This window comes from Cannabis sativa, chromosome 6 (assembly GCF_029168945.1).
Source record: "Cannabis sativa cultivar Pink pepper isolate KNU-18-1 chromosome 6, ASM2916894v1, whole genome shotgun sequence".
Taxonomy (NCBI): Eukaryota; Viridiplantae; Streptophyta; class Magnoliopsida; order Rosales; family Cannabaceae; genus Cannabis; species Cannabis sativa.
In genome coordinates, this window is record NC_083606.1 from 17,803,741 (window position 1) to 17,875,829 (window position 72,089).

General features: G+C 30.1%; 2 protein-coding genes and 1 long non-coding RNA gene across 5 annotated transcripts; 1 reads left to right on the forward strand and 2 right to left on the reverse strand.

The window, feature by feature from the left end:
• The first annotated feature begins 14,762 nt into the window (after positions 1-14,762).
• LOC133038807 (late embryogenesis abundant protein 6-like) lies at positions 14,763-33,515 on the forward strand. Its single transcript, XM_061117140.1, has 2 exons — positions 14,763-14,933; positions 33,050-33,515. Exons 1-2 carry the CDS (start codon positions 14,856-14,858, stop codon positions 33,203-33,205), a joined length of 234 nt encoding a protein of 77 aa, XP_060973123.1. The 5' UTR covers positions 14,763-14,855; the 3' UTR covers positions 33,206-33,515.
• LOC115695012 (uncharacterized) lies at positions 31,175-33,317 on the reverse strand. Its single transcript, XM_061117139.1, has 2 exons — positions 33,020-33,317; positions 31,175-32,637 (listed from the first exon to the last, which is right to left on the reverse strand). Exon 2 carries the CDS (start codon positions 32,588-32,590, stop codon positions 31,895-31,897), a length of 696 nt encoding a protein of 231 aa, XP_060973122.1. The 5' UTR covers positions 32,591-32,637; positions 33,020-33,317; the 3' UTR covers positions 31,175-31,894.
• A 17,313-nt stretch (positions 33,516-50,828) lies between the features above and the next one.
• LOC115725614 (uncharacterized) lies at positions 50,829-52,808 on the reverse strand. 3 transcript variants are annotated; one of them, XR_009688312.1, is made up of 4 exons: positions 52,542-52,808; positions 51,694-52,421; positions 51,368-51,409; positions 50,829-51,273 (listed from the first exon to the last, which is right to left on the reverse strand). It is a non-coding gene; the product is annotated as an uncharacterized LOC115725614 (long non-coding RNA). The 3 variants fall into 3 exon arrangements; XR_009688313.1 differs by lacking the exon at positions 50,829-51,273 and having other exon boundaries at positions 51,282-51,409; positions 51,694-51,797; positions 52,295-52,421; positions 52,542-52,806; XR_009688311.1 differs by lacking the exon at positions 50,829-51,273 and having other exon boundaries at positions 51,280-51,409.
• Between the last annotated feature and the right edge of the window lie 19,281 nt (positions 52,809-72,089).

Below are 72,089 nucleotides of genomic sequence, written 5' to 3' on the forward strand. Positions count from 1 at the left end.
AAAATGCCAATTTTCAAATTCAATCATTTAAATGCCAATTCTAACTATTTAATAACTATAAATAATTATTAAATAATATTGTCATTTATCATATTTATTAATTGAACCATACAAAGTATCATAATTCACAAATATGCCCCTAAAACTCTTTCTTTACAATTTTGCCCTTACTTAGTGAAAAATTCACAAATAGGCATAGTCTAGTTTGAGAATTATAATTGATTAATAAAAACCAATTATATGAGTCTTACAAGCAATATTATCTCAACTAGTGGGGGGACCATGGGTCTATATAACCGAGCTTCCAATAAGTAGATCAAGAATTTATTACTAAAATTCACTAACTTATTAATTCTTCGTTGATTCCACGCATTAGAACTTAGAATTGCACTCTCAGTATATAAAATGCTCTATATGTTCCACCATATAGACACATCATTAATTATCCATTGTTATAATCCTAATTTGATCAGTGATCCTCTATATGAATGATCTACACTGTAAAGGGATTAGATTACCGTTACACCCTACAATGTATTTAATCCTTAAAACACTTAACCCCGTATAAATGATATTTCAGCTTATGTGAAATGAGATCTCCACCATTATTTTCGTTTGGTCAAGCTCGAAGGAGATCATCCTTTACTTACTATTCGCCAGATAGAAGCTATAGATTCCATGTTTATGTTAGCGCTCCCACTCAATTACACTACCGTGTTCCCAAAATGTACGTATCACCTTGACCTAAAAGTAGGCTTAACTAACAAATCAAAGAACACGAATAGCCTCCTGAGATTGAGCCTAATCATAACAGGATTAAGATCATTTGATCTAGGATCAACTAGGCGATATTGACTTGAATAGATATTACGGTAAGTTTAATAAATCTAAGTCAAAGTTCAATATCGGTCCCTTCCGATGCATACTCCATGCATCCAACCTGAGCTTTACTTTAACCAATGCTTTGGAAAGAACATAGCACTTCTCCAAATGCAAGTAAACTCTGTTGTAGATTATCATATCAGTAAAACCCTATGTCTGATAAATCTAGGAATCTTTATTCACATAGTCATGTTTACTTTCCAATGTGTTTACAGCACAATAAATAGGATCAAGTATGTGAAAAGGGTTTCAGATGAATTTATACATTATGTACATATAATCATGAAATAAATCATGTGAACCATGCAACATTAAATGTTATTTCTGATCTATATTAATAAGTAAATCTGATTATATTGAAATGAGTTTTATTTAGGGCATAAAACCCAACAAACTCCCACTTGCACTAATATAAAACAAAAAGTGCGTTTCAAATAATCTCAACACCTCGATATACAAATCAAGTGTAGTAGTAGTAAACTCCTCGTAATATGATCTGAAAGGTTGAATTAAACACAACCTTTTCTCCACCATTACTCTTCCTTAATCACAAAATCATTGATAATGTGAAATTCCTCTCTATATGTCTACTCTCTTGGGATACTGGATTCTATATCTTTGGCAACTACTTCTTGGTTATTCAGGAAGTAACACTAGTAGTTTAGGAAATTTGGAATGGTGCCAAAAATGTATAGAACTTTCCTTAGACTGAATAAGTACCTTTCCTGCAACTTTAACATTCAGTCCCTTTCTGGTAGACCTAGAGACTTCAGATAGGTTTTTACACTTCTCCAAAATCACTATTCCACCCCCAGAGTAATCACCATCTTATCAGCAGACTTTACTAGCACAAAGGCAAATTTCGAAATCTGATGTGGTGTAGTCTAAGAGTTTTAAACACACTCTTATAGACTAACATATAGTTCCTCTTCTTAATCTTAAGATTTACTTGATTGTCTTCCAATGTTCTTTTCCTGGATTAATCTGATACCTACTCATTACTCCCACTCAACAGCAGGTGTATGGTCTAAGGCATACAAAAGCATATCTAAGACCTCTCACTGTTGATTTAAGAAATCCTTTCATGGCTTTGTTTTTTCTGGAATAGTTGAGACTTTTCCTTAGATAAATAAAATCTATGCCTAAGAAGTTGTGAAGCTTCTATAGATTGCCATTAGAAAGAAAATGCTTCAGCATCTTACTAAAGTAAGTTGCTTGCATTAGAGCAAGAAATTACCAGGTATACCATAAGCCATAGGTTTAGATAAACTCAAACCTATAATACTAGGAATAGTAAGTTTTGTTAAGTCCATAGAATAGACTTATTAACTAAAATTTCCTTTTATGTCCTTGTAATAGAAAACTTTAGGTTATTCCATGTGAATGGATTAAACCATAGTTCTATTGGCTTTTCTTCTTAGTTTCTTATCTTGACAATCCATTACTTCTTTAAACTTACAATGGATTTTAATCACTAGTGTCTCCCAAGTCATAAGAAGGTGAGTTCCTAGAAACTCTCCCACTACAACAAGGTACCGTGAATTATGTCTAAGAAAACTAAATGGTATTGATCTCTTCGGTTGTGACAAGACAACAGAGGCAGTGGGATCATCATATGTCAAATAAGATGATAGAATACTTTTGGAATCAAGAATTAAATATCTCTTTTATATGCTACTTTATTTTCAGACTTAGTCATTTTCTTAGAAAAGTAGTATTTGTTTAAATAAACACTTACTTATCTATTGACTATGGGATGGTCCACCCCTAGTCACTTAGAATAGCTAACAAACCATGGTTAACAGTTCTAGCTTTTCTTAAGATTTTGATTAGGTCATCCATGAATCTAGTAATGATTTACATTAAGTATACAACCATTACATCATTCTGAAATTATATTACCATAGAAGGAATTAGGCAACGACTAGTAACTAATCATCAACATGCAACTCGAAATTTCTGGGGAGGTAAGTTTGGATATAATTCAAAAATCAATTTAATGATCTTTGAACTGCATATCTACTAACTATTTCTCCACCCCTATCAGTTCGCAAGATCTTTAACCACTTACCCTAATGGATTTAACCGTTGCTAGAAATTTATGAAATTTTTCAAACATTTCAAATTTCTTTGCATAAGGTATAATCTAGAGTGTTCGTTTTAAGAATACAACGAAAAACTCATATCCACCCCTGAATGTGCATCCATCTGCGAATGAGACGAACTACTTTCAGTGGATATAGGCATATTAACTCTTTGCAGAGATTGATCTTGTCAAAAATACTATGAACAAGATACAAATGCCATAGATTAAAAAAATGTGGTAGTGTCTTTTGATGACTTAGGTTTAGTTACATCAAAGAATTCTTAGAATAGTGCAAGTGGATCCTGGTCACAGAATACCTAACTCATATTCCATACAGTTTGAATCCATTAATAGAAGATGGATATTAAACCCTTGTGAAGGTGTAACTGTATTGTATCCTGGAATTAGAAATATAAGAAAATTTCTGTTTGGATCTAAAATTAAAGTCAAAGACTTAAATTTATACCAAATATTATGAGTAATTCTATCTTGGACCACCAGTACTAATTTAACTCTAAGTCTGTTTTGCCCATACAAGTAGGAGATTTCTAAGATTGAGGATTTATATCAATTGGGAATAGAATTTCGGGATTATAATCATATGCGTCATTTAATTTCTTAAGAGAAAATATAGAATGACATGAAATGATTTATAGACCATTCATCCAATGATATGTTATTGAGCTAATTCGAAATGAATAAGCTAAGAGGAATTAGGATAATTTCGTTTATTAAATAAGAATCCAACGATGCTTCGATTAGCGAAAGTCAAAGTAATCTTATTTATACAATCTTCTTGTTTCATAACGTAAAAATACTAGTCTAAGGTGTCATCAATTGATGAATAGCTAGATGTCGCATATACAATATTTATCTTTTGAGATCTAACACTATTATGTATGTCTAATGGTGAAAATCCACTAGGGATTTATCTCATTAGATAAACAAACCAAGTTAGACCAACAATAAAGATTCGAAATTAAACTACAACTTAATAACAGAAAATAACATGGTTCAATATAAATTCATACACAATTCAGAAATTATTAAACATATAACAAGTAGGAATGACCAGTGAAAATACTAAAACATACAATCCTAAATAATTTCCAAGGTTTTCAACAAACTGATATGAGTGTCCCGTTTAGGCGAGAGTCAAAGCTATCATCCATTGAATAGAGTTGTCAGCTCATCTAAAAAGTTAAACATTCTAGCAACCTTTTATTCGATCAAGATTGGAATTCAGCGTTGTCCCGTTTAGGCGAGAGTCAAGGCAATTCTATCTTATGAGCTTCCACCATTGTTTCGCAATTTGCAAGTCAAATATGGTCGCCACCATTAGGGTGATCCATACCATATAAAACACTTACAAACTACTTATCTTCCGAGATTAAACGGTGCGAAATTGCTAATGAACGTTCCTCCATTAGGGAGGATTACTCACTAAAACAAACGCGATGTAAAACCAACAATGGAGATCGAATATCTTAATAATAAAGCTCATTATTTAAGGAGAGTTGTATTTTCTTTGATACTCTTTATTTAATCTATTTATTTTAAATATATATTTATTTAATTAAAATTTCCAATTTAGAATGAAAAATACTAAATATAAATTTTAATTTAATATTTATAAATTTTACTTAGATGGATATGAAAATAATATGAATCATTTCCATCTTAGTAATAATTTCCAATAAATATTTAGAAAAATATTCAATTTAAGTTGTTACAAAATTAATTTAAATTAATTTACAACTCAAATTTAATTTTCTATAAATATATATTGCATTTCGAAAAATTAAAGTATTTAAGGATACAATTTTCGAAAATGCATGTTAAAATAAAAAATTAATCCTAGAAAAATTATTCTAATTTAATGTTGGCCCAAAATTAATTAATAAAATTAATTTACAACAAAAAATATAATTTTCGTATTTAATTAAATATATAAGAAAATTTTCAAATATTTAAGTATGATGATGAAAATCAACTTAAATATTAATTTTCTATTTAATTAAATACACTAGAAAAATACTTCAAGCAAAAATATCACCTATGTAGATTTTCCTTTGACTAATTAATTAAATTTCTAATGAATATATTTTACTTCATTTATTTTAATTAATCATTAAATGAAAAAATCATTGATTTAAGTTGGTCCAAAATTAAAATAAATAATTTACAACTTTAATCTATTTTTCAAATAAAATTCGAAATTCCAGCATTTAAGAAATGCAATTTCGAAATTTGATTAATAAAATAAAGAAAAAATATATTTTGAAAATTATTTAAATTTAGTTGAAAAATTAAATTTCAACTAAAAATAATTTTCTATTTAATTAAGTGTCATGAAAAAGAAATATTTAAGTATGATGAAAATCAACTTAGATATTTAATTTTTAAATTAATTATATGTATTAAATTCAAGAAATAAATAATTAAGTGTAGAGAAGGCTTAATTATTAATCTCTAGTTTAATACTAGGAAAAAATATACTTAAAATAAATTGTACCAAAATTAATTATTTAAATAATTAATTTACAAATGTATAATATTTTCCTATTTAATATTAGAAATAATAAGTAGTCTAGAAATAACTATCTAGAAAATATCTTATTTGACTAAGTATCTTTTCCACAAAATTTGAAAAAATATCTAATTTAAGTTGTATTAAAAAAACTAGAACTTAAATATTTTCAAATTTAAATTTAATTAAATATAAAAAATTAAGTTGTAACCACTTAATTTGAAAATATTCCATTTTAAGTCAATATTCGAAAAGATATCAACTTAAAAAAAAATCTAAAGAATCTTAATAACTAATGCCCAAAATTCCTCAACTTAATTTTGAAATTTTAAATCCAAAAGATATTCAGTTTTAAGTTGATTAGTTAGAGATAACTAAATATCAACTTAAATAGGAATATTTAATGAAAAATTTAAATTAAGCTTCAGAAAGAATCTAGATGGTTATAATTCTATATATAATTAAATACAAGAAAATACATATAGTTTAGCTTAGAATGTAAAATTCTTTAAACTATAATTTTCTTAAATTAATTTCAAAATAAATGAAATTAATTATGTTGCTAATCAATTTTATTAGGTTAAACTAGTTTAATTAACGTAGTACAATTATTCAAATCAGGCAAATGAGCCTTCACAATTGGGGTGGTTCATGTGAGGGGGTGCTGGGTTCAGTATGTCATACCCACTACTATGGCTCCCAACTCTCACACAAGGCCCAAAAGAGAGGTATTTAACCTTAAAATGAACAACTGTTATTAATTGAATAGGCCCAAAAACTAAATGGGCCTAAATAAAATCTATCAAGAACTATGATATTTTATTTAGCAACAACAACCTATATGCATCTATAATAAAATTAAACACATAGGCTCACACAGGCACACTTTGGATGGGTCCTATCATGTTGCTAGGTCATACACAGATGAAAGAAGATTGTAAATATACATGTTACAAATTATCTACTTGACCAAGGGAGCCATGAGTTAAAATCAGATCATTGGATCTGTCAACAAGTTAACCATGGCTATTTGCAATCAAGCAATAATAGGTTTTAAAAACTTACAAACAAGCTAAAACACATACTCCTGCAACAAGGTTAGCTGGATAGTTGAATGTAAGATTTATTTAATTTTAAATAAATAATTTCGAAAAAATAATTAATTAAATAAAAAAAATATTTTCAAAAAATTTAAAAAATTAAAAAAAAAATTCGAAATTTTTTTTTTAAAAAATATTTAAAATTAAACCTACAATTTTGAAAAATTAGGTTTCAACCAACCTAAATATCATTTCAAAATTTGCTAACTACTTTTAAAAATTAAATGTTATTTATAAATAAAAATTAAATAAAAAATTAAAAAAGATAAATGAATATCTTTTTCAGATTTTAAATGTAATTTAAATAAATAAAATAACAAAATTTAAAAGTTAGCAAAATATCTTACATCTATTTAAAATTACATGATTATAGTTATCTTATTTTAAATTTAAATAAGGTCAAATTATTTAAAAAAAAAATTAATTTAAAAAATTTAAAATCTGACCTTAAATTTAAAAATAAGATAAGATATAATCAAATTTAAAAATAAGATAGTTAATTAAGCAAAAAGATAGATATTTACTATTTTTAAATTCAAATTACACTAATATCATGAATTAAATTTAAAAAATATTAAATAAATTAATTATGATAATTAGAATTGAATTAGGAATAGTAAATGTATAAATACAGAACTACACAAAAAATCGGAAGTTAATTCCATGAAAAAGCATGAAAAAACGAAGAAAAACGAAAAAATTGCGAGCTGTACGGACAGTATGCCAAACATACTGTCCATGGGCGCGCAAGGGGCTGCATGGGCGTGTAACCTCGGCGCAGGGCGCTGCTAGCAGCCTCTCCGCGCGCGCACGTGCCCTGTTGCTTAACCCCGATTTTTTCGAAACTTCAAAAAATCATAACTAATTCAAATTAAATCGAAATTGAGTTCTGTAAAAAGGTAACTTGCTTAATTTTTTTCCATACAATCCAATAAAAATAATTCCAGAAACAGATATTCAATTATTTTTCACGAAAAATTCACAAACATCAATTAATCATCAAATAACACTCAATACAACATGATACCATCCAAAACATCAAACAATGGTTTTAAATTCCAAATTTCTTGCAAGCAAATCAATTACCATGGCTCTGAGGCCAGTTGTTGGAAATTATTTTACCAGGATCTTAGATCTACTCACAAGTATGTTGATTAACATCCTAAATATGAACTTTCTAAAACGATGAAATAAACACATATAAAGTTTAGGAAACCTTACATTGGGTTCAGCGGAATAATATGAGTCCTTCCGTTCAGATATCTAGCCCTTGATTCCTTTCTGTAGCAGAGCATTATCAATATCTGAACCTGGATCTCTTTCTCTGATTCTTTAGTGCTGAAACTCCTTCTTGCTGAAAGTCTTTCTTCACGATCTTCCTCACTATGATTGAGGTATCACTTGCTGTGTGTGGGCACTATTCTCACACTAAGAATTTCGAAATTGAAGAGCGAATGAAGAGAGAAAGGTGGCGGCTAAAGATAGGGAGAGAGAGAGAGGCTCAGTTTTTTCTGAATCAGAAGTGTGAAATTTAAGTATAATTTTCCTGAAGCCTTCACTATCTATTTATAGCATTCCACTAGGGTAAGGTTTGAATTATTTGGCATTAAAATAATGAAAATATCAAAGGGAAAACCCTACAAAAGTGGTCGGCCATGCATAGTGGATTTGGGCCTCACTTTTTGCAATTTTGCAGTTTTATCTTTTCTGCATCTGATTTTCTCAAAAACGCCAATTTTCAAATTCAACCATTTAAATGCCAATTCCAACTATTTAATAACTATTAATAATTATTAAATAATATTATCATTTATCATATTTATTAATTGAACCATACAAAGTATCATAATTAACAAATATGCCTCTAAACCCTTTCTTTACAATTTCGCCCTTACTTAGTGAAAAATTCACAAATAGACATAGTCTAATTTGAGAATTATAATTGATTAATCAAAACCAATTATATGAGTCTTACAAGCAATATTATATCAACTAGTGGGGGTACTATGGGTCTATATAACCGAGCTTCCAATAAGTAGATCAAGAATTTATTACTAAAATTCACTAACTTATTAATTCTTCGTTGAATCCACGCATAGAACTTAGAATTGCACTCTCAGTATATAGAATGCTCTATATGTTCCACCATATAGACACATCATTAGTTATCCATTGTTATAATTCTAATTTGATCAATGATCCTCTATATGAATGATCTACACTGTAAAGGGATTAGATTACCGTTACACCCTACAATGTATTTAATCCTTAAAACACTTAACCCCGTATAAATGATATTTTAGCTTATGTGAAATGAGATCTCCACCATTTATTTTCGTTTGGTCAAGCTCGAAGGAGATCATCCTTTACTTACTATTCGCCAGATAGAAGCTATAGATTCCATGTTTATGTTAGCGCTCCCACTCAATTGCACTACCGTGTTCCCAAAATGTACGTATCACCCTGACCTAAAAGTAGGCTTAACTAACAAATCAAAGAAGACGAATAGCCTCTTGAGATTGAGCCTAATCATAACAGGATTAAGATCATTTGATCTAGGATCAACTAGGCGATATTGACTTGAATAGATATTACGGTAAGTTTAATAAATCTAAGTCAAAGTTCAATATCGGTCCCTTTCGATGCATACTCCATGCATCCAACCTGAGCTTTACTTTAACCAATGCTCTGGAAAGAACATAACACTTCTCCAAATGCAAGTAAATTCGGTTGTAGATTATCATATCAGTAAAACCATATGTCTAATAAATCTAGGAATCTTTATTCACATAGTCATGTTTACTTTCCAATGTGTTGACAGCACAATAAACAGGATCAAGTATGTGAAAGGGTTTCAGATGAATTTATACATCATGTACATATAATCATGAAATAAATCATGTGAACCATGCAACATTAAATGTTATTTCTGATCTATATTAATAAGTAAATCTGATTATATTGAAATGAGTTTTATTTAGGGCATAAAACCCAACACCTCCTCCACTAGTGGGTCGGTCAACGCCTCATCACGGGTACCTGATGATGACCCCTCTCGATTGGCAGTAGTCTAGTCAATATCCATGTGACTCTCGAACAATGCCCTCCTACGGGCCAGTGTTCTCTGCACAAAGGTTGGAGTGCCCAAGTATGACAACTTAGCTTTTGGATTGTGCAGGCAGCACTCGTAAGTAAGTTCAAAGGAAAAATCAAGGTAATATTCCTTAATGGCCTACTGGAAATCAAGAGCCTCCTATAATTTCTTCTTGTGTTCCTCAAGATCAGTCTACAACCCGGAGATGAGAGCAGCTATGTTGGTGATCTCGATGGTCCTGGCACCTAGCATAATCTCTAATCCAAAGACCATTCTCTGCTTCTCTATTAGAAGGACCTCCAGCTCAGTATTGGCTTTGTCCTTTGCAGTAATAGATGCCTCCAAGACCTTCACACACTCCTAGAAAGCGTTTGAAGACCCTCTTGAGCCACCGCGAGCAGAACTCAACTTCATCAAGGCCTAAAAACAAAGCAAAAAAATGTCAGTACCATATACAATTCTGGCCTCTCAGTCCCTTCTTTGGACTACCATGGTCAGGCAGAACCCTGTATGGATGCCCAAGGCCGGGCATCTACATGAAAATAACACTATGGCTGGCCAGCTTATACAGTGCCAAAGAGATGAACAAAGCTGGAAGTATAACTAACTAGAGAAAGGTCTTGAAGTCTGGCAGAGTACAACCTGTCAAGCACGCCATCACCCAACTCTTGCAAAGCCTCCTCCAAGAAAGTGATAGCCCTCTCTATCTACTGAGTGGCTGACTCAGCAGTCTTCTTACCATCAGCTGACCCTGCTGCTCTACCGAGCCTCCTAGTATCTTGGCCGGAAGGCTTAACTATAGGTTGCCCGGCAGGTGCATGCCCTAGTGGAGGGAGAGGTAGTGGTGGTCCACTAGCATCTGCACCGCGAGAGGTCCTGGCCACCTTGGCCCTCACTTGACCGCTAGGCTCACCTAAAGGTCCACCTGCGAGACCTCTCAGCCTAGAAGACAAGCTTGCAAAAAGAAAGTAGTAAAGTCAAAATGCATTCAAAAATATTCAACATAAGAATAAAAGCATGGTGTTATAAACTATCGAATACCATCATCAATAGAAGAAGAGCTATCAGAGCTCACAACTACAGCTTTGCCCTTGCCCCTAGATATAGGCATAGGGCATGTAGGTCTATCAGAAACTGGGCCTTTATGCCCGATACAAAGAGAGGCGTCACCAACTTGACCCCCTTGGGCCAGGTGCCTACGGAGATCCCTCTCTCTCCTCTCCAAATTCTGTACAATACAAGACAAAGGTGCTTCTTCATCATCCAAGTCAAGGCCTTGCTCATCTCTAGAGCAAGCCACACCAGCAGCTGGTATTCTCACAACCCCAAGAATAGGGGGATACAAGCCATGCATCCAAAAGTTGTCCACACTGGTCAACCAGATAATATTTCTCTTTTCAACCGACAAAGAAAGGATATGATTTTCTCTATCCCTTATTTCCAAGGTAGGGATGGAGCGTCCGAGGAGCGGAACCAACTGAAACTCATGGTGCACAATTTCGCGAAAGCCTTGTGCCATAAAGTATTTTTTGGCATACTTTCAAACTTTTGACATGGCCTTGCAATTGGTGTCGCCCAGCCATTAATGACTAAGCTGGCTGAAGTAAAATAGCCAGTCCTACTCTGTTTTGGCTCAGACTTCAACTCAAAATAGTATCAATCTCGTAAGGGGTAGGCAGAGGCTAACCGAGCTCCTTGTACAAGATAAACATCACCGATAGATATTTAATACTCTTTGGCATTTGCTGTGTCGGGCACAACCCAAAGTAAGCTTCGATATCTAGAAAGTATTGATGAAGCGGCAACACGCCCCATTTCAATGTGGCACCTTAACCATGCCAATCATCTTAAAGGAGGCCTATGCGCTCTATAATTCCTACGAGGAATCTCGTAATGAACACCCCCTACTAGGTCGTTAGCCATGACCTTATCAAAGGCCTCATTAGAGAGAGCGGAAGCTGGCAAAACCCACCTTGTCTTAGGTGGTTTTAAATCTAATATCTTCGGCACAGGAGACTATTCTAGGACATGATCTTGTCCTAGTACTGTAGGCACGCCAACCTAATTCAGCGGATTGCCTCGGGCGTCATAATTGCCCAAAGGACAGTTAGGGAGGATAAAACATGTCCTATATCTCCTCCCCATCACTGTAGCGACCTCCTTCAACTTGAACTCTGCATCAGAGCTCCTAGTCTCCGAGTCCACCTCTGACTCAGCTTTGATAGGAGGCCGAGCAGGCTCCTCCTCCTCTATAATCTGACCCCTTGTAGCCACCATGGCCACATGAGGATCATATTTGGGGTGCCTTGCGCAAAGTTTTTTTTATCCTTGCCATAAATACGAGGTGAACAGAAGACCTACACAACTATCACCTCTTGAGTTCAACACCAAGCACTACCTGCATGGAAGAAATAAAGGGAGGTGAGCAACATGACAAAGCTACAAATATATTCAAGTCAACAACACTCAACGACATCTTCCAGGTAAAACTAAGGGTACGAGGTTGACCAACGACCAAGTATCGTCTTAGACTCAATGACTAAGACAATTCGTAAGTCTAATGTTGTACAATTAACCATAATGGACTTATTATCTAGCCTTATACAGATTTTCCAAAAGAAACCACGCATAAGGCCACAGTTGTATATGCCTCCAAGGCCACCACAAGACCCTAACTGTGGTCCAAAGAGGGAGAAAACTGGCTGCTCGCTTGGAGCCTTGGCCTTCGTTGGCCAAGGTTCCAAGTCCTAGAGGCCGGCTAGGAACCCTAGTTCCAGGCATAGGCCAGCCAACTTAGGGACACAGTCCCCGTGGCTGGCCAGACCCCATGGAAACCACCCATGGCCGACCAGGCTTCAAACAAAGCCTCCTTGGCCGGCCAACATGTGCATGGATCAAAACACGTGATTTTCAAGAACTCAAACATGTTCTTCGTGACTCAAAGAGCCAAGAATCACAATGAAGATCAGATTCGATTCTTTTTCATATATAAATCACATATTGTTCATCTTATGGCTATCATGCATATGAAAATACCAAATGGATTACAATCTTACGTAAGAATCAAAGCATGTTCAAAATAAGGAATAATGGTCATGCATTCATGGAAAAATCATTTAAATCAAGTGAAGGAGAGGGAATAGAAAGCTTACCGGCAACTAGATTCCAATGTAGACGAAGATGGGAAGCTTGGATCGTTGAAAAAACACAAAAATTTGAAGGGGATTAAAGCCTAGAGGTTCGACCAACTAGAGAGAAGGAGGAGCTTTTTCAAGAGCTAAATTCAAGTGAGAGAATGTAAAAGTGAAAAAAGGGTTTCCCCCTAAACTCACTTATGTACATGTGGGCCCCCATTTTTCTCACTTGACCGACTCATCATATAGGCACATAAATGAGTTATTTCTCTATTGCAATAAGAACAAACAATCAAGACAAAATACTTCAACACCACTTTTATTTTAGCAAAAGTAACTGCAGTCTCGACAACATCATTCTTGCTGGTAAAGTCATTATCCGTTCAGACATCTGCATAGGGACTTAGGGGGCAAATATTATCCCAATTTTGTCCTCATGACGTGGCATACATACGTGGAAGAACCTGCGCCACGTGGTAGTACAACTCATTAAAAAGAAGGCCAAGTCAGCATCTGAGCCAACGATGACCTCGACACTCTAACAGGGATCAAATGACAGTCCAACTTGCTCTCAGGAGCTAGCTAACAACCCCTGACCGACCTTATGGCTAGCCAAGCTAGGAAAAAACATAATGGTCGGCCATCCTGGCCAACACAAGGCCATGGCCGGCCAAGGATTGCACTTTAGGTCCCACAAGACTCTCCTACACGTGCACAGCAAGAATGGGCTGTGAATCGGGCCCCAAAAACCCAACAGAGAGGCTAAAAAGTATCTAGAATCTAAAGGCTTTTTGGTCTTTTGTAAATATTTAGCTAACTATCGTATTTTTAAGGGATTTGAGTTGTAACCCTAGGGTTTAGGCCTCCTATATAAAGGCCTTAACCTCTAGCTGAAAACCTAATAAGTTGCCTAATCCTCCTCTACGCTAGAAATCTCAAACTCTCTAAGTGCCACACACTCTCTCTCTTCCTCACTCTCTTTCACAAGCCCAAGCCTAGGCTGCACACCCTAGGCACTGTCCAACACTTGAGTTCTGCCAAACACCGATTCATACATTGTAATCCTAAAGGGTACTATAACAGATCTCACCTATAGCGATATGGATAGTAATTCCCTCAGTATAATACAACTAAAAGGGGAGTAGGTTATTACCCGTTATCACAAGGGGGGCGAAGCTCTATAACAAATCCTGTTGTTTATTGTTTTTTATTCTTTTTTGTGTACACACGTGGTAAACATTAGATCTGCACGACCCCGCTGTCGGTTGATCAATTTTCAAACTCAACATACACATTAATCATAATCTTCTTAATAAATAAATAATAATAATTTTTATTCTTATAAAAAATATTATCATTAAAGTAATTAGATAATTTAATTTCATATCAGAATAATTTTTTAAATTACTATTCATTATATTGATGAATAATATTTTTTTATTATTATACTAAAAAAAATTGTAACAGAAGAAAAAATTAGCACATAATTAATTATATATTCTTGGTTTCATTTAAAAAAGAAATATAAGATTAGAGAAATGTTAAAAGGTACCAGTGGTGTCTAGCACTTTTCTATGTCATTATCGTTATTGGTTCAATTAAGTATCAGGTCTCATAATAAATTTTAGTTTTAGTGAGTATCGCTAGCCAATCGCAAAAGGATATATCTAAAGGTGGTAGACACCATTAATGTCCAATAATAATGCTTATAAAATTAATAATTTCTCGACAAGTAAGAAACACGTTGTTGGTCAATTCGAATAACTATCATCATGCATCACCACGAGATTAGATTTCTCTCTTGATCGATCGGCATTAAAATTTGCAACGATTGACACTTGTCCAACTTTGTGTAATTAATAGGGGATCGAGAATTAATGGGGCTTCTTTGATCTGGTGTGAGGAATTCTATGTATATATATTTATTAAACATACCATTTGGAATTTGGACCTTAAATTAAACTAAGCAGTAAATGATTGAGATTTTGAAATAGAAGAGGGATAAGTATATAAATACAGTAATAAAAACATGCAGGCTGTGAAGGAAAAGCTAACTGACATGAAGGAAATGCGCAAGGCCAAAGCTGAGGCTAAGGCTGAAGAGAAGGTAATTATAACTACTATACGATATGTAGGAACTAATATATTATTAATCTATATACATGCTTCTAATTCAATATATATATAATAGAAATTAGCATAATACATGTATAGAGATTTTTAAAATCAAAATAGAAATTTAGTTTACTTACTAATATGCAGTGGAAATAATGACTCTACCTTTTAAATTTCCCTAATCTTTTGTTTGATGAAAGCTAGATATTGTCAGGCATCCAACCGTTAGAACACTAACGAAGTCTTACAAATCATTCTCTAAAATAACGGCCTTAGTTATTTGTGTGGACAAATCTCAATACATTGTTAGAATTTAGGATATAAGGTGATGGGTTTCATCTCAAAACTAATTGGCAATGGGAGGAGTAGTCCATTCATCTTATATATCACAATTTATCTCCACACATTAGCTCCACCCATTAGCAATGTGAGACTAACTCTTAATAGACATGAGAATAAAAAGCAAAGAGAAAAAGAGAGGATAAGAGAGTGGCTAGCTTAGGGTAGAATTTCTTTGTGAAATATTACCTTGGTCACAAAAACATTGGCGTTTGGTAAGATGAAATATTTAAAATAATTTGATTAATTGCGAAATAATAACACAAAATATGTTTAGTTTGAAAATTAATGACTACCTTTTGTTATGTAAAAAATATCTAATAAAATTATATTATTTAATTGAAAATAGAAATGTATGCAATAAATTATTGTTAAAAAATTATATAAAAAATATTAATATATTAAATTCATGGTATTATTATATGATGAAAGAATGTTTGGAAACTATCTTTTTTTGAAAAGATTTAAGATTACCCATAAGAAGTTAATTTTACTTCCATAGTAACAAAATTTTTATATGTAAAATAGAGAAATATCTATACCAAACAGAGAATGTAAAAGATTACTTACCAATCCTATTAAAATCTATACGTTCTCTTCATACACCACCACTTAGTACATATAAACAAATACTAGGTCATAAAATATGTTTAGTTATAACCCATTTTGTTTTTAATTATTTTTATAAATAAATAATAGAAAAATAAAAGACAATTAGGTGGCGTTTGGTTGGAGGTAATGAAATGGAATGGAATGGAAATGAAACAATTTTCATTCCATTCCTTTGTTTGGTTGCATTTTAAAGTATTGGAATGGCATTCCAATGGAATGCTCTTTCCACCATTTTGGTGGAATGACTATTCCATTTTAAAAAGGAAGGAATGACCATTCCAATGTAACAAGAAAAAAAATTAATTATTTTTTTATCAATTTTTTTTATGCATTTTAAATTTTATTCCATTCCATTCCTATTCTTATTCCCATTCTCATTCCTATTCCTATATTTTCATTCCTCCCAACCAAACGCCTTTAAAGTCTCATTCCCCTTCATGAATGTGCACTAAGAAACATCCATATTGAATTCCAAAAATTTTATTTCTAAAACTATCTGAAATCAAATATTTATTTATTTATTTAATAATTAATTAAATATCTGTCAAAACTAATAAATTATAGTTTAAATCTTTATTTAATGTATTTTTTTAATTAATATCAATAACAATTTATTAATATTAACAAAATTGACCTAATTTTGATATTACTACTCTTTCTTTTAGACTTCGTAATAATTAAGTCCTCAAATAAAAAAAATTCTTATTCTTTTCTTAATGAAATATCCAAAGAATAATTTATTTCTATAATATTTTCATAACTAATAATTAAATTAATTATTCAAGAGATCACTAGATTCATTTTGATAAAAGATGATACAAGGACTATGAATCCATAAACTCAAGCTCCAATTATCATGATTTAATTTTCAAACAAATAATTTTATTAGCCTATTAATTCCTTGTAACTCTATTATAAAGTTAAAATTAGATTTTTTTAATTTATAAAACGTTTTAATTACACCAAGTATAAATAAGTTATCCAACTAGTACTGACATTCAATCCTCTATATAAATGATTTAGAATGAAACAGGTGCAAATTATCATTTTATTCACTATTAGTATTTTATCCCACTACAAAAAATTGCTACTTTTAGTAACAATTTTTTAGTCACAATATAAATTTTTTGTGACTAAATGTGACTTTTAGGCACAACAAAATATTACTTGTGACTAAAACATAGTATCTAATTTAGTTTTAGTCACAACAAATATTGTGACTAAAAATACATTTAATCACAACAAATTAAAATTTTTGTGACTAATACCTTTAGCCACGAACATTTTAGTCACAACAAAAGAATAATAATTTATAATTAGTCACAATTTTTTTAATTTTAGCCACAAGTTTTGTTGTGACTAAAAGTAAGATTTTTTGTAGTGTCCTAAACTCCCGCATACCTCCTTAGAAGTGTTATTCTCGTAAATTATTACAAAAATGAGCAGTCTATCATTTAACACTTGAATCTAGCTATAAAAAAATTCTCATTTCATTTCTTAAACCGAACTTATAGATTTCACGTCTATGATAATTACTCTCATCAATTATATCACTAAATCTTCAATATGTAAGTATGGGTTAGTTTGTAGTAAGTCGATAACAAACAAATCAAAAGACTTACATGTTAGATAAATTAACAATTAACCCAAGATCTATTTGTATATAACATAGAACACAATAATAAGATATAATAATTAGGTATGTGTACCTGATTGATCCATAGCAATTATCTCTGTTTGATCCACAGCAGTTACTCCAATTTGATAGTGCAATACTATCAACTAAGTCTTCCTCCCTAGATCTCTAAATCAGAAGCAGTTTATTTTATCTGATTATCAAAAGGTATACAATTGTGATGAGACAATATGTATTTATAGAGTTAGGGAGGGGACTTAGCTACAAAACCCTAGTTGGGCTGGGCCTGCTCATCAAAGGCTTCAGTCAACTAGAAAAGCCCACACTTCTGCTTCACCTAGACTTTACACACAGATGCTAAGCCCATTAACAATTGATCACCAACAACATGGGCTAACACAGCAAAGAACTATCCAATCAACCCAAGTTTTAATAAAACCAATAAAATTTAATGTAAGCCCAAATAAAAAGTCTAACATTCTCCCACTTGGGCTACATTGATTTTAATACATATATATTATATATCAAAATAATTTTGTTTGAAAACGACTCATGGGTTGAACAACAGGAAAACATTTGTGGCCACTTTAAAAACTGATAGTTCTCTGATAGCATCTCAACATACCGGTCCAATTTAACCTTTGATAATGAACTATGACAGTCATATTGTTTTTAGCTCAACAAAAGACATTCATAATCACAAATACCAAAGTATTAAATCGACATGGTCAATAAGTCTAGTAGTGTGGTAAGGAATTATGTTCAACATGTGATCAATTTAAAATAACATAATATCCTTATCAGTCCTCAATTTCACTGATACCGTGATGCTTAATAAATAAGCCAGTGAAATTAAACATACACCACTTAAAATAAGTAAGTGTCACTAAACTTGCTTAAAACATTAAGCCAACAACATATCATTGTCTTTTAGTAAATATACTTAAAATACAATGATCACAACAAGATATGAACTACATGCTTTCAATTCAATTATTCTCGAGAATATAACAAAGCCTAACTGAAAGCATAAACATCCAATAATCAAAAAATATTGGCCCACAAAGTAGTTCATAACATCAACAAGTAAATTACATATAAATGTAATCTCAAAAGATAAAGCAAGAAACTCCCACTAACCCAAAGGAGCAAAAGATTATAAAATGCCTATATCAAAAACATGTTTATCAAACAATATGGCACTTAATCCTTTGGTTAGAGGATCTGCAAACAACAACTTGGTCTCTCAATATTCTATCACAATGTCTCCTTTCTTAACCAAGTCTTTAATAGTGAGATACTTTATTTCCTTATATTTAGAAGCACTACTAATCTCATTATTCTTTGAAAAGAAAACAACAATACTATTATCACAATAGATTAGTATAGGAGAGGAAATAGAATCAACTAGCCGTATCTCTAAAATCAAATTCTTTAACCATAAAGCTTGCAAAGATGCACCATAACATACGACAAATTCAACATATATAGTAGATGATACGATTAAAGTCTATTTAACACTTTTTCAAGAAATAGCAGCACCAACAAAAGTGAAAATATAGCCAGAAGTTGACTTTAAATCATCTACATAACCACCAAAATCTGAATCTGAATAACCAACAACTCGAAGATTGTTGACATGCTTATACACAAGCATAAAACTCTTCGTTCTTTGCAAATATCTCAAAACTTTCTTGGCTGCAACCCAATGATCAAGGCCAGGATCAGATAAATATCTCCCAAGAACATTTACTACGAAAGCTATGTCAGGTCGAGTGCAAACCTGAGCATACATCAAACTCCCTACTACACTTGCATAAGGGATGTTCTTCATTGCTCCTCTTTCCAAGTCGTTCTTAGGACATTGCTGCTTAGTGACCTTGTCCCCTTTCAGAATAGGAACAGAACCAGCTTTACACAAATCCATGTTGAACCTTTTGAGCACACGATTAATGTAAGCTTCTTGAGATAAGCCAAGAACTTTTCGATTCCTGTCACGATGGATCTCAATCCCCAAAACATAGGATGCCTCTCCAAGATCTTTCATATCAAAATTGGAAGACAGAAAATTTTTGGTCTCATTTAGTAGTGACAAATCACTGCTGGCAAGTAAAATGTCATCTACATAAAGAACAAGAAAAAATATGATGACTCCCACTGATCTTCATATAAATACACTAGTCAAACTTGTTCTCGATGAAACCCAACAGTGACACAACCTTATCAAACTTCAAGTACCACTGGTGAGATGCCTGTTTGAGACCATAAATGGATCATTTCAATTTGCAAAACAAATTGTCATTTCCATTTTCCTCGAACCCTTCAGATTGAGACATAAAAAATTTGCTCACTCAATTCTCCATTCAGAACAATAGTTTTAACATCCATTTGATGCAACTCTAAATCAAAATGCGCAACTAAGGCCATAATAATTCTGAATGAATCTTTAGTAGAAACAAGTGAGAAAGTTTCAGTGTAATCAATACCTTCTCTTTGAGTAAAGCTTTTAGCCACTAACCGCGCTTTAAACCTTTCAATCTGTCCCTTTTTATCCCTTTTAGTTCTTAAAAAATCCATTTGCAACCTATTGGTTTGAAACCATCAGGTAATAAAACTAGCTCCCATACACCATTTTTCTTCATGGAGTCGATCTCATCATCCGTAGCTTCTATCTATTTTGAAGAATGTGGACTATTAAGTGCTTCACTAAAAGTAAGAGGTTCCACAAAACGACCAAGATCACATTCACCTTCTCCAAGGTAAATAAATTTATCATCACACCTTATTGACATCTTTTGTCTTTGAGATCTCCATATAGGAGGTACTTCTGGAATAACCTCTATTTATTGACCATCATTTTGAATGACATATTCCACAATTAGATTTCTCTGATAACAAGACCCTCATCAACAACAAAACCTTCTTCAATAATAGGTTCCTCATCAATAGTAGGACCCTCGTCATCTTAGATAGTAGGTGCAATATATTCATCAGCAATGGGAGCGTTATCAACTAGAGTAAGAATAAGACTGCTATTATTATTATCTCTTGAAAAAGACATAGGAATAAAAATTCCTTTAGATGACTCCCCCATTTCAAGAGATGGTGAATGAATATTTTCAACAACATCAAAATTTAGCAGTCTGAGATTCAACAATTCGCGTACCACGAGTAGACAGGAAAAGCGATAGCCTTTTGAGCGCATTGGATAACCAATGAAATAATAGCGATTTGTTCTCGGATCTAACTTTTTCAAATTAGGATCATAAATCTTTACTTCAGCTGGACAACCCCATACACGAAGATGATTCAGACTAGGCTTCCGCCCAGTCCACAACTCAAAAGGGGTCTTAAGAACAGATTTACTGGGAACACGATTTAAAATATAAGTTGCAGTCATGAGTGCTTTACCCCATAAAAACTGTGGAAGATTTGATCTACTCATCTTGCTTCTAACCATATCCATGAGAGTGTGATTTCTCCTTTCAGCAACGCCATTTTGTTCAGGTGAACCTAACATAGTGTACTGAGAAACTACACCATTTTCGAGAAAATATGCAGCAAAAGGCCTCATGCGTAGTCCATATTCTGAATAACAACCATAATTTCTCCTCCACGATCTGAAAGAACAACTTTGATGACTCTTCCTAATTGTTTCTGAAGAACATTTCGAAAGATTTTAACTTTATCAAGAGCGTTGGATTTTTCTTGAATCAAGTGAAGCCATATAGAGAAAAATCATTTTTGAAAGTTATGACATACTTGTATCCTTAACGTAGTAGTCAATTTTGTACAAGTATAATGAGCACAAGGATCCCAGCCAGAAGCATTAACAGGAGGAAGAATTTTAGCTAGAAGTAATCGATCAACTCTTTCTTTAGAAATATGACCCAATCTATCGTTCCATAATAATAAGTATGTTATGTTAATATAAGATTTCTTATCCACAATATTCACAACATTGAAAAAGGAAGTTAAGGAAGTCAATGATAATTTGAAAAGAATATCAGAGTAAAAACAGTTTCCAATTATTACGAGTCAAACAGAGTCAAACATAATGTCAACACTATAATTGGCAAAAAGAAAAGAAATTCATTGTTTAACTAAAAGCGGAAGCGAAACTGAATTACTTTAAAAGTAGGAATCAAGAAATTACTGTTCAAAATAATCTGAACACTAAATTGTAATTCAAGAATAAGTGTGCCAACATAGATAACATCATCGCTAACAGAAGTGCCACTTTAAGCTTTGACTCCTTCTCACTTATCTTCTTGAAATCTTTTAGCCTCTAGTTGTGGTTGTTTCTCTTCATATTTTCTTTATCCTTTGTTGGGCTTGAGGTGAGAAACAAAGTGAGAAGCCTCATTCTTTTCATTTTGTTAGCTTGCTTGTTTCAGCTTTATACTGAGAAATAAGGTTACTAACACTTTATATTTTACTATAAGTGTTTAGGTTGTCTTGATAAGGCTGAAAGAGGCAGGAAGTGCATGAAGAGCTCGATGAATAATGAAAGAGTCAGGAAGAGGAATATTATGATCTTTCAACTTGGACTGAACATTAAAAAATGCAGAATAAAATCTCGCACTCCTTTTAATTCCTCATACTTAATGGTTGTCATTTCATCCATAAGATGTCCAGCTTCAGCGTTTTCACTAGTGTGAAATAGTTTTTCTACTACTTTGAAAAACTCATTAGCATTTGTGGTGTTTGGCAAACCACCAAAAGATGTTCAGGAATTAAACGTTTCATAGCAATGAGACTAAGATGATTTGAATTTTTCCATTGTGCATGAAGAATTTTTGGGCAACAATTCTGATATTAGTATAAGATCAGCAGATTTTTCTTCTCGAAGGCATAAGTCCAAATCTATTATGCCTAAAGCAATTTTCACATCTCGTTTCCATGTCTTAAAGTTGAAGCATTCAGAATTCAGATGAAAACGTTATTGTTGTTCGCAGAAAGGAGACCGAAAAATCCAAAAAATTAAAACTTGAATAAGCAATATGAGCAATGTATTAGAAAATATTGTAGAATCAACTGGTCATTATAAACTCCCCTTTGGGGTGAGAATATAACACACACATGATCTACCTTCATGAAGTTAACAACAAAGAAAAAATACATATCATTTAAGAAGTTTATTACCTTTGGGCAAATAAATTTCTTAAAAAATATGTATTAATTCAAGCAAAAAAAATAATAATAAATTTATATATTTAAATTATTACCTTTGGGCAAATAATTAAAATATATATATTTAATATTAACTCACTTCATGGAATGTGAACTAATATATGTAAATACTACCTTTGGGCAAGTAATTACACATATAGTCAACCAAAAATATAATATTTTCTTCAACATGTGAAATTTGGTGATAAAACAATCATTGAAAATTAATAATTTTCAACCAAATTTCCAAAAGAGATATATAATTGCTTTTATTATATTGATAATAAAAAAATAAAGTGTCCACCATAACACATTATTTTTATATCAAATAATCAAGTTTTATAACTTTAGAACAACAATTAATGGAAAAATGTGAAATAAAGAATATTGGTGGAGATTACATAGTCAAGATAAATTAAACAAGAGAGTGACTATGTTTTATGGAACGAGAAGAAACTCAAAAAATTTTCTATGATTGACAAATTTCGAAAAATTATCAAAAATTATTTTTAATAATTTTTTAACTGCATAATTATCATTAAAATAATAATAATTATTAAACGGAGTCAAAAAATTAATTAAAAATCATAGAAAAATCAGAAATTGAATTTTAAGCACGATGGAAAAAAAAAACGTCGAAAAACGACACTCTAGGAGTTCTCACGCGCCCCCACGCGCCTCCTGCGCGAGTGGGCGTTGCGGCTGGGCAGGTCTTCTTCAACCTTGGGCGGGTTCCAGTCGGGTCACGCGACCCGTTTTCAGCCCAGTCGGGTCTGGTCGTGTTTTCCGGCCAAAAATCGACTAAAAGATGGGGAAATTGATGGGTTTCGATCGGGAATCAATTTCTAGTTGATTTACACTATAATTTCGTGTATTAAAAAAAATAAATGGGTAGATCTATGGCTAAAATCAATCCCAAAATTGAAGAACACAAAAGAAAAAAAATTGTAATGCTAATCTTATATAAATCCGAAATTAATTATGTAGGAACATTCTTAAACAATTAAGAATGAGAAATCTATTATCAATTTTAGATCAAAAACAATAAAATCAAAATACACAAATATAATTTCACATTATAATCATATAAACCCTAAAACTTTAAATTTAAAATTCTCTTAATATACACAATGATTTTATGCATATAATTAATTGAAAGAGAATTTAACGATCAATAAAACCCCTAAAGTTTTAAGATTTATAAACAAAAAATTGCACATAAAATAATAACGAAATTGATATGAAATAATGGATAATTAACATATACAAATTAATTATACTTATTATAGGTTCTAAATCATATACAATATTAGGCAATCTGATACCACATGTTAGATAAATTAACAATTAACCCAAGATCTATTTGTATATAACATAGAACACAATAATAAGATATAATAATTAGGTATGTGTACCTGATTGATCCATAGCAATTATCTCTGTTTGATCCACAGCAGTTACTCCAATTTGATAGTGCAATACTATCAACTAAGTCTTCCTCCCTAGATCTCTAAATCAGAAGCAGTTTGTTTTATCTGATTATCAAAAGGTATACAATTGTGATGAGACAATATGTATTTATAGAGTTAGGGAGGGGACTTAGCTACAAAACCCTAGTTGGTACAACTCATCAAAGGCTTCAGTCAACTAGAAAAGCCCACACTTCTGCTTCACCTAGACTTTACACACAGATGCTAAGCCCATTAACAATTGATCACCAACAACATGGGCTAACACAGCAAAGAACTATCCAATCAACCCAAGTTTTAATAAAACCAATAAAATTTAATGTAAGCCCAAATAAAAAGTCTAACATTACAATTAGCAGAATATTCATCACTTAAAATTAAGATCGAATTTACTTATGGTCAACGATGTGATATGATTAGATAAAATAATAAAACTACTACAACTATCACTATTCTCGACAGTCTTAAAAATACTTATTTTGAGGAATCATCGCTAAAAAATTAAGTGAGTGTTTAAAATCGTCGAGAAAAATTGGATATTTCTGGCAGTTTTAAACACTCGTAAGGTATTCTCAATAGCTTTTAAGCGTACCTTAAAAATTATGAATTTTCTTAAAGGAGAATTACTGAGGATTTTAAACCATGACCTATACTATAACAAATAGTTTTAAATTGTGGCCTATACTACAGTGTTATAGGCCACGATTTTTAGTTCAAATCTAAAATTTTTTAGATAATGTGTTTTCTGTCGCTCTAATGTAACACGTTTTCAGATCTAAATTTTTTCAAATCTATTCATTTTCAAACCGTCTCTCTCTCTCTCTCTGACCTCTGCTCCCCGTTGTCCTCTCTCTTTCTCATAGACGGAGGTCGACAAGCTCCACCACTTGTCTCTCATCTCTCGCTCTCTCTTTCACGAGCTCCATCATAGATAGATGAAAGCCCATTCAAGCTCTACCACAGTCGGCCACAACACGGCCATAAGCTCCACCACGAGCACCGCTGTCACTCCTCTCTCTCTCTCTCTCTCTCTCTCTCTCTCTTGTCCACTCTTTCTCATAACTTCTTTATTATTACTATTTTTTTTTTAAGATTTATGTAGTTTTAAGATTTTTGTATTTCACAAATCTTCAAAGATCTCAGGGTTGTGGTTTCGGCAGAACCGTGGCCCAAATCTCGACTCTTTGGGGCTCTTAAGGCCAACTGAAACTCCCATCTTGGTTTTGAGAAGGATGAAGACGATGATATTTTTTGGGAGAATTCACTATAGCGATAATTTTAAACTGTGGCCTATTGTATCGACTATAACTGATAATTTTCAACCATCAAGAATTATTTTCCTCGACATTTTTCTACCATCGCCTATTCTACTCAATATTTACGACGCTCGTATAAGTGAAAATTTTATAGACCGTTGAGAATTCTTTACCCCACGGTGTAAAGTCTTCGAGAATTTCAGATTTTGTAGTAGTGTAATGATACTTAATTATCTTATAAATAATCAATAGGTCAAGTCCAATATAACAAAATATATTCAATGATATCTTAGTCAATGTCCTAAATAAGACATCACAATGTGTAAGCATATCATCTCGTAGATTGTCGAATCAAAAAATATTCGGTGTGTTGATTTAATCTTAAGACAAAAGTATTTTGAACATATAATTACAATTATAACCCACTGTGACTGTGTCACTATAATTGTAATTTACTGTATGTTTGAGACTTTATAAATGTTTGTTTTAAAAACAATTAATCATATAATAAAATATGTAAATAACAAAATTGATAAAACAAAAATGATTTTTACTTCTTTGTAATAAATGAATTATATAAAATATGTAATTTTATAAGGACATAAAACCCAACATAATTCTCTTATGATAAGCATCCCAATCTCTTTGAAAACATAATTAGATGTAGTGATGTAATTGAATATAAACTCTTTTTTATTAGTCTTTGTAATAGTAATGATATATATCTTGAGATCGACTCATCTTCTGAGTTGGTCATGTGGTAGCACGGGATTGGTCGAGAAGACTATAAAATTTTATGTTACCACATGAATATAATGACTTAGATCACTTCAAGATGAAAAATATTCATACTTTAATAGAAAAAATTTATGAAATGTCATATGGGTTGAAAATTCTACCGAAATATAATAAATAAAGAAAATTTTACATAAAAGATAACAAAATTGAAAAAAAAAATATAAAAATATGTCAACATGGAATATTTTTCATTCTTACATTTTGAACTTTTTTATATACAAAAATATTTTTCAGTAAAAATAAATATATTGCTTTTTTGGCTATTTTATAATTTATTTATAGTTGTATTATAATTGTTATGATGTTATTTTTCTTGCTGTCTTTGATTGTTATATATTTTACTTATAGTTGTTGTTTTCTTTATTTAAAATTGATCTTTAAGTTTATACTGAGCATCAGGAGTTTAAATGAATGTTGTTAGTCTAGTAGTGTTATTATTTGCTATAATATTGTCATCAACATAAATGAGAATGGCTAAGAATACACTTGATGTTTGTTTAATAGATTATGAATGATCATTTTGAGATTGACAAAAGTCTTGTTATAGGAGAGTGGAACTAAGTTTAGCATACCACTGTCGGGAAGCTTATTTTAAACTATATAGGATTTTATTTAATTTGCATACATCATTTGTTGGTATTACTCCTTTTGGAGTGTAACCTTGAGGTAGTTTCATGTAAACATCCTTATTAAGATTACCATGGAGAAAAGAATTCTTTATGTCCATGTGATGTGAATGCCAAATTTTAATGGCAGCAAGAGCAAATAATAGTTTTAAGGTATTGAACTTAACTATGGGAGCATAAGTGTCAATGAAATTAATGTTGGAAATATTTTACCAGGATCTAGATTTACTACCATGTATGTTTCATTAACATCCTAATATGAATTCTAAAACAATGAAATAAACACATATAAAGTTTAGGAAACCTTACATTGGGTGCAGCGGAATATAATGACTCCTTTCGTTCAGATCTCTAGCCCTTGATTCCTTTCTGTAGCAGAGCATCACCAAGATCTGAACCTGGATGTCTTTCTCTCCTTCCTTTGATGCTGATTCTCCTTCTTGTTGTTTGGATTCTACTACAGTCTTACACACTATGATTGAGATAGCACTTGATGTGTGTGGGCACTCACTCATTCACTCAAGGTTCAAAATTGAAGAGGAAAAGAGAAGGGAAGTGGCGGCTATAGAGAAAGAATAGGAGGCTCAAATTTCATCTGACAAAGTTAACAAAAGTTAAGTTTGAATGAGAGCCATCACTATCTATTTATAGGTAACCACCTAGGTTTAAGTTAGAATTATTTGGCATTAAAATAATGAAAAAAAATAAATGATAAAATCCATTAAGTGTGGCCGGCCATGGGCTTTGGATAATGGGCCTCACTTATGCAATTTTGCTGTTTTATCATTTCTACATCTCATTTTCTCAAAAATGTCAATTTTCAAATTCAACAATTTAAATGCCAATTCTAATTATTTAATAACTAAAAATTAATTATTAAATAATATTGTCATTTAATATATTTATTAATTGGACATAAAAGTCTCTTAATTAATAAATAAACCTAGAATCTCTTTTCTTTACTATTTCGCCCTTGCTTAGTGAATATTCATAAAGTAGACATAGTCTAACTAGAATTATAATTGATTAATTAAAATCAATTAACTGAGTCTTACAAGCACTATGGTCTCAACTAGTATGGGGACCATGGGCCTATATAACCGAGCTTCCAATAAGCCGAACCGAATTTACCAAGTAAATTCCCTAACTTATTAATTCCTTATTGAATCAACACATAGAACTTGAAATTGCACTCTCAGTTATATAGAACGCTCTATATGTTCCACGATATAGATACGCTATTAGTTATCCATTGTTATAATACTAATTTGATCAACGACCGTCTAATAGATGATCTACATTGAATAGGCACTAAATTACCGTTACACCTTCAATGCATTTTATCCTTAAAACACTTAGCTCCGTATAAATGATATTTCAGCGAAGTGAAATGAGATCTCCACCATTTATCTCTGTTTAGCCAAGCTCGAAGGATATCATCGTTTCACTTCTAAATTCCTATAGAAGTTATAGACTCCATATTTATGTTAGCGCTCCCACTCAATTATACTATCATGTTCCCAAAATGTACGTATCACCTTGACCCAAAAGTAGGCTTAACTAACAAATCAAAGAACATGTATAATACTCTTGAGATCGAACCTAAACATATCAGGATTAAGATCATTTGATCTAAGATCAACGGGTGATATTGAATTGAATAGATATTACGGTAAATTTTAATATATCTAATCAAAGTTCATTATCGGTCCCTTCCAATGTATACTCCATACATCTGATACTGGTAAACTTTGCCAATGCCCTGGAAAGGACATAACACGTATCCAAGGTGTAAGAATACCTATCGCTGATTATACCATGCCAGTCTAAATCCAGTGTTCTGACAAATCAGGGAATAAACTTTCGAACAAATAATTAAGATTATATTCCACTGTGCTGACAACACTATAATCATTAACAAATTCATATGTTCTGGACTTAAATAGAATTCATACATTATATACATATAATCATGAAATAAATCATGTGAACCATGCAACATAAAATGTTATTTCTGATCTTTATTAATAAGTAAATCTGATTATATTGAAATGGGTTTTATTTAGGGAACAAAACCCAACAATTAATACCTTGTTTTTGAGTATACCCTTAGCAACTAAGCAGGCTTTGAATCTATTAACCGAGCCATCTGGGTTATATTTAATTTTACAAACCCATTTGTTGCCAGTGACTGGTTTGGTGGTAGATAAATGACATCCCAGGTATGATTGGCTTCTAATGCCTCTATTTCAGCATCTATTGCGTGAAGCCACACTTAGTGTTGGATGGCTTCATCATATGAAGTAGGTTTAGATAATGTGTAAATGGCGAGTATGGCAACCCTGAAAAAATTAGAAAAACTATCGTAAGATATGTAATTAGCAATGGGATAGGTTTTTGATGTAGTAACCTTATCACAAATGTAATTTTGGAGATACAACAACTTTGTTATATTTCTACAAGACTTGGTAGAAATAGTTGTATCGCTCCAAGACTTTGGAGAAATTGGAGATGGTGCTACAAGGTCTGGTTGTTTAGCACCTAAAAAATTAGCAGTATGTGGATAACCCGAAGAGGAAGGTATATCAAATTTATAAGTGGAAAAAAGGAATCAATATTCGTATTGGCAATACCATTATGTAAGGGATATATTGATTCATAAAAAATGACATCTCTAGAATTAAAAATATGATTAGTTTGAATATCAAGTAAGGTGTATGCCTTCAAATTATCTGGGTACCATATGAATATGCAGGCTTTGGCTTGAGGAAACAATTTGTGGCCATTGTTATAGGATGATGCATATGCCAAACAACAAAAATTACAAAGATGATCATAGGATGGGGATTTGTTGTGCAAAAGCTTATAAGAGGTTTTGTCTTTAAGTAAGATAGTATGTGTTCTATTTAAAAGATAAACCAAAGTTCTCACCATGTAACTCCAATATATAAGGAGAATGTTGGATTGGAAAGCCAATGCCCGAGCCACTTTGAGAATATGTTGGTGTTTCCTTTCAACAATAGCATTTTATTGTGGCATGTTCACACAAGTATTATAATGAAAACTATCTTTGTTAGCAAAAAAAACTTGTTAAAGTAAGCTCCTTTGCATTGTCTGTCCTTACAGATAGGGGTGGGCATCTGATCCAATCCAACTTTTTTTTCCTCATCCGATCCAATCCAATTAGTAATTGGATTTAGAAAATCATCATCCGATCCAATCCAATTAGACCTCAAAATCCAATCCAATCCAATTCAATTACTAATTGGATTGGATCGGTTTTTTAATTGGATATCCAATTACACACCTAAATTTCAATATTAGCTTAAAAATATAAAAAAAAAAATACGTAAAAAATCTAAGTATCACTTTTTATTTAAGTTTAATACTTCATAAATATACTAAACAATCAAGTGTTATAAATTCAACATACAAAAAAATCTAATAAAAATATAATAAATATTTATTATATTTTTCAATATTTTTTATTATATAAATAATTTATTAATATATATATAAATGTAATTGGATTGGATCGGTTTTTAATTGGATTTTGAGATTGACATCCAATAACCGATCCAATCCAATTAGAATCCAACTTTTAGCATCCAATCCAATCCAATAGTAATTGGATATCCAACTTTTGTAATTGGATTGGATTGGATCAGTTCGGTTCAATTAGATTGGATTGGATGATGTCCACCCCTACTTACAGACTTAATGTTTAATTTATAATGGACATTGACAAAAGTAAAAAAAATTGAATGATGAGAGAAGCTTCTGATTTTGCTTATCATATAGATCCAAGTGTATCACGAATGATCATCTACAATAATTAAGATATACTTATAACCTTCAATGGACTCTAAAGGGTAAGGACCCCAAATGTTCACATGTATCAGGTCAAAAATATGAGGGGCAAAGCTGGTGTGGGAATGAAATGGCAGTTTTTTTTATTTTTTGTTTTGCAAAATGACATATTTCACAATTAAAAGGATGAGTAAGATTAGTGTCAAAATGAAACTTTTTATTAATTTTGTTTGTAACTAGTACAAATGGGTGACCAAGGCGAGTATGCCATTGGTGTTTGTCTATATTAACAGTACAAGTAAGACAATGAGATACAAGCTTATAAGGGATTTCTTGTTGAATGTAGTAGAGATTGCCTAGCCGATTAGCTATCCCAATCCTCAATGTCTGAGAAAGTTTGTGGATAGAACAAGAATTAGTAGTGAATAACATGTTGTGAATGTTGTTGTCTAATAAAGAACTCACAAATAGTAAATTCAAATAAAATTAAGGGACAAACAAGACATTTGTAAGGATAAGTCTGGAATTGATGATAATAGTTCCAATTCTTTCAATATTGACAGAGGTAACATTAAGTAATGTCACAGATTTAGAATGTTTGTTTGCAACAAAAAAGGAAAAACATCTAATGTCACAACAAACATGATGAGTTGTCCCACTATATATTATCTAGAAATTATAAGGAAAATGATTGATATTACCAGAGAAATTGGTCACAATCACATAAGTATCTTGGGATGTAGAAGTAGTTGGTTGTAACTGTTGAGTCAATATTGAAATAATTTGTTGACATTGTGTTGGTATGAGCTGAGGGGGTTTTTTTCAATTGTTGTGACAAAACATTGTAAAGTGTGGGGAGGGTTTTTAGAGGTATTGTCATTGTCTTGTTTCCAGCTATATATAGGGGTATCAATAGTCCTTTTGTTGCCATAATCAGGAAGAAATCCTATAAGAAAGTAACATTTATATTTAAGGTGACCAGGTTTTAGGCAATGGGAACAAGTAGGGCGCATACGTTTGGTTCTTGAAGCCATGGCTGCAAGAGAATCAGCTATGGGATTTGGGGCAGTGGTGGTAGTAGTGGCAGTAAGAGGAGTGGTGTTGCGATTGCTAAGGGTTTGTTGTTGTTCTTGATGAAAAATCATAGAAAAAACTTTGTTGAGAGGGGGGCAAGGGTCAATAAGAAGTACCTGAGCACGGACGACATGGTAGATTTCATTGAGACCCATGAGAAATTATAATACCTGATCATTATTCAAATATTCTTGGGTTTTTGCAGCAGCCAAACAAGTACAAGGAACCTTTGGATGCAATTGATTGATTTCATCCCAAATAGCAGTTAATCTGGTGAAGTAAGCACTCACCGAGTCATCTCCTTGATGCAAGAAGGTCAAGGTTTCATTAAGTTTGAAGATGCAAGAACTGTTCCCTTGGTTGAATCTATTGTGAAGTTCAGACCACATTTCGAGTGTAGTATCAAGATACATGATACTGCTCCTTATTTTGGGAGAGACGGAATGAAGGATCCAAGATTGAACCATTTGATTACAACGGATCGAAGAACTCAACAGAGGATCTTGGGGAGGAGGTTTGGGAAGACTGTTGTCAAGGAAAGGGGTTTTGTTGTGCGCACCTATTAAAATTTTGAAATCACGCTTCCATGGTTGGAAATTGTGATTAGTAAGAACTAGTGTGGCCAAGGCTAAACCTGGATGACCTGCAGTGCTGAGGTAGTAGGGACTTCTAACATCCTCGTACGCTGGTCGATCAATCAGAGCAGAGTGATTTTGAGGAGCTGAAGCAGGAGCTTTAGGAATGGTGTGAGTCGATGTCTGCAATGGTGGCGGAGCAATGTTTGAAGGAGCATCGACCACTGGATTATCATTTGCATCAGTGGAAGTAACTGAGGAGTTCACTCGAGTGCGCACCATTGTTAGACTCAAAGAAAGCTTCAATCATCAATCTTGTTTGTTTGCATCTGATACCATATTAGGATAAAGAAAATAGAGTAAAGTTTTTTATGTAATCTGAAGTTATTGAATTGAAAAAGTAAATACAAGAAGTTTGTTTATACATAGAGTAAGTGATCGAGTAACAAACTTACATCTATCCTAACTAACCACTTGATTAACTAATTTTAATAATAACAGAATAATTAATTCTAATACTTTTTGTTATTAAAAAATGTATTTTTATAATTTTAAAACTTTAAAAATATATTTTTACAAATAAAAACTTTTGATCGTAACATTATAAATAAAATATATAAAAATAAATAGAGCAATATCATTTGTGTGAGAACATTGCATGTTAACGCAATATTACAATTATTACATCTTATTTTTATATGTTAGTACTACATCTTATTTCTGTTGGTATTTCTTTTTTAGGAGGAGAAGGAGATTGCAAAAGTGAGGATGGAGGTAGCCCATGAAATGAGATTAGCAAAAGAAGCTGAAGCTGCGAAGGCACGTCACATTGCTAAAGCTAGCCAAGCCATTGAGAAAGAAATTACAAAGCGTTCATCTTACATGACCGACTATTAGCATTAATATTTGACTGTTTGAGAATAAAACTAAATATAATAGTTGTAACTTGTATTTGATTTATGGTTTGTAATAATTATGATGGATAATAGTATGTGTAAAGTATATGTATAATGATGGTGAAATGATAGTTTGAAATATATGATGGGTAATAGTAGTAGTAGAATAGGTAATGGATTAGTTAGATGGGACAAGTAAGAAATGAGTTAGATAAAGAGTTGAGATAATATGGTTAGTAGTAAATTCAATTTGTGATACATAAGCTCTTTATATAGTTGTGGAGGTTGGTGGTGTAAGCCTCCTTTTACAATATCTAGAGCTTTCTAGTTTCATATATTTTACTACATTCTCTAATATATTCTACACTTTTATAGTTTTCAATTAATTTACAAGAACACAACTTAGAATTATCTAGAATAAAATATTCTAGATGTTTACAAGTTTCTTTTAGAAAATCATATAAAAAAAATATATTTTAGAAATATGTATCAACTTCTAATACTCCTCCTTAATACATATTTCTTTCACTCTGATCAAGTCTCATAATAGCTCGAACTTGGTCCTCGGTAGTGCCTTAGTAAATATGTCTGCTAATTATTCTTCAGTCTTGTAGTGCTTGAGCTCTATTTCTTTGTTTGCTTCTGCTTCTCTAATGAAATAATACTTGATGATTATGCGCTTTGTTCTACCGTAAAATATGAGATTCTTCGCCATCACAATAGATCTTTATAGTCTCTTCTTGTAAGTCTCCCATGTCTTCAAGTATTCTTTTGAGCCACATAGCTTGGCTTGTAGTCATTGGTGCCGCAATATACTCTGCTTCTACTGATAATTGCAAAACAGTTGCTTATTTCTTTGATACCCAAGAAAATAATCATGAATAAAGTGTGAAGGCATATCCTGACGTGCTCTTCATGTCGTCCATGGATCCTGCCTAGTCATTATTTGTGTAGCCAATAAGTTTTGACTCATTCGTGACTTCGTACGATATTATGTAGAGTTTTGTTCCTCGCAAGTATCTAAGGATTTTCTTGGCTACTCCATAGTGAACTTGACTTAGATCATGCATGAATCTTGATAGGAGACTAACTACATACATTATGTCTGTTCTTGTAGCAGTTAGATAGAGTAAGTTGCTGATTAGACTTCAAAATTTTGATTCATCAGCTTTTGGTGAGCCATCTTCTTTCTTGAGAGCTTTATTGTTGTTTAGTGGAGTTGATAGAGTCTTGCATTCTTCCATTTTGAACTTCTTCAATAGTGTCTCTGCATACTTCTTTTGTGAGATAAAGATCCCATCTTTTTTTTTTTTTTTGAGTTATTGTGATCTAGAGAAAGTAGTGCATTAATCCCAGATCGATCATCTCAAAACTTTTCATCATGTCTTCTTTAAACTTCTTTATCATCTTCTCATTATTTCCTGTGCAGATGAGATCATCAACATATAAACTTAAAATTAGTTTATCATTCATACCTTGTGTTTTTATGTATAGTGTTGGCTCACTTTTGCTCCTCCTGAATCATTGTTCAATGAAGTAGTGGTCAATTCTATTGTACCAGGCTCGCGGAGCTTGCTTTAAGCCCTACAAGGCCTTTTTCAACTTAAGAATTTTATCTTTTGGTCCTTGCACCACGAGGCCATGTATAAAGAATGATGTAGTGGAATATGTTTCACAGTGTCTGACATGTCAACAAGTAAAAGTAGAGCATCAGAGGCCTGTAAGATTGTTATAACCGTTAAATCTTCTAGAATGGGAAGATATCTATGGACTTTGTAGTTGGACTACCTACGAATACATGGAAATATGATTCTCTGTGGGTAATAGTCGATAGGTATACGAAGTCAGCTCTCTTCTTGCTTGTTCGAACGAACTTCTCCATTGATCAGTACGCTGAGTAATATGTTAGAAAAATAGTTTATCTTCATGGTGCTTTAAAGTCTATTGTATCTAACAGAGGTTCAAAGTTCACATTAAGATTTTGGGAGAGTCTACATCGAGCAATGGATACACAGTTAAAGTTTAGTAAAATATTTCATCTCAGACAGATGGACAGTCCAAAATGTCTACAAAGATTTAGAAGAGATGATACGGGCATGTGTATTGGATTTCAAAGGATCTTAGGTAAAGTACCTTCCCTTGATCGAGTTTCCTTAAAATAATAACTACCAATCAACTATCGAGATGACTGCTTATGAAATGCTTTATGGTAGAATATATAGATCACCTATCCATTAGGATGAATTAGGTGAAAAAAAATTCTTATGTCCCGAAACTGTTCAAAAAATAAGTGAGGCGATTGACAAAATTAAAGCTTAGATGCTCGCTACTCATACTAGACAGAAGAGTTATGTTGATCCAAAGTAAGAGAATGTTGACTTTCAGGTTAAAGAGATGGTATTCTCAGTATTTCACCTATGAAAGGTGTAAAACACTTTGGTAAGAGAGAGAAATTAAGCCCAAGGTTTATTAGACCTTTTAAAATTCTAGAGAGCATAGGGAAAGTGGAGTACATGTTGGCTATGCTCCCCGCGCAAGCAACTGTACATAATGTGTTTCATCTTTCGATACTTTAGAAGTATGTGTCAAACTCATCTCATAAATTGAGTTACAAAGTCTTGGAACTTTAGCCAGACCTCTCCTATGAGGAGAAATCAGTAGAGATACTTGATAGAAGAGAGAAAGTCTTGAGAAGCAAGAAACTAACAGTAGTGAAAGTGTTATGGAGAAACTACAAGGTCGAAGAAGCGACCTGGGAGTTAGAATCTGCCATGAGGCAGAAATATCCTGAGTTGTTCAGGTAAATTTTGAGGTAAAATTTCTATAAGGAGGGGATAATTTTAATATCCTAAAATTTAGAAATAGATTAGCAACCCTAACTAACTTAATTAAGAATAAATGTGAAATAATGTTATTATATAATCAATTATGTAGTATTATATGAGAATATTTGAATTTAAGACCCCATTTATGAGATAGGGGTATTTTTGTAATTTTGACCCGATAAGGGTGAAATGGTAATTGTTATTATATATTTTACTAATGGACTACATTATTATATAGTATGTTTTCTTGGTTATTTTACAAGTAAGTTTCGACAAGATATTGAGGAAGTCACAATCGATTATTTTAGCACGAACCGGGTTCGGGGTCCATAATTTATGAATTGTGTGATTATGGAAATAATATAAAATATATATATAATATATATATGATTATATGAGAATATGTGTGATTGTAAATGACTAAATTGCACTTGATGATTAAATATGTTCATTTTTGGCCCTAGGGCCAAAGTGGTCATTTTAACCAAAATATGTAAATTCAGTTACATTTGCTATTTTTGAAAATTAGAATCAAAAATCCATTTTTTTGCTTCTTGAAGTTCCCACCGACCTCCTTCTCTTTCTCCCTTAAAATATTTGCAAACTTTTATCTTTGAGGAAGGATTGAAGCTAGTTCTTGAGGTTATGGTGTTTAAGGCTTGGTCAAAGCATTTAAGGTAGTGGAATTGTTCATTATGACTGTTAATTTTTTATTTCATCTCTTAAATTTTAAAGTTTGCATGATGTTCTTGATTGGGTTTTAGGTTGACGAATTCATGGATGAAATGAGGTTATGTTTAGGTATGTTGAGCTAGACTTGGAATCTAAGTTTTAGGTCTTTTCTATTTGTGTATTTGCTGTGAAAAGAGTGAACTTTGAGTTTGAATTGGAGTTAGATTTTCTTCAAGATTTGATTGTGTAATTATGACATTTTTGAGCTTCAATGTGTGTGTATTAGGCATGTGATATTTCATTGTGATTTAAGTTTGCATTCACTCTGTTTTGGGCTTAGAAACCAATTGCATATCATATGTCAAATTTGAGTTGAATTGGTATATCTTCGAAGTTGTAAAAAATTGGGTTTTTTGGGTTTAAACACAGTCGTCGTGACCATGTATGCGGTCACCGCAATGACCTTAAGCCCCAAAACAGGGGATGCTCTCTATAAGGGTTCGTCGCGATGACCTCGCGACGACAATTCACTTTTGAACCTAGATTTTTGTAAAACTTATTTTGGCCATAACGTTTGACTCTAAACTCCGTTTTGGATGTTCTTTATTATATCGTTAGAAAACTTATTGAGATCTATATTACTTAGTCTAGAGTTTGAGTCCTACAAGTGAATATCTATTATATGCGATTTTCAGATTAACCCAATTTTGTATAAACTCGAGATGTAACTAGGAATACCGGCACTTGCTCTGAATCAGTTGTGGACTAGAAATTCTTCTCTTTCATTGGAACTCATGTAAGACAACGAACTAAGCACATAGCATATAGACACTAGCGCATTTGTATGTTGTATAGTTAGTTATATGAAAATGTGTGAGTTAGGGTATCAATACCCTAAGTTTCCTATGATTAAGCATGTATTAATGATATATATGAATAAGGGGTAAGATCATTGCGATTAAGGCATAACAAGGTTAGACTTGATGACTAAGACCGAGATAAATCCTATTAAAGCCTTACATAAGTAAAGTAGACGTGTGAACGTAACACGTGGTGTCTATACCATATAGACAATAGATGCAAAGGCGTCAATATACATTAAATATTGTAATGTACAGTGCAGTGCAGTGGCATGACAATCTACACAGGGGCGTATTTTATGTTATGTGAATACTATATACTCATATCATTTATGTTTTGCTTTTTTTTTCTGGGCCTTGGCTCACAGGTGCTCAGGTAAAACAGTTTCTGATCAGCCATGAGTTCAAGGATTTGATGATGGATTGTCATGTTTCGGCCAAACTAGACCACGAGGGTTGGGTCCAACAGGAGGATTGTATAGAAATTCTATTTTGTCGCTTAAGTCGACTTGTATGTAAAGACTTGAAATAATTTTACAATAATATTTTACTGGAATCCCGAATATGTATTTCTATTATTTTATTTTAAGTGAAAGACAAATTATATTGTTAGAAGTTGTTTTATTAGTTAGGTTATTTTTTGTTTTATTCGCTTGGCTTTTTGATCCTGATTAACAGCATTAGCATAATGTAATCATGACACGCAGCATTCTTTTAAGTAGGACGTTAGACAACCCTTCTCTCTTTTTATCTGGGTTAGTGGTAATTTTTAATGGCCATGTTGTTTCCTTCAACCCCCTTAGGCATCTCATGTCAAAGTTATGGTCATCTAGGGAAGTTCTTCTTTGTTACACTGTCTGTCTATCTTCCTAGCCTCTCTCGTGTTGCCTATTATGGATACCCTTACCGTTCCCCTATCATTGAATTGTCGTGTTTCACTCCTCTGTCGGGGGCACACTGTCGACAATCTTTCCTTAGTTTCATAGAGTAATGAGTCTTCCATGGCAGAAGTTTCCCTTAATATTTCTTTTGTGTGTTGCTTTTCCTCAACTTTAAGTGCTACATACCCTTGAGCCATTGCTAGAGCTCTTGTCAGTGATAATCTCAGCTCTACTATTATAGCCTTCTTAAGTTATGATCCGTGAACTAATCTCTGCATCAGAGCTTTTGTTGCAATACAATAAATACACTTTGAGATGCTTACATACTCTCCAGTGAATCTATTTATGAACCTCTCAAGCAGTTCATCTGACCCTTGATGTATTCATCATATATGCATCAACTTTTGCTAACTGTACACATATTGTGAAGTTGGTATGGAATTTCACAATTAGTTCTTGATACGAATTTACTGCCTCCAAAGATAGGTTATGAAACCTCTGCAAGGTAGGACCCCTCAAGCCTTGGGTGAATATTTTACATTTTATGGCTTCCAAGTCTTCTAAGGGAACCGAGATTGTTAACAGCTTCTCCTCAAACTGACATACATACTTTAATGGGTCTCTAGTCCCATCATACTCATGGAGCTTTGGTGCAACATAGCTTTGCGGAGCTTCTACTCATGAAATGTGGTTTTCAAAGGGGGACAATGAGTGGATCCTTCCATCCTTGCCCATTTTACTATTTATTCCCATCTGGCTTTTTGATTCCATAGCAAGGAGCTTGTCCTATATCATCTCTTGTTCTCTATTTCATTGGCTTGAATTGGGGAACCTTCTGGAATAATCTAAGTTGTGGTACATCCTTTTGATGTTGTCTGGGGTGCCTCTTCCTTCGCGCTTGGTTCAATGTCATCCTTGTTTCTTCGCAACTAATCTAATGTGCATTGTGTTTTTGCATGAATATGGTTTTTGTGTCCAGTTGATCCATCTTGTGCCTGATTGTTATGATTTTGATTCTAAACTATGGCTCCATCTATTAACTCGACCTATTACTGTTTGTTTCTCTCTTCATGTTGCGAGGGATATATGCTAGTACCCTTTAAGGACTACCTTCATTTAACTGTTTTTGCTTTCGAGATTATTCACATGCTCTTTTTTATGTGCCAATTATGTTCCTTGCGGTGCTATTTTGTCATCCTGAGTTTTTAGTCTTTCTAGGATTTCTCGCAAACTTGGGATTGCTGGTGTTGCTGTGTCATTCTCTTTCTGGGTGGTGGTATTAGTTTCTTGTTCTTGGTTAGCGCTATTGGTATGTAGTTTCACGATATCCTCTTCTTCGTTTGTCGTTTCAAGCTTTTTCTAAATTCTTCATGAATACTGATGAACAATAAAAAAAAAACATGAATTTTGGATGCAAAAATCTTCAATTTGAAAGAGGAGAAGATTTTTCCACTGACGACTCAAAACTGTTTTGACCAAAAACGGTGAGTAATATTTTTGATCAATTTTTCAAAATTAGAATTTCATAGATTTTCAGTTCTTTCTCTCAATGTTCATAATGGATCCTCTCTCGTGGTTTCTTTTTTTTTCGTCCCCTTTACATGAACCCTTTCTTAAGTCTTTATAGTACGTTCTTTGTATGCATGATTGTGGTGTCACGTCTTTAATATATGCTCTGACAAACATGTGTACTTGTGAGTTGTTAATTTGTAATGATTAATTTTATTAAGGGATTATCTTTTTCAGACTAATTTTGTTTTATGTAGGATGGAATACACTCTATTATTCTTGTTTGGCCTTGCTTCTAACTGAACAGAGGTATGCTTCGTCAACAAGAAGAGTGTATTCGTCAACAAGAAGATTTGGTGAAATCAATGCTTGAAGCAACAAGAGAAAATCCACAGCAACAAAGTTAAAGTGGATTTACCTATGTACCTGAGCCACCACAACAAAATTTAGAAGATTTCTATGTCCCGATGTCTTCTCCTGTAGATTATCCATTGTCAATGCCCCAGGTATTAATTCTTTTGCTAAAGTATTCCTTTTATTATTATTTCATGATTACTTATATGTCCCTTTTGTATATGTTAATTGTTGGAAATTTATTTTACCAGGATCTTAGATCTACTCACAAGTATGTTGTTTAAACACCCTAAATATGAACTTTCTAAAACGATAAATTAAACACATATAAAGTTAAGAAAACCTTACATTGATGCAGCAGAATTAATGTCTCATTCCACTCAGATCTCTAACCCTTGTATCCTTTCTGTAGCAGAGTATAATCAAGATCTGAGCTCGAATGTCCTTCTTCTTCAAGTTTGATCCTTCACAGTCTTCCAATCTATGATTGAGTTACTGCTTGCTGTGTGTGGGCACTTACTCTTTCACTAGGGTCGAAATAGATGAAGGAGAAAAGAGGAGAGAGGGTTTTGGTCAGGTATAGAAAGTGGGGAAGGCTTAGTTTTTCTGAAGAGAGAAATTTCTGTCAGATTACTAATGAAAGCATGTGTTGTGACTGAGCCATCACTTTCTATTTATAGGCAACTACTAGGTTTAGGTTAGGAATTATTTGGCATTAAAATAATGAAAATATTAATTTGAAATCCCACATTAAGTGGCCGGCCATGGTGTTATAATGGGCCCCACTTGATTTTGCAGTTTTATCAAATTTTATCTCTATTTTCTCAAAAACGCCAATTTTCCAATTCTAACCTTTTAAATGCCAAAACTAATTATTTAATAACTAAAATACATTATTAAATAATATTGTCATTTAATTTAATTATTAATTAGACATATAAAGTCCATTAATAAATAAATAAACCTAGAAACTCTTTTCTTTACAATTTCACCCCTGCTTAGTGAAAATTCATAAAATTAGACATAGTCTAACTTTAGAATTATAATTGATCAATCACGAATCAATTAATGAGTCTTACAAGCAGAATGTTCTTAACTAGAATGGGGACCATGGATCTATATGCTGAGCTTCTAATAAGTGAACCAAATTTACCAAGTAAATTCCTACTTATTAATTCTTCGTTGAATCCACTCTTAGAACTTAGAATTGCACTCTCAGACTTATATAGAGCATATTGTATGTTCCACGATATCAATATGCTATCTCATTTAACCATTGTTATAATCTTATTGTGATTTAAAGATCCTCTATATAGATGATCTACATCGAGATGGGATTTCTTTACCGTTCTCACCCCTCAATGTATTTTGCCCCTTAAAACACTTAGCTACCTGTAAATGGTGTTTAGTGATCTAATAATTAGTCAGTTAAACAAGAGCTCATCCATTTACTTCTATTTGCTAAGCTCGAAGGGAATCATCACTTGACTTCTATACACCAGTAGAAGCTATAGATTCCATATTTATGTTCAGCACTCCCACTCAATCATACTATCATGTTCCCAAAATATACGTATCACCCTGACCTAAAAGTAGGCTTCACTAATAAATCTAAGAACTTGAATAGCACTCCTGAGTTGAGCCTAAGCATATCAGGATTTAGATTCTTTTAATCTTAAGATCAACTACTGATATTGACTTGGAAAGATATGTATAACGGTAAGTTTGTAATATCTTAACTTAGTTGCAATATCGGTCCAGTCCAATGTATACTCCATACATTCGAAACTAGTATACTTTACTAATGTCCTGGAAAGAACATAACACTTACTCCAAGTGTAAGTACACATCATCGCTGATTATCATATAAGTGTAAATCCAATAACACTGATGAAACAGGGACCAAGTCTTTTGATTCATATGATCACAATCACATTCCACTGTGTTGACGATACTGTAATTGTGAATAAACATATGATCTGGATTTAACTGATTTTGTGTGTATGAATGTAATAAACATATTAAACATATTAAACCATTAGCATGTAAAATTCATGCAAACATCAATCACTTCAAATTTCTTATATTGATAACTAATCAGATTGTAAAGAGTTTTATTTAGGGCATAAAACCCAACATTAATATTATAGGAGCGTAAATGTCGGCTAGCGCTTGGATCAATTGATCACATTGTTGCATTAGCATTACAAGTGGAGACAACGGAATCCACTATTCATACATTGCCGCTAGCCGGATTATATTGTCGATTGATAATCAAACATGCTCTGAATCCAGTGGCTTAAATACCTAAAGCTATCTCCGAAGCAGAAGTTTTTACTGTTGTTTAGGCTATTGGTTTGCCTATATCTTAACCGAAGAACTTGATCATATATGGTGATTGGACTGACGAGGTAAACTTATACTTATATTACATTCAATTTTACTAAATATATGTACTAATCAAATAATCTTTGTCATGCTTTATTGAAATTTTACTAAGCAACCCAAATCAAACAAAAAAAAAAGTAAATCAAAACGTTCTATGACACAACCTAAAACTCAAATTCAATCACGAGAAAAATGTCCCAAGAAAGGATCTCTTACACAGAATATGTTGGAAATATTTTACCAGGATCTTAGATTCACTAACAAGTATGTTGTTTAACATCCTAAATATGAACTTCTAAAACGATAATAAATAAACACATATAAAGTATGAGAAATCTTACAGTGGTTGCAGCAGAATATGATGTCTCCTTCCACTCAGATCTCTAACCCTTGTATCCTTTCTGTCGCAGAGTATCACCAAGATCTGAGCCCGAATGTCCTTCTGTTGAATCTGGATTCTTCACGATCTTCCACACTATGATTGAGGTACCACTTGATGTGTGTGGGCACTCACTCTATCACTCAAGGGGTTCGGTTTCAATTGTGAAGAAGGAAGAAGAGAGGTGGCGGCTAGGTTAATGGTAGAAGGCATTTAGGTTTTCTATGAAGGAATTAAGATGCATCATCATTTTCCTAAAGCCATCACTACCTATTTATAGTATGCCACCTAGAGTTAGGTTAGAATTATTTGGCATTAAAATAATAAAAAAATAAATGATAAAAGCCTACAATAGTGGCCGGCCATAGCATTGGATATTGGGCCCCACTTTTGCAATTTTGCTATTTTATCATTTCTACATCTCATTTTCTCAAAAACGCCAATTTCCAAATTCAACCATTTAAATGCCAATTTCAACTATTTAATAACTAAAATTAATTATTAAATAATATTGTCATTTAATATATTTATTAATTAGACTAACCAAAGTCTCTTAATTAACAAATGTACCCTAGAAACTCTTTCTTTACAATTTTTCCCTTGCTTAGTGAAAATTCACAAACTAGACATAGTCTAATTTTAGAATTATAATTGATTAATCAAAATCAATTAACCGAGTCTTACAAGTAGTATTGTCTCAACTAGTATGGCGACCATGGGCTTATATATCCGAGCTTCCAATAAGCAGACCAAGAACTTACCAAGTAAATTCACTGACTTATTAATTCTTTGTTGCATCCACGCATAGAACTCAGAATTGCACTCTCAGCTATATAGAACGCTCTATATGTTCCACCATATAGATACGCTATTAATTATCCATTGTTATAATCCTAATTTGATCAATGATCCTCTATAGATGATTTACATTGTATAGGGATTAAATTACCGTTACACCCTTCAATGTATTTTATCCTTAAAACACTTAGCCCCGTATAAATGATATTTCAGCGAAGTGAAATGAGTACTCAACCATTTATCTCTGTTTAGCCAAGCTCGAAGGAAATCATCATTTCACTTACTATTTGCTAGATAGAAGCTATAGATTCCATATCTATGTTTAGCGTTCCCACTCAATTGTACTACCATGTTCCCAAAATGTACGTATCACCCTGACCCAAAAGTAGGCTTAACTAACAAATCAAAGAACATGTGTAATACTCCTGAGATTGAACCTAACCATATCAGGATTAAGATCATTTGATCTAGGATCAACTAGGTGATATTGAATTGAACAGATATCACGGTAAGTTTAATATATCTAAACCAAATTTCAATATCGGTCCCTTTCGATGCATACTCCATGCATCCAACCCAAGCTTTACTTTGACGAATGCTCTGGAAAGAACATAGCACTTATCCAAGGTGCAAGTAAACTATGTTGTAGATTGTCATATCAGTTAAACATTGTATTCTGATAAATCTAGGAATATATCTTTAATCACATAATCTTGATTACTTTCCACTCTGCTGACGACACAATAAACAAGAATATAAATGTGAAAAGGGTTTGGATGAATTTATAAATCAAATAGACAAGTAATTGATAACATGAACCAAATAACACACAAATGAATGAAAAAATACTTATGTTTCTTTATTGATATTGAATAATAGAGATTACATTGAAATGGAGTTTTATTTAGGGCATAAAACCCAACAGAATATCCAACCAGAACTTTTACCACACAATTTGAGAGCAATTTATGAAATTGTATCAACATGGCCTAAAGGAGAAGTTGCAGATGTGATAATCTCAAACGGTGTATTTCACGAAGATATGATGGGCTTTTTCATAGAAAATGACGATATATTTGAGTTTCTTGTAGAGGATAAAATAGGGCAGTGTGTGATTTGCTGCTACTTAAGGTATCATAGATCAAACTTAATCTAGTTCTGTTTATTTATTTAATTTGACAAATAAAATTAGCTAACTATATTTGAATATTTTTTCTTATGTAGTTATTTATATACTTGGCTTGTCAATAATAATAGACAACACTTATGGATGTTTGTAAATCCAAATTAAGTTGCAATTTTGACAACTAAGCATGACGACCGAGTTAGTTTCTTGGTGGAATTTTTTTTTACTTATCAACCAACAACAATTCACGGTTGTTCCTTGGAATCATGGGTAAATTTAATTAATAAGCATATATATGTATTATATATATTGTAAGCATGATAGTATAATATATGTTCAATATACATAATTTATTTTTTATAGGAAACATTGGGTGTGTGTTATATTGGTACCCCAAGTAAACCACGTATATTACTTAGACCCTCTTAATGCACCCATAACAAATCGTCCTGTCATTCTAAGAACGATCAAGGAAGCATATGACACATACTTAATGAAAAGGAGCATGGAGATCTCAAAAAACTTAAGTATCAAGGAACTCGTAGTAAGTATATGTAAATTTTAATAATAATTTAGAATTTAATAAATTATTAATGTATTTGTTTAAATTATAAATTATTGTAGTGTCCTCATCAACTAAGTAATGTAAAGTGTGGCTATTATGTTATGAGGATGATAAAAGATCTAGTTCAATCGCCTAATCGATGCGACTATATTAAGAAAGAGGTACATAAATATTTGTAAAATAATTATCAAATATAAATTTATGTTTTATTTATATTTATTATATAATTTATTTATTTCTCTTTTAGGTTTTGTAGCTAATAGACAAAAAGTCTTATCCAAAAGCTATGATTGACGAGATGAGAGAAGAGTGGGCGATAGATATGCTTCCACAGTTGTAGAGTCATCGCATTATGGATCATTAGTTAATTTTTTTAAATAAAATTTATTCATGACAAATATTTAGTTACAATACCAGTTAAATATATATTCTTTTTTCTAATACAATATTTGTTAATTTTGTTACGTATATATCTCTATCAAATATTGTAAACTTTGTGATATTTATGATAATTAATTTTTTTTATATATATTTACTCTTTTTTATGTGTATTAATTGAGGTAAGTTATTTGTAAATAGTTTGTTGAAAAAAATATATTATATAATATAAATAATTATTTATAATATAATATAAAAATAAAGAAATAAAATTAATTTTGCAGCATTTAATTTTTTTAAAAAAACACAAAATGTCTCTAAATCTATTTTTAAGCCCAACTTAGCTGGACTAGAAAGGGACCAAGATGTAAAATGGCCCTAAATCTAATAATAAAGTTAATAAATGTTCTTTTTTAAAAAAAAAAATCAACAAAATGTCCATTCTGTTAAAAGTTTGATAATGAAATTACAATTATAACCTTGAATAATTAAGTGTTTGGTATAGTTATTTTGCACAATAGTATATCGTTTTTATGTGCAATAATATATTAAAAAAAACTGAAAGGTAATATATATATATTTTGAAATAACTGAAAGGTAATATATTAGTTTAAGATTGTAGTATATTATTTTAATGTGCTATGGTATATAATGAACGAAAGGTAGAAATTAAAAAATATGGAATATTAGTTTAAGTTTGAGATATAGTTATATTTCACTAGGAAATATTATCTTTATGTTCATTAGTATATCATGAAGGAAAGAAAAAGGAAAAAAAAAACATGTGCAATATTAAATTAAGTTTTTGGTATATATATTTTTCACTATACTGGTGGTATATTAATTTTTCACTATAATATTTATGCTTATAATTACGGAATATAGTTTTTATATGCTATTGTATATCGTGAAAAAAAATCATTTAATAGTATATTAGTTTAAGTTTATGGTATATTTATATTGGTCTAAGGTATATCGTTTGCATGTGATATGTATATGGTGAAGGATAGAAAGGAAAAAAAAAAACTATTAAATATTAATTTAAGTATGAGGTATAGTTATATTTGACTGAGGTATATTGATTTTATGTTCATTGGTATTTCATGAAAGGAAGAACAAGAAAAAAAAAACTTGTGGAATATTAAATTAAGTTTTTTGTATAATTTTTTTTCACTATGCTGGTGGTATATTAATTTTTGACTATGATATATCTGCTTATGATTGTGGTATAAGTTTTTGTATGCTACTGTATATTGTGGAAAACAATTCATTTAGTAGTATATTAGTTTAAGTTTGTGATATATGTATATTGATTTAAGGTATATTGTTTGTATATAATACGATATATTAATAAAAAATTAATTATATGTTTTTTTTATATAATGAAAAAATAGTTGACAAAAATTCAGTAGAGATGTTTTGATCTATTGTTTTTCATAATTTCTATTAAAGGAATAAAACATATAATACATTTTATATAACGAAGGGTATTTTAAGTATTAAAAAGTAGAAAATGACATTTGATTTATTATTTTAAAAAAAGAATATTAACTATCTATAAAGTTAAAAATAGTGTCATTTACTTGCATTTCTCGACTAGAAAGGAATTTATAGCATGAGATCGCCTTTCAAGTCTAACAATTAAGTTTCATGTTATGGGACTGTTTCTTTTAGTGAAAATTACATCAAATATGGGATTTCATAACAAAGTTAGAAAAATATGGCATTTTTAGGTTTGCCACTTTTCTAATGGCATTTTTTCACATTTAAGTTTTTTATGGTATTTGATATGCCATATTTTTATAAACTTATTATCCAATCCCATATTTTATGTTTTTGTTTTTAGCTTAATTAGTTTTATTTATTTTTTTAATTTATTTTACACTTACATTTTAGGGTTTCTTTTTATTTGAAAAATTTACACCAAATACTACATTTTTTTTCAAACATTACATTTTTAATTTGACAAGAACATTTTACTTTTATACTTTTATTAATTTTTTTTTCTTTTTTACTTATTGAAACTTCAAAAAGTTTTTTTTTTTTGTCTTTTTTATATATTTTTTAGTCAATTTTGGCTCTCTTTTTTCTTTTCAACTTTTAAGTCAGTTGCTACTTTTTTTTTTCTTTCTTTCGCTTATCTCTCTATTTTTTTTTTTCTAATTTCTCTTTGTGTCTCTCTTTTTTTTTTTCAATATTTTTCTCAACCTAATTTTTTTTTCTCTTAATATATATAATAAGTGTACATTTTTATATTTCATTTTTTTTTTACAAAAATTAAACTTGTTTTTTTATTTAAACTACTTTTCGTTTTTTTTTTGTTAAAAACTAATTATTCCATTAAAAACAGCAGAAAAAAAAAACCAGTTTCATCAATATCATCCTGAAAAAAAAAACAATATAAAAAATCATAATCTAAAAAGAATCCAAACTTTAAAAACTAGTTTCATCAACAGTGAAAGAAACTAATAATTTCATTTAAAGAATACAAAAAATAGTTTCATCAACAAGATAATGAAAAAAATTACAATCTAAAGACGATACTAACTTTAAATACCAGTTTCATCAATATTAAAATAAACGAATTATTTCATTAAAAGAGGCAAAAAAAAAAAAAATAGTTTCAACAATAACATAATAAAAAAATACACAATGCCTAATAACTAAACTTTTACAAATTAACGATACTAAATTTAAAAACCAGTTTCGAACATATAAAATTTATATCAATACCTAATAATCAAACTTCTAACTTCATTCTTTATTTTGGCATTTAATTTTTTATTTGCTTGCTCAAAAATTAGAGTTAATTTAAACATACAATATGCAGCAAATATAACAAAGAGAATCACAAATTAAAATCAAAGAGAAAAAAAAAGAAACAAAGAAAATTAAAGAGACAAAAGTGCAATAAAAACCATAAAAGAATAACAAAAAAAAACAGTGGAATGTGAGAAACCAGTTAGTAAAACAACCAAAATAAAAACAAACAAATAAAAACCAGTTTCTTGAGATAAATTAATAAAAAATTGAATAAAACTCAATTATGAACAACAATAAAAAAATTAATTACTTAAAAAAACCAGTTATGAAAATAATAAAATAATATGTATGTCAGAAACTGATTAATTAAAATAAAATAAAAATTGTTGTTCAAATATCATACAATAATAAAACTGGTTTTATACAAACGAAAAAATATATAATAATATCATAAAAATTGAGCAACCCCATTACAGAATAGTTAAAACATGTGAAACCAGTTTTGACGTTATAAAAAATCATAACAAAATACAAATGTTAATAATAAAGTTAATTGAAACCAGTTTCATCAAACAATCAAATAAAAATATACACACACACAAATATACAAAAAAAAAAAAATACTAATCACAAATATAATCAAAACAACACATAATGCCTACCAATAATTTAATAACAAAATATAAGTGTAAGTTTCCAACCTAGAAACAAAATAATAAAAAAGTAACTTGAAAAAAAATTCTAATAACATAATGAAACTATTTTTTTTATTCTTTTAATGAAATTAATAGTTTCTTTCAATGTTGATGAACTGATTTTTAAAGTTTATATTATCTTTAGATTATAATTTTTTATATTGTTTTTTCTTCAGGATGATGTTGATGAAACTGGTTTTTTTTTTTTTTTCTGTTGCTTTTAATGAAATAATTAGTTTTTAACAAAAAAACAAAGAAAAAAAATAGTAGTTTAAATAAAAAAAAAAACAAGTTTAATTTCTGTAAAAAAAAAATAATATCTATAGTTGAGATCATTTTTTATTTATTTTAGTATTTTATTTTTTAAAAAAAGAAAAAATAAATAAAAAGAAACACAAATTTTAAGTTTTTTATGGCATTACTCAAGACTTTTTCCCATATTTGTAAGTTTTTTTAAAAAATGCCATATTTAGTGTAATTAAGTTTTTATGCCATATATATCAAAACTTATCTTTATTTTCCTATATTTTTGTAAATAGCCCTTTCTTTTAAGTACAATAATATTGGAGTAGAAATATTTTCTAGTCCAATAATATTGATGGACTCATCTAAAAATTTATCTAATTCAATGCTGATGGACTTAAAATGGAATTTTTCTAGTATTGCTTATCTCAGCCTTTTACGAGTAATGTCTTATCTCGGCCTGGTCTGAGTTAAGTCTTATCTTGTTCTATTCATCCTATTGTGGCCGACTTTTAGAGGTTTTAAAGATGATGTGTCATATTTCTCTATTGGGCTTTCTCCTATATACTTTAATGGGCTTTACCGAAAACTGTTTTTTCTACTCCCGAGCGCTTTTCATAATAAGCTTGCTATCTAATTACAAATTTTCAATCCAACTCATATCTTCTTTCCTCACTTTCTTTGGCAAAAACAAGCGCCTATTCTTTAGATCCACGTACTCGCAAATGAGATTATGAACTGTATAAAACAATTAGATTAGTGTAAATTTGGTCCAAGCTGTAAATTTGGTGCAGCTTGGTTTATATGATCTAATATATCCATTAATTAATTATAGAGAAATTATTATATAGTATTGCGCAATTGGCAAAGATGGTTTCAAAAATCTCATGATTATACATAGCATGAAATATTAATGCAGATTTAAAAAAAAAAATGAAATATTAATGCAAATAGCCAAACATATAAGTTTTATCTTTTTCCTTGCATCATCCAATATGTTGTTCCATCAACAATAATTAACCGACGTTAATTATTGCACCTAGGGTTTTCCTGTGTTTCTTTCCCACTTGCCCGTGCATATATATATATATATATATATATATATATACTAGTTAGAAGTTACGTGCCGAGGCACGTAAATATTAGTTTTATTTAAAGTTTAATTTTTTTTTATTTAAATTCTAAACAAAATCCATCAGAAAACTCCAGTATTGAAAGCAATAATTAATGGGCATATAAATTTTATGCAATTAGCCACAAAACTATCATTAAGTACAGAAGTATACATAATTTTATACTTTCTACACAAGCAAGCATAAAATGGGAGAACCCAAAATTTGAGCAAAATGGTAATCAAATGCGTGAAGCAACAATACATTTTGATTTAAATCTGGTAAAATGATCATGAACTTATGCAACCTCATCATAATACCAATTTTAATCTAAGAAATAGAACAACAAAGAGTGGTAGAATTTCATAGTACATTTAATCAAGGGAGAAAAAAAACAGAGACTAAAATTCCATCAAAGTAACAAGATGGTCAATCAATCATGTTGCTTAAAAGTATAATCTCACCGGAATCCTATCAGGGTATTTCTCTCTAATTCTAGCAGCCTCTGCACTGTCTCTTATCTGAAGAAGAAAACAAAAAAAAAAATACAAATTTAAATTACACAAGAACATCAAGAAAACCACATACACTAAATACTATAACACAATTTCATACCAAGATCATGCTCTTGCTTGAAGTAACTCTTTGCCATTCCACCTGAAATCACTAACCCAATTTCATTAATTACCAATCCACAAAAACCTAACTACTTTACTTTTCCCAATTTCATACACACCCAACTCCAAATTTCATCAACTATTAGAGAAAGAGTCAAATAGAGCACAATCGAAGACAAACAGAGTGAAATGAAAGTCCTCAAACAGTGCGATCATAAAAAAACGATAACTTTTTCTCAGAACAATCAATTTTGGGTAAAAGCAATGAATCTACTCGATCAAATCATAAACTAAAAACAAATCCGAAAATTAATAAAACCAAACCTTACAAAAGCGTTTTAGTGTTCGATCAGTGAGTCCAAGTCTGAGTCTTGACGAGAGCTCTCACGGTTTTCTTGATGAAGATAACAATGGCGGCTTTTTCTTCTCTGATTTTATTATATTCTCATTTCAAAAAAATAATATATTCTTGGTTCTCAGAGAGAGAAGCAACAATAAAAATATGTGGATGAACAAAACAAATAAATTTACTCTTACATAAAAAAGATGGAAAGTAGAAAAAACAATTACAAAAATAATTGATGTTAAACTGTATCATATTACATGAAAACGTAGAGCAATAATAATTGCATTGGCATTTCTTCTAATGAAATTCTCATTTTTCAGAAAAATAATGAATGAAAAATGAAGCCACCCCCAAAGCAACACAGCCCTAAAACAAGACCTATACTCTAAATTTCACATATTCCAAGGCAAAATAGAAGAGTGGACTCAAAGCTTCATTGCATTCCTAACATGGAAACTTGAAATTCTAACATGGAGAATCAATTAAAGAAAAAAATAATAATGAAAGAAAGAAAGAGATAAGAACTGTAGACACTAATTTTATTTGAAAATTAATCCGTAAAAGAAATTCCGCACGTACCTTAGCAATTCACTTGGTGCTGCGTTGCCTCATCATGTGACTCCATCCAGCCATTAACACAATCTCCAAGATCATCCCCATGAAAATCCCCGAAATCAAACCCATTTTCTCAGATTCCAAACGCAACCTTCCCCCAAACCAAAAAAATAACAATAAAGATAAAAATTCAACACAAAAATAATAATAAAAATAATTGCAATCAAACAAACGATGAAATCGAGAAAAGGAAAAAAAATAGGGAAGTTACCAGTGAGAAAGAGAGTAAATTAGGGATCAGAGGAGAGAATACAATGAATTAATCAATAACTAATTGTTAGTAAATATGTGACATTAAAATTTAACAGAGTTGAGGTTGAAGAATGACGACGATTGGAAGCCATTGTATTTGTAGCAGCGTCTCTTCATAACAGAGTTGGTTCGTTTAATGTTTTGCTGCTGCGATTAGGGTTTTTAGAATTGGAAAGTGAGTGAGAGAGGGCTGAGTGATGAGAGATTCGTTTACGGATTAATTGAAATGAGTAATTAAATAATATTAATTATTTAAACTAACAGAAATCTCAAGATGATTTTTTGGTTTAATTATTGGGTTTATTTATTAACGGAGATCAAACCTATTAATATCGTTAAATTTAACAGAATATTCTTTAATTTTTAAGGTATATTCTGTTAAACCAAGAAACCAAAAAATGCCGTTAGATAGGTACTTTTAATATATAAAGATATATAAATATATATAGTTAGTGCCCCTATTCAACTCTTTTAGCCAACCCTAGTTACTCATTCCATGTCTTTTAGCTAGCATAAATAAATGTCATATTTTATCATATTCTTTATCTTTTACAGATAAAAAGTCTAGTAATCTATATTATAGCTTCACACCCCAAATACATATATTTAGGGATACGATTTTCTCCCGTTATTGTACTTTCACGGATTGTAATCCATGATGTACGGCAGCCGTCAGATGAGGGAGTTATTTGATTTAACGGCTGAGATTGATTTAGGGGTAATTAGGGTTAAAAAGTAGAAACCTACCTAACACTTATTTAATGTACCCTAAGACCCATCTAATGTACCACATAATACATTCCGTGAAAGTACATCACAAGACAAAATCATATTCCTATATATTTATATATTTACTAATATCCTAGCGATCTTGAAATCGAACACATGCCCACTCTCATTTTCTTATTTGTCTCCCTCACCACTAGAGTTGAACATTCTTCTAATATATAATACTAAATGTAGATATAATACATTCTTTTAAGGTTAATTAAGATTTTTACTGCTTAAACTTTGACATGTTACATATGCTATCATAAAAAAAAAACTGAAAATAAAACACCAGAACATATTTATGGGTGACTGAAATAGTTTTTTAGAAGGGTATACTAAATTTTCCATATTTATATACATACTACAAAAAATTACTATTTTTAGTGATAATTTTTTAGTCACAATATGATTTTTTTGTAACTAAATGTGACTTTTAGTCACAACAAAATGTTACTTGTGACTAAAATATAGTATTTAATTACAAGTTGTCACTAATTTAATTTTAATAATCACAATAAGTATTGTGACTAAAAATACATTTAGTCACAACAAATTGTAATTTTTGTGACTATACTTTTAGTCACAACATAGGAATCATGATTTATAATTAGTTATATTTTTTTTTTACTTTTAGTCATAAATTTTGTTGCAAATAAAAGTAATTTTTTTATAATAACACTAGGCTAATATTACGCACGTGTAATGCACATGTACTTATATATATGCATTGGGTGCAAATGGAGATTGTATAATGTAGAAATATAGATCAAATTCACATTCCTTTTTAGGTTTCAAGCTCTTTGAATTTGCATGATCATACAAAACATTTTGCAATTTTTTAAGAGCATCTATAGTGGAAAGTTATAAATATAGTGTATTGTATTTTTTAGAATATTTTGTTAAAATTTAACTCTAGCGGTCATGTAAAATGTGTGCTAAATTTGGCCTAAGCTAAAAATTGTATTAAATTTAGCATAAAAAATAGCATGTGCAAAATTTAGCCCACAATAAATATTTGTTAATTACTTTTTGCACCATTCATTAATGAAAAGGTTTTTAAATTTATTAGATATTAAAATAATGAGCATTGTTATTGACCACTAGTGGTGCCCCCAACACCTTAGGTAGCTCCTCACGATTGACTAGAAATATTCTCTAAAAGCTATTTTATTTTATTTTTTAAAATAAAAAAGTTATTTTCTTAAACTATATGAGACCTGATAATTAATTATAATAATAGTTGTATAATACTGAGGAGGGTACTAGGCTCCAATAATGTTTTTTTTAATAATTCTCTAAAATAATATAAATAAAGTTAGTTATTTTATGTATTTTTAATGAGCATGACTTTTATAGTTAATTAATTTGTACCTTGTGCATGCATTGAAGTACAAATATAAAAATTAGGCAAAATATAGCTTCATTATATATTTTAGGCTAAATTTACTTAAAATACACACTATCCATTGAAATGGTCTAAGATTTAAGGGAATAAAAAAGCCAGAATATTGTAGGTACGTAATTATAATTTTTAAGCACAGGCGTATGCTAATATCATCAACCGTAAAAGTTAGCCGAAAAGTAAATATGGTTGTTAATACACTAAACCATTATTCTGAAAGCGACCTGTTGTTGAAATTTTTGAAATGATGAAAAATAGATGGCTTGTTAGAGCATCTCCAATGACACATTAAATTTGGTGTTACACTATCACTAAATTTAGTGTCAAAAAGTATTTTCACTCCAATGACAACACTAAAATTTACACCAAAAAATATATTTTATTTATAATATTAATAAAATATAATATATTTTAATATTAAACAATATATATAAACAAAAATCAGCTATTAAATATTAATAATAATAATTAAAAAAAATATGCGATTCTTTACGGTGCTAGCATATATACGATGCTGAACGGCAAAAAGCTGCATATATGATGTAAATATGCTGCTACCGACGTTAGAGAAGATTACCCACTGCAACCTTAATTTGAAGGCTCTTTGGAGTTGCTCTTAGAACCGAGGAGGAAGAAAAATTTGAATATGAAAAAGTACCTAGAATGATATAATTTTACCAATAATTAGTAATTGATACAGTAAAATCTCTATTTAAGAACACTATATTCAAGAATAACCTCTAATTTTTTATAAAAAAATCAAGTCCCAATTTGGGCCAGTTATAAATAAGAATAACCTCTAAATTGTAATTAGTTATACATTTTTTAAGTCCCGTATTACTAAAGTATACCTCTATATAAGAATAATTACATATTAATAAAATATATACATGTATTTTATAAATTTATTTATGTAAAATTAATAATTTTATTTTAAATTATAATACATGTATGATCTTTATATTTACTCTAAAATATTTCTATTATGATATAGTATTAATGATTATTTATTGTTATTATTGTTACATTGATATTTTTTATTTTTTAAATTTTTTTCAAGTGTAACTTTATTTAGTTATAACCTCTTAATTAGAATATAATTTACTTGGTCTCATGTGTACTCTTGGATAGAGGTTCTCCTGTATAATTTTGTCTCCTCAACTTTTAACAATATTAATTTTGATTCTTAAAAGGGATTATTTCACATAAACATAAAAACAATAAAAAAATTACAAAAATACGGTTTCACGGAATTTTAAATATTTTTACGATTTTTTTGATTTTATTTACAGAAAATACGGTTTTTTTATGTTGTAATCTTATTAATTTTTTGTTGATTTTTTGTTACACGTATGTTATTTTTTGTTATTATTTTGATGTTACTTTTATATAGTTTTCTTGTTATTTTATGTTGTTTTCGTGTTATTTTTTTGAAAACCGTAAAAATATAAAAAAAATATTCTTTGAACGTAAAAATATAAATATTTTACAAAAAATAGTGCATTATGTAATTATTTCTTTTTAAAACATACAGTGATTTTTAATTATATACGTAAATCTGTAAATAAGTATACAAATAACCTTAGTTTAATAATTCCAATAAATACCACTCCTTATGCCGAAATCAAATGTTTGGCTATTTGAATTTTAAGTTTTTTTTTTTTCGTCTCTTTTTGGGTGAGCAATTCTCAATGCTCTATCGTTTCTTTTTTTTTTTTTTTCCTTTAATTCTTTTGTCTGACTCTTACGTGTATTCCTCTATTTTCTTTTATAAAAATTATCTACCTCCTTATCATGTCTTACTCTTTGTCTTGTTATTGTTATATTATTTTTTTAAAAAAAAATATTTATCTACTATCTTAATTTATAAAGAAAATTTTAGCTAATGTCTCTAAATTTTATAAGAAATGTCTCTAAATAAATTTATTTTATGAAACAATTTTAATATATTTTTTTAAATTACTTACACGGAAATTAATAGTATCTTAAATATTATGGAATCAATTAAATAAGAAAAATTTGTCTTTAGGTAACACTATGTTATCTTTTGTTCAAAAAAAAAAAAGTTGTCTTTTGTTTAAGATGCTTTTACACATTTTTTTTAGCAATATTTTTATTACCTTAAAAAATTATTAGCTTATTAATAAAATTAGTATATATATAATAATTTTCAAAATGTAATCAATTTTATTTATGTTTAGAATATTATTTGGTAACTTCTTCTAATGTAACTTTAATTCTATGTGTTTAAAATACTATTTGGTTATTTTATACTTTTTAACTACATTAATTTTTTTTTTAAAATATACCATTTGGTAACTTTAATGCAAAAACAACCAAAAATTGAGACTAACGTATTCTGTTGGTTTGTATATTAGTTTTTCTTCAAGTTTAAAATTGGTTTCCTTTTCTTAACAAATATTTTTTCTAAAACAAAAGCCTAAATGACTTTTGATGATAGTAGTTATAAGATATTTTTTAGTAACTCACAATATTGATTGCTAACTAAATTTTATTTGAGCTACAAGGTTAATCTTTTTTTTCTATTAATTAGAAAAGAAATTAAAATATTACATTTATAACTTTTTATTTTTTTTTCTTTTTTAGAACCATATCATAATGGTTCAATAAAATTATTTTTCTTTTAGAATACTATGAAATTTTTTAGAAATGATACTTTTTTTTTTTTTAGAAAATAGCCTTTTAAAACACCATTTCAAAACAAAATGCTGAGGGACCGAAAAACTATAATAATTTATTAATCAATTGACATATCTAATTTTATTGATTTAAAATTTTGTTAATCAAATTGAAAAAAAAAAAAACTAATAATTTATTTAATACTTCGGTCATTTTCTATGGTGATAGCAAAAACATATATGTTTTGGGTTTATCAAATTGATATCATCTTAAAAAATAGACAACAATAATATAATTGTAACTGAAATAATTACAAGTGAAGCTAGAAATTTTTTATAATTTTTTTTTTTTTAAAAAAAATGAAGAGATATTTAAATGTCATTTCATTAAGAGAAAAGTTAAAAAAAATTAAATGAAGTCATGATGATTTTAAGAAAAGAAAAGACAGTTTTAAAAAAAAAAAAAAAAGAAAAAAGTCTCGCCTACTGCTAGCGAAAAAGAGAACCTGAGTCTTAACTCTCAATCTCGGTACAAGCATAATTAATCTTTCAACAAAAATTTGTTATTAAAATATTGAAAGGTAATTACATAAATAATTTACAAAATACATATTATGAGGTAATTTTCTCTAAAATATATGGTTTGTTAAGAATTTTCTTGAACTTTTACATATGCATAAATTTAGTTTTTCTGGTAGGTTTCGTCCCATTATTTTATTTCAATGCTGAAGTGTCCTTGTAAATTAGTAACTTTGCCTCCTAAACTTCGACAACTATCAAATCGTACCCCCTCAGAATAAAAATGATAAATATTCAATATTTTTTTAGTAAATCTCAAAAAATTAATGTAGATCTTAAGAAAAAATTAAAAGAAAAATAAAAAATAAATTAAATTTTAAAACTAATTAAGCGATTTAAAAAATTATTTATTTTTATTAAAAAGTTCATTTAGATATTTAAAAAAAATATTCAAATTCAATTTTTATCAAAACTAAATTTTACGGGAATAAACTTGAGTATATTTTATTTTTCTCAAAAAATGTAGATTTGTTTAAGTAACATAATATTTTTTATATTTAATTTATAACTTTTTTTCAAAATAATTTATATTTTTAATGAATTTTTAATTATTTTGCTTTATTTGTTAAGATAGGAGTTTATAAATATAAATAAGTTTGATTTTTTCTTCAAAGAATCTTAGTTTATTTAAATTATTTATTAGATTCTCAATAATTTTGGTTTAATTTTTTAAGATACGTATTTATAAATAAAATAAAGTTTAAAAATATTTTTTAGGAATAATTTAATTTTTTTTAAGTAAAATTAATATTTTTATTAGGTTTTTTTTAATAATTTTTATTATTTTTTTGAAATTAAGAGAATATTATAATTGCTTAAAAAAAATAAAATTTTATAATTTTGAAAATTGTTTTTTTAATAAAAGGGGGCAAAATTATATATTAGTCAAAGTTTAGGGGGTAAAAATGCTAATTTTTAACAGTATAGATAACGGAATCTAACAGAAGGGGTATAATTATGTAACTGTTATATTTTAGAGAGAATTTTTATCAAGCCGTATATTTTAAGGAGCAAAATTTAGTAATGTCGAAAGTTTAGGCAGAAAAAATGCTAATTATTCTAATTTTATCTTTGAAGGTTAACCACTGGCATTACCTTCTGTTTTATTTTCTTTTAAGAAAATAGAAACGTTAAAAAAATTATTAAACTAACAATTGTCGTTATATAGCCAATGTATAAAAATCACGACTAGGTATTAGTAACATACAATGCAAGTTTGCTAAAAGTTAAATTAGAATTGTTATTAGTACTCAATTATTAATTTAAATAATAATAATAAAATATTTTTTAAATATATAAATTTTAATTTAGTTTTTAATTTATTTATATAAAATATATATCTAACTAATTTTATTAAACAATAAAAATAAGTTTAGATATTTTCCACAATATGATTAATAAGTTTATTATAAAGTATGATTAATTAATTAATTAAATTAACGTCTAATTCTAATTTAAGTTAAGATATATTTTAAAAAATAATTATTTAATTTATTGATATTTTTAAATTAAATTTATATGATTAAGATTATTTTTTTTAAAAAAAAAAATCATAATAATTAAGTGATTGATTTAACTAGTAATTTTAGCAATTAATTATAAATAAAAAAAATCATTAAACCAATAATTTTTATTAAATAGCTATATTTAATATAAGAGAGATATAAACCTTCGCCATTAAGGTACAAACAAATTGCAACAGTTAAATGAAAATCAAAACAGTATTTATATGTCAATTGTTGGAATAGAAACAATAGTATAATGCATCGGATTCGATTAGAACTCCGCAATTAAGCGTGCTTGGGCGAGAGTAGGATGGGTGACTTCAAAATCCTCATGTTGCATCCCTAAATTTTTAACAAATATTGACAACTAGTTAGGTATTGTGTATGACACATGCATTACACAATAGTATAAGTTCGAGTCCTACAACACTCTTTATTAGCTCTTCTCTTCCATGGCGAAAAAGAAGAAAGTGATACGGAACTATTCAATCAAGCTGAATCTAACAGATCCCCCTTCAATCCAAACCAATAATTTCTCTTACGACCAAAAATAACATTATATATTGCCTTTAATTTCCCAACGTAGAATTTAAGACCATTAATGATATAGAAATAGAAAAAGAAAAAATGAAAAAGAAAGGTTGGGGTGAAGAGACTTTAAGCACATTCCAAAAGCCAAGGACCTTTATAAATATATATATATATATATATATATATATATATATTATGTAAAAGTATTTTGTTCGTGGCCATTTTTATAGTAGTGCATGATAATTATTAAGAGTTCACATGTTTTTGGAAAAACAGCATCGAAAAGCCAATGGTAGATTCTTGATCTTCTGCTAAAGTATATATTTATGATCAACATTTTTTTGTCTTCGTTTCCAACATTGATGACGAAGATTCTAAACTGAGGGTCCTAATGAAATATAGATACTTATTGGTAGAGAAATAATATATTATAGGCATTTTTTTCATCATTTAAACATGTACATGTATATGTATATATATGTACGTATACATCAGCAAATCACTCTATAAAAATATATATACATCATCATCAAATTAATTACATGCACTAGCTATATATTGTTTAAATTTATTTGGCTCTTGAGATTTCTAAGGACCAAAAACTAATTTAGGCAGTGAGTTAGAAGATTGAATTGTTCGTTTGATTCCTATAAGTAATTATATGTTGGGACTTTTCAAATCAAAACAACTTTCGGTTTAAGTCAATATATGGGAATAAAGGGTTCGGTTTAATATCATCAAATGTTAGCCCACTATATTCCCATTATTCTACTTTTATTATTGTTATTATTTTTTTTTTGGGTGAACCAGAAAGATTAAATTATTCTACTTTTAGAAAAGGACAAAAATACAATAACAGAGAAATAAAAAGAAAACAAAACAAAGAAAACGATAGATAGCTAAAAATATTCCAAGAAATAGAAACACGCAGGCAAATTATATGGTTCCCAAAAGCCTGTAATATTGCCTTATTATCTTTTTATATGGTATATATAACTCTTTTACCTACTAATTACTATTATTGCTATCTTTCGATCTAATAATGATTATTAAAATTTCAGTAATTAATTAACATATGAATATATATGTATATATTATGCTGCCAGCTTTGAAGTATCAGGAAAGTGAAGAATACTAAGTTTCCAATTTAAATGACTAGTGACAAATCAAATTTATCAATAACTATTAGCTAATTAAAGATAAAAAAAGATTACCAACCCTATTATTCAAACAAAAATAAAAAGAATAAACACAATCGACCATGTCAAAGATTGAGAGAGTAGCTTATCAATACAATTCTTATCTGGAACAATTAAAACTGAACACAAAGAATTGTAAAAGCTCTAATGAATTAAGAGCTGAACCTTCTATTATATAGGCAAAGGATTTACAAGAGTGTGTACCAAGAAACAGAAAACAAACTCTGTTAAAGAAACATAGGCAAGTGGACAGAAATAACAAACTAACTCCAACAGTAAAATAACTAACTAAACTGAAAGTCAAAGTTTGTTATTTATCAAAGATGATTCTAATGAAAGATGGAATCCTAGGGCCAATAATAAACTGGGAATCCCCGTTGATCTTACTACTGAGATAGGAAAAATCATTCTAGCCAAACAAATGCAACATGAACCAAATGAAGTAGCATTGCCGATCCACCAAATGGCTAAAATCCCGTACAACAAATAAAAAATACTCTAGTACTATATAATAACGATATCAATAAGAAGTATTGTAACACAATTATTGAAAATAAAAATAACACAATAAAATATGTAAAGTCCATGCAGTAGATAAAGAACCACTCCAAGAAAACCACATTGACGTCCCAAAAAAGCATCCATCAATGTTAGTCGCACCTCTATTAGCAGTGAACAGCCAAACCCCACATCTATCAAGAAATCTCGCATTATAGCACCACTGAGCATAACAAAAGGGTAGCAAAATAAATTACCAGGACCAAAGGCTTAGTAGTACTTTCGTTGAAGATGTTGTCAGGGTTTATTTCTTGTTATTGTAAATGGATTAGTTAGTCTTGTCAAGACTTATAAAACAATAAAGATATATATATCATAGATCTAAATATATTTCTAAAAGTGCTTTAATATAAAAAAAACTCTAAATTATAAATTTATTGAACTTTTGCTAAATTAAAGAAGAAGTTGATAAAAGATATGAGTGGAAGTACTAACCTGAAACCATTGTTGGAGATTGCAGAGAAGGTTATGATCTTCCAAAAATACTCTATTTCTCTAAAGTATTTTCTTTTATGGGGAAGGAGAGAATACAAAAATACTAGTGTTTCTTGAGAACCACTATCTATTTATAAAATCATTATATAATGAGTTTTGGGTATTTATAACTTGGCCCCTCAACAAATTAATTAGAAATTAACTTATGGTATCTACACATTATTTTCAAAACAATTTAATATCCTTTTGATACTTATAACATAATTAGTCACATAATTTTGTATTACACTTTATAATAGCATATACATTATACATATGTGCGCTCACAACAATCTTCCACTTGGGCAACATATGTTAATTATTACCTGATAAATGTATAATCTTATGAGCACAAAAGTTGCTATTATGTAAAGGTATTCACAACAATCTCGTCCATCAACTATACCCATATAGGATCAAAGCGATTTTTGTCATATTAGTCATGACTAAATCCATCAATGGTCACATATACAAATATAGCCAAATGACATAGATCAATCATGGATGTGTAACATGGGAATTACATGCAATGTGAACCGAACATGTCTATTTCTAACTGGTCCTCCTTAAACCAAAGTGAGGTCAGACTAAAACATAATAAAATAGAGTGAATGAACTGAAAACTTTATTTCTGATCAGAACATAATCAAATACATAAATGTCTTAAATAAATATAAAGCAAAGAAATAATACAAACTGCCACTAAATCATGATTTCCTCAATACTACACCCGTATGAGCAGTGTGCTCATAAAAAGCTTGGGTGGTAATCCATGTTGGAAATTATTTTACCAGGATCTAGATTTACTAACAAGTATGTTGGATTAACAACCTAATATGAATTCTAAAACAATGAAAATAAACACATATAAAGTTAGAAAACCTTACAGTGGGTGCAGCAGAATAATATGACTCCTTCCGTTCAGATCTCTAGCCCTTGATTCCTTTCTGTAGCAGAGCATCACCAAGATCTGAACCTGGATCTTCTTTTCTCCTCCTTTGATGCAGAAATTCCATAGTCTTCCATACTATGATTGAGATACCACTTGATGTGTGTGGGCACTACTCATCTCACAAGGATTTCGAAATTTCTCTCTATTTTTCTCTCTCAATTTCGTGGCTCATGGTTCATATGATGTGCAAGAGAAGAGAACAAGGGCTGCTATATATAGGGAGAAGGGAGAGCACAACTTTCCAAATAAAACAGTTTCCTCTTTTACTGTGTAATTAATTAACTGCCTTATTTAGTGTGATTCACCACTTTCCTATTATAGCTAGGCTTTGATTAGCAATTACATGACAATTAAAAAATAAAAATAATAATTGGGAAACACAAAGGGAGTGCTCGGCCCATAGAGGGAAATGGGCCTCACTTGGATTTTGCAGTTTTCTCAATTTTATTTCAATTTCTCCAAAAATGCCATTTTTCCAATTCTAATCATTTAAATGCCAAAACTAATTATTTAATAACTAAAATAGATTATTAAATAATATTGTCATTTAAAATAATTATTAATTAGACATACAAAGTCTCTTAATTAATAATTAAACCTAGAAACCCTTTTCTTTACGATTTCATCCTTAAACTGTGAGAATTCATAAAGTAGACATAGTCTAACTTTTAGAATTATAATTGATTAATTAAAATCAATTAACTGAGTCTTACAAGCAGTATGGCCTCAACTAGTATGGGGACCATGGGTCTATATAACCGAGCTTCCAATAAGTCGAACCGAATTTACCAAGTAAATTCCCTAACTTATTAATTCCTCATTGAATCCACACTTAGAACTTGGAATTGCACTCTCAGTCATATAGAAACGCTCTATATGTTCCACGATATAGACACGTCAATAGTTATCCATTGTTATAACCCTAATGTGATCAATGATCCTCTATATAGATGATTTACACTGTACATGGATTAAATTACCGTAACACCCTACAATGTATTTTATCCTTAAAACACTTAACCCTGTATAAATGATATTTCACCTAAGTGAAATGAGATCTCCACCATTTATCTTCGTTTGGTTAAGCTCGAAGGAAATCATCCTTTACTTCTATTTGCCAAATAGAAGCTATAGATTCCATATTTATGTTAGCGCTCCCCCACTCAATTGTATTACCGTGTTCCCAAAATGTACGTATCACCCTGATACAGAAGAAGGCTTAACTAACAAATCAAAGAACACGAGTAACACTCTTGAAATTGAGCCTAACCATATCAGGATTTCGATCATGTGATCTAGGATCAACTTATGATATTGAATTGAATAGATATTTACGGTAAGTTTCAAAATCTAATTCAAAGTTCAATATCGGTCCATTCCAATGCATACTCCATGCATCCGATACTGGTAAACTTTGCCAATGTCCTGGAAAGGACATAACACTTTTCCAAGGTGTAAGAATACCTATCGCTGATTATACCATGTCAGTCTAAATCCAGTGTTCTGACAAATCAGGAAATCAACTTTTGAACATATAATAAAGATTATATTCCACTGTGCTGACAACACTATAATCTTTAACCAACTCATATGTTCTGGACTTAAAAAGAATTCATACATTATATACATATAATCATGAAATAAATCATGTGAACCATGCAACATAAAATGTTATTTCTGATCTTTATTAATAAGTAAATCTGATTATATGAAATGAGTTTTATTTAGGGCATAAAACCCAACAAACTCCCACTTGCACTAATATAAAACAAAAAGTGCATTTCAAATAATCATTAACACCTTGATATACCAATCAAGTGTAGTAGTAGTAAACTCCTCGTAATGGGATCTGATAGGTTGAATTAAACACAACCTCTTCTCCACCATTACTCTTCCTTAATCACAAAATCCTTGATAATGTGAAATTCCTGTCTATATGTCTACTCATTTGGGATACTGGATTCTATACTTTTGGGCAACTACTCTTTTGTTATACAGGAAGTAACCCTAGTAGTTAAGGCAAGTTGGAACACTGCCACAAATGTATAGAACTTTCCTTAGATTGAAAAAGTATCTTTCCTGCAACTATTAACATTCAGTCTCTTTCTGGTAGACCAAGAGATTTCAGATAGGTTTTTACACTTCTCCAAAATCGCTACTCCACCCCCAAAGTAATCACCATCTCATCAGCAGACTTTCTAGCACAAAGGCAAGTCTTGAAATCTGATGTGGTGTAGTCTAAGAGTTTCAAACAAACACCCTTATTGACTAATATATAGTTCCTCTTCTTAATCTTAAGATTTACTTGATTGTCTTCCAATGTTCCTTTCCTGGATTAATCTGATACTTACTCATTACTCCCACTCAACAGCAGGTGTCTGGTCTAAGGCATACTAAAGCATATCTGAGACCTCTCACTGTTGATTCAAGAAATTCTTTCATGGCTTTATCTTTTTTGGAATAGTTGAAACTTTTCCTTAGATAAATAAAATCTATGTCTAAGAAGTTGTGAAGCTTCTATAGATTTCCATTGGAAAGAAAATGCTTCAGCATCTTACTAAAGTAAGTTGCTTGCATTAAAGTAAGTAATTACCAGGTATACCACAAGCCATAGGTTTAGATAAACTCAAACCTATAATACTAGAAACAGGAAGTTTTGTTAAGTCCATTGAATAGACTTATTAACGAAAATTTCCTTTCATGTCCTTGTAATAGAAAACTTTAGGTTACTCCATGTGAATGGATCAAACCATAGTTCTATTGGCTTTCTTCTTAGTTTCTTATCTTGACAATCCATTACTTGTTTAAACTCACAATGGATTTTAATCACTAGTGTCTTCCAAGTCATGAGAAGGTGAGTTCCTAGAAACTCTCCCACTACAACAAGGTACCGTGAACTATGTCTAAGAAAACTAAATGGTATAGACCTCTTCAGTTGTGTTAAGACAACAGAGGCAGTGGGATCATCTTGTAACGAATAAGATGATAGAACACTTATGGAATCAAGAAAAAATATCTCCTTTATTTGCTACTTTATTTTCAGACTTAGTCATTTTATTAGAAAAGTAGTGTTTGTTTAAACAAACACTTTCTTGTCTAATGACTATGGGATGCTCCACCCCTAATCACTTAGAATAGCTAACAAACATGCAAACCAGGGTTAGCAGTTCTAGCTTTTCTTTAGATTTTGATTAGGTCATCCATGAATCTAGTAATGATTTACATTAAGTATACAACCATTACATCATTCTGAAATTTTATTACCATAAAAGGATTTAGGCAACAACTAGTAACTAATCATCAATATGCAACTCGAATTTCTGGGGAGGTAAGTTTGGATATTATTCAAAATCAAATTAATGATCTTTGAACTGCATATCTACTAACTTTTTCTCCACCCCTATCAGTTCGCAAGATCTTTAACCACTTACCTTCACCATTGCTAGAAATTAATGAAAATTTTCAAACATTTCAAATTTCTTTTGCATAAGGTAAAATCTAGAGTGATCGTTTTAAGAATACAACGAAAACTCATATCCACCCCTGAATGTACATCCATCTGCGAATGAGATGAAATTACTTTCAGTGGATATAGGCATATTAACTCTTTGCAGAGAATGATCTTGTCAAAACCATGAACAAGATACAAATGCCTTAGATTTATAAAATATGTGGTTGTATCTTTTGATGACTTAAGTTTAATTATATCAAAGAGTTCTTAGAATAGTGCAAGTGGATTCTGGTCACAGAATACTAAACTCATACAGTTTGAATCCATTGAAAGAAAATGGTTATTAAACACTTGTGAAAGTGTAACTGCATAATTAGTTATTCTTTCTTGGACCACCACTACTAATCTAACTCTATGATTTGCCTATACAAGTAGAAGATATCTAAGATTGAGGATTTATATCATTTTTGGATAGAATTCCGGGAATATAATCATATGCGTCATCCAATGATTTATAGAAAATAATTTAGAGAAAAAAAGACTTTATATGATTTATAGACCATTCATCCAATGATATTGTCATTAAGCTAATTCGAAATGAATAAGCTAAGAGGAATTAGGATAATTTCGTTTTAAATAAGAATCCAACGATGCTCCGATTAGCGAGAGTCAAAGTAATCTTATTTATACAATCTTCTTGTTTCATATTGTAAAACACTAGTCTAAGGTGTCATTAATTGATGAACAGCTAGATGTTGCACATACAATATTTATCTTTCGAGATCTAACACTATTATGTTAGTCTAATGGTGAAAATCCATTAGGGATTTATCTCATTAGAAAAACAAATCAAGTTAGACCAACAATGAAGATTCGAAATTAAACTACAATTTAATAACGGAAAATAACATGGTTCAATACAAATTCATACACAATTCAGAAATTATGAAGCACATAGCAAGTAGGAATGACAAGTGAAAATACTAAAACATACAATCCTAAATAATTTCCAAGGTTTTCAACAAAGGCGATATCGGTTGTCCCGTTTAGGCGAGAGTCAAAGCTACCATTCATTGAACAGAGTTGTCAGCTCATCTAAAATGATCAACATTCTAGCAACCTTTTATTCGATCAAGATGTGAATCCGCGTTGTCCCGTTTAGGCGAGAGTCAAGGCTATTCTATCTTATGAGCTTCCACCATTGTTTCATATTCTTGCAAGTCTTATACAGTCGCCACCATTAGGGTGATCATAAACTATATAAAAAACTTACAAGATTACTTATCTTTCGAGATTAAACGGTGCTAACTTGCTAATGAACGTTCCTCCATTAGGGAGGATTACTCACTAAAACAATAGCTATGTAAAACCAACAATGGAGATCGAATATCCTTATAGTAATAAAGCTCATTCTTTAATGAAGGGTTGTATTTTCTTCTAATATTTATTTTAATCCATTTATTTTAAATATATATTTATTTAATTAAAATTTCCAATTTAGAATGAAAAATTCCAAATATAAATTTTAATTTAATATTTATAAATTATACTTAGATGGATATGAAAATAACGTGAATTATTTCCATCTTAGTAATAATTTCCATAAATATTTAGAAAATTATTCAATTTAAGTTGTTTCAAAATTAATTTAAATTAATTTACAACTCAAATTTAATTTTCTATAAATATATATTGCATTTTCGAAAATGCTTTAAAATAAAATAAAATAAATCCTGGAAAATTACTCTAATTTTATGTTGGCCCAAAATTAATAAAAATTAATTTTCAACAAAAAATATAATTTCCCTATTTAATTAAATTTCTAAGAAAAATTTCAAATATTTAAGTATCATGATTAAAAATCAACTTAAATAGTAATTTTCTATTTAATTAAATACCACTAGAAAAATACTTCAAGCAAAACAGATAATATCTATCTAGACTTTCATAGACTAATTAATCCAATTTCTAATTATAATATATTTTAGTTCATTTATTTTAATTAACCATTAAAAGAAAAAGTCACTGATTTAAGTTGGTCCAAAATTAAATAAATAATTTTCAACTTTAATCCATTTTTCAAATAAAATTCGAAATTTCTACATTAAAGAAATGTAATTTCGAAATTTTGGGAAATGATTAATAAAATAAAATAAAATATATTCTGAAAATTATTCAAACTTAAGTTATTCTGAAATAAGATTCCAAACTTAAAATAATTTTCAACTTTAATTAAATAACATGAAAATAACAATATTAAAGTATCATGATGAAAATCAACTTAGATATTGAAATTTTCAATTTAATTAAATGTATTAAATTCAAGAAATAAATAATTAAGTAAAGAGGAAACTTAATTATTAATTCTAGTTTAATACTAGGAAAATATTCTAAACTTAGATTGTACCAAAATTAATTATGAGACAATTAATTTCACAATCAATGATATTTTCCTATTTAATATTAGAAATAATAACTAGTACTAGAAATAACTATCTAGAATATATCATTGACTAAGTGTTTTTCTAAAATTAACTTTAAAATATTACAATGAAAAATAAATTTCATATATTTTAAAAGTTAATTATGTTGCTAATTCAATTTTAATTAGGTTAGACTAATATAATTAACCTAATACAATTATTTAAATAAGGCAAATGGGCCTTCACAATTAGGGTAGTTCATGTGAGGGGGAGCTGGGTTCAGTATGTCGTACCCACTTCTATGGCCCCCAACTCTCACACAAGGCCCAAAAGAGAGGAATTTAACCTTAAAATAAACAATTGCTATTCATTGAATAAGCCCAAATCTAGTTGGGCCTAAATAAATTTCCTTATGTCAAAATTTATTTTAGCAACCTAGTCCATTTACTTAGTAAAAGCTTAAATGGGCTCCCTATATGTATCTAAGCCCAAAAGCAAACATATGGGCTCACACAGGTCAAATGATTTGGATGGACCCTATCATGTTACTAGGTTTACACAGATGAAAGAAGTACAAAATTTACCTGTTACAAATTATTTATAAGATCTATCGTCAATTGGACTATGATTAAAATCAGATCATAGGATCTGTCAACAAGTTAATCATAGCAATTTAGATCAGATAAATAATAGGTTTGTCAAAAAGTTTTGAATAAACAATATAAATAAACAAACATTGTCCATGTAACAGATGTGAATCAAGATATTAAAATAATTAAATTATTATTCTTAAACTAACCAAATAAAGGAAACTAATTTTAAAATATCTAGGTTTATTTGAATCAAATTAAATTAAATATCTAATAAGATCAATGATTTAAAAGGAAAGAATCTCCAATATCACTTTCAGATCTTATAATTTAATAAAATAAACCAATTTTAAAATAGATTTGGTTAAATAATAATTACCATAATTATATGTCAAAATATCTCAAATTAAGCAATATTCAAATCTCTACAAAAATATCTATGTTATTTAAATATTTAAGATATGATTATAAATTTCTAATAAGGAAAAAATGATATATATATATATAGAAAAAATATCATTTTTATACTTATAATTTATAAATAATTAAATATTTAACAAAATAACAAATTTTTGAATTTGAAAAACATTATGGTAAGTATATCTATAAAAATATCTATGTTAATTTCAAATTTATTAATTATTTAATTTGCCATATAAGATAATTTTAATATAATATTTTAAATAAAAAGACAAAGTTATCTTTTAATTTAAAATATCTTAAATATCAAAATATCTAATCTTATAATTAAATAATAAATAAATATTAAAGAACTTAACAAATTTTTAAATCTGACCATAATAGGAAATATTTAAAAATTGGAAACATTCCAAAATAGAAATATTTAAAATTAGAAAAATTCCAAATTGAAAATATTTAAAATTGGAAACATTTCAATTTAGAAATATTTAAGAAAGGAAAAATGAATTTTGGGAAACAATCCCATGAAAAAATTGGATTTTTGGGGAAAAAACCTCAAAAATTCGCAATTTGTAGGGAGCTGCCAGGATAGGCTGCATGCAGCAGACATGATTTCCAAACTTCCAAAATTCATATCTTTCTCAATTTTTATCGGAATCGAGTTCCGTAAAAAACAAAATTGCTTAATTTTTCACAAGGAATCCAAATAAAATATTTTCAAAAATTGAAAAAATATATTTCATGGAGAAATTTCGTACAACATTAACATTCATCACATAAGCACATAAACCAACATGAAACCATCCAAATCAACACAGAAACATGCAATCATCGTTTTAATTCATATTACATGAAAGTAAATCATTACCATGGCTCTGGTGCCAGTTGTTGGAAATTATTTTACCAGGATCTAGATTTACTAACAAGTATGTTGGATTAACAACCTAATATGAATTCTAAAACAATGAAAATAAACACATATAAAGTTAGAAAACCTTACAGTGGGTGCAGCGGAATAATATGACTCCTTCCGTTCAGATCTCTAGCCCTTGATTCCTTTCTGTAGCAGAGCATCACCAAGATCTGAACCTGGATCTTCTTTTCTCCTCCTTTGATGCAGAAATTCCATAGTCTTCCATACTATGATTGAGATACCACTTGATGTGTGTGGGCACTACTCATCTCACAAGGATTTCAAAATTTCTCTCTATTTTTCTCTCTCAATTTCGTGGCTCATGGTTCATATGATGTGCAAGAGAAGAGAACAAGGGCTGCTATATATAGGGAGAAGGGAGAGCACAACTTTCCAAATAAAACAGTTTCCTCTTTTACTGTGTAATTGATTAACTGCCTTATTTAGTGTGATTCACCACTTTCCTATGATAGCTAGGCTTTGATTAGCAATTACATGACAATTAAAAAATAAAAAATAATAATTGGGAAACACAAAGGGAGTGCTCGGCCCATAGAGGGAAATGGGCCTCACTTGGATTTTGCAGTTTCCTCAATTTTATTTCAATTTCTCCAAAAATGCCATTTTTCCAATTCTAATCATTTAAATGCCAAAACTAATTATTTAATAACTAAAATAGATTATTAAATAATATTGTCATTTAAAATAATTATTAATTAGACATACAAAGTCTCTTAATTAATAATTAAACCTAGAAACCCTTTTCTTTACGATTTCATCCTTAAAGTGTGAGAATTCATAAAGTAGACATAGTCTAACTTTTAGAATTATAATTGATTAATTAAAATCAATTAACTGAGTCTTACAAGCATTATGGCCTCAACTAGTATGGGGACCATGGGTCTATATAACCGAGCTTCCAATAAGTCGAACCGAATTTACCAAGTAAATTCCCTAACTTATTAATTCCTCATTGAATCCACACTTAGAACTTGGAATTGCACTCTCAGTCATATAGAAACGCTCTATATGTTCCACGATATAGACACGTCAATAGTTATCCATTGTTATAACCCTAATGTGATCAATGATCCTCTATA

Bases quoted from the DNA above. Each gene is read 5' to 3' on its own strand.
- LOC133038807 (XM_061117140.1), top strand. From the start codon at position 14,856: ATGCAGGCTGTGAAGGAAAAGCTAACTGACATGAAGGAAATGCGCAAG. The intron at 14,934-33,049 runs GTAATTATAACT...TTTCTTTTTTAG, and splicing joins AGGCTAAGGCTGAAGAGAAG to GAGGAGAAGGAGATTGCAAA.
- LOC115695012 (XM_061117139.1), bottom strand. From the start codon at position 32,590: ATGGTGCGCACTCGAGTGAACTCCTCAGTTACTTCCACTGATGCAAAT.